Source organism: Pleurodeles waltl, chromosome 1_1 (assembly GCF_031143425.1).
Source record: "Pleurodeles waltl isolate 20211129_DDA chromosome 1_1, aPleWal1.hap1.20221129, whole genome shotgun sequence".
Taxonomy (NCBI): Eukaryota; Metazoa; Chordata; class Amphibia; order Caudata; family Salamandridae; genus Pleurodeles; species Pleurodeles waltl.
Window position 1 is genome coordinate 528,596,111 of NC_090436.1, and position 72,089 is coordinate 528,668,199.

The window sequence follows — 72,089 nt, forward strand, 5'->3', positions numbered from 1 at the left end:
GGCGGGCGCCCTTTTGGCGGTCGCCCGCCGGCCCAGCGGGAAAGTCGAAATGGCATCCGCAGTCTTCTGACCGCGGAGCGGCCATTTGGTGGTTCCCGCCAGGCGGGCGGCTACTGCCGCCTGCCAGGGTCGGAATGACCCTCATAATATCCTGGACTCACTGCTCGGGAGGATAAACTCAAACTGCACTGTGTCCAGAACGGCTCAGATGAAAGGGAGCTTTTGAGAGGGAGTCAGATGTGACTTTGGCATGTTTATAGTGAACCCCAGTGAATGCAGGAGGTTTGCCGTCTTCTGAAGGTGGCTGACGAGAGCCTGGGGTGTAGGAGCCTTCAACAGCCAGTTGTCAAGGTAGGGGAAGACTGAAACCCCTAACCTGTTCAGATGAGCTGCTACCACTGCCATCACCTTGATGAACATGTGAGGGGCACTGGCCCACCTTGAACCTCAAGTAACGCCTATGGGCAGGCAGGATGAGGATGGGGATGTGAAAATACGCATCCTGCAAGTCCAACACTACCAACCAGTCTCCTTGGTCTAGGGCACACAAGACCTGAGCAAGAGGGAGCATCTTGAATTTCTCCTTTTTGAGGATGAGATTGGCGTCCCTTAAATCAAAATTAGGACAAAGACCCTTGTTCTTTTTTGGAATAAAAAAGTAGAGGGAATAACAAACAAGGGCTACTTCTGACATCTGGACCATTTCTATGGCTTGCTTGGCCAAGAGAGCTGTAATCTCCTTGAGCAGCAAGATTAAATGATCCTCCATCAGCTGTGATTTCAATATATAGAGGGAGGGAAAGACTGGAAGAGGAGGGAATAGCCCTTCTGGACGATCTGTAAGACCCATTTGTCCGATGTTATGGACCGCCAGTGAGGAAGATGAAATTGGATCCTCCTTCCAACTGGACGAACATGGGATGCAGAATCATACTAGGAGGACTTGGGTGCTGTGGAAGAGGGGGGCTTGGTGTTGGCCAACCTCTGGCTAGACCCTCTGGGTCTGAAGGCAGACTGCTGGCAAGCAGGCGCCGGGAGGCCCAAGGCTCTAGCCGTAGCTCAAGAGTCCTTGAACCGCTCAAGCGCCGAGTCTGCCTTTTCTCCAAAAAGGTGTGAGCCATTGAAGGGCATGTTCAGCAGGTTTGCCTGGACTTCCCCCGAAAAGCCAGTCGTACCATCGGAAGTGGAGGCTTGGACCACCAATCTCTCTGGGGTGGGGGGTGGTGTTGGGGGGGGAACTAGGGTCAGTAGGAGTTGGTCGATGGCGGAGGCCGATTGTCCTATTTACAGGAGCCCCTGTGCTGTTTTTGGACCACGTCCCCAGCAGGACATGAGTCAGGGCTTCGTTGAAGGGTAAGAAAGGTTCAGATGTAGCAACCCCCGGCTGAAGCCCCTCTGTCAGGATGTTAGTCCTGACCGGAACCATAGGCAACTCTAGATCCAAGACCTCAGCTGCTCTACGAACCACCATGGCATATGAAGCTCCCGCCTCCGTAGCCACAGAAAGAGGTGAGAGCATGCCAGTATCTGGAGAAGTATCCAGTCCACTTGGCTTTCCCGAGATCCTTATACCATTCCTCCTCCAAACCATACTCTAAAAGGTCCTCAGACCCCTCCCATTCCTCACCTGTGCCTGGCTGTTCAAAATAAGCCTCATGCACTGATCTAGGCCGTGTCGGCACCTTCGAAGTCAGAATCGGTGTCATATGACACAGTTCCGGCTCCGCAGGGGCAGCCAGCTCAAATATGAGGCGCATGACTTTGTAAAATTCTTTAAATTGAGCGGGGGTCACTCCGGCTCCCAGATAGGGGGAAACGAGAAGTCAGCCCTGGCATCGACTCCGTGGAAACGTGCTCGGAACGTCACATTCCCGTGATGCCTCATCGGCCGACGGGTGTGGCAAAGTGGAAGTCTGCTTGGACTTCTTTTTTTTCGTGCCTTTTCCCTGAGTGCCCGGAGGACCTCGAATAAGAAGAAGATGACTTAGGGCTCATGGAGCGGTCCCGCAACCTCCTCCTCGAGCGGGACTGTGACTTCCTACTGATGTCGATTACCGGGCCACCATGAGCTTCAGAGACCGCTCTCTCAAATCTTACAGGACCGGAGCACGACTTTAAGTCTTGGTCTTTGTCAAGACACCGGAGAGATACCTGGTGGGGGTCCATCACCGACATGGCATGATGGTATGCGCTACTTGGCTTGAACCCCGTCTTCCTCGAGGACATCTCGCACAGCCGAAAAAATTATTCAACAAAGGGTAAAAAAAAGTCTGCCAAAAAAAGGCAGAGGGTAGCTCAATTCCAGACCTACGCCTAACCAGCGCGTAAGGAAAAGAACTGACGTATGTGCACCGGGTGGTGTGTTTATAGATGACTGTGACATCACAGACGGCTCCAACGATGCCACGCTGAGCCGAACGATGCACGTGGATCCGAACAATGCCACCTGATGGGGCACACAGTGTATTGCTCAGCAAAAAATTCTGCATTCAAAGCTGACGCCAGGGAATTCAAAGGTAAGGAACTGCAGCTGTAAGTCTCTATTGGATAAAGTCCCTTCTTGAACTCCTTTACAAATCTATTGGACCATAAAGACAATTGCCATTGCCCAGGGTGCCTCTTAAATCTAAAATTGGCTGCTAGATGAACTCTAGTAGATGAGTGAGCTAGTCCTGATTTTGCTAATTGCAGCAGATAATGGAGAATCTGCCATGGTGTATGCAAGAGAGGATGACAAGACTGAGAAGTACACCATGAGCAAAACCTTTTCCACTTTGCATAGTAACATTTGTTTGTAGATGCAGCATGAGTATTTTAGAGAATCAAATTCCACTCCTCAGCGAGACCTAAAGTCCCGAACTCAGTGTTGTGAGGAGCCAAGCTGACAAATTGAGAGAACAGATTTGTGGATGTACAACCTGCTCCTGGTTCATCATCAGGAGATCCTTCGCTGGCTGAAATAGTATGTGTAGGCACTCTGATAGTCAAAGAAGCTCAGTGAACCAATGCTGTCTTGGCCATGCTGGGACTATGAGTATGAAGCATCAAGGTTCCCCCTTTATCTTGTGTATGACCTTGGGAATAAGTGGGTATGGAGGGAACCCATATGCAAGTATCCCTGTCCATGCTAAGTGGAATGCATTTACCCCAGTCCCCAGATGAGGGTACCTGCTGGCATACAAGTTGCACTTATTGTTGCGACGAATGCTGATAATATCCAGGTTTGGACAACTCTAATGCTGAAAACCCTCTTAACAGCAAGTGGTTGAGCTCCCACTCGTTACATTGCTTGTTTGCTCTGCTTAGAGTATCTGCTTATTATTTCTGTGTTGTTGACTGGTAAACATTCCCATATCTGTTGCTCTTGTGCCGATAGAACCTGTGACGCGCTGTCACTGTTTGGTGAGATAAAACATGATGCAGTGTTATCTGTTCTCACCAAAACCAATGCGTTGTGGAGCCTGGGAACAAAAGCCTGAAGACCTAGGAAAACAGCCTTCAGCTCTAGGAGGTTTATGTGTGAAAAAGCTTTGTGACTGGACCATTTTCCATGAACCTCCAAGTCCTGTAAATGAGCTCCCCATCTTTCTAGGGAGGTGTCCATTGGCATCAACGCCTGGGGTCTCGCAGGAAGGAACAAGAGTCCCTGAGATAAATTCTAACTGATTGTTCACCAAGACATTGCAGACCTCATCTTTGGTATGAGAGTCATTGTGCCTTCGAATGAGCCGTGGCACTGGATCCACTGGTCATCGAGCTGCAATTTAGAGGCCACATGTGAAGACAACAGTTTGTAATCAATCGAATGCAAGATGACACTGACTTGTACTTTCTTACGGAAGTGAACTTTCTAGCGGATAAGGATTCCATAACTGATTTTAAGCAGAGCATCCTGTCTTTTGTGGGAAAAGCTTTTGACACTTTTGTGTCAGGGACTTCTTCCAGAAACACTGCAGATCTGGATAGAGTTAGAGAGGATTTTCCTTGTTCAGTCTGAGGTCCAGAGATTTGAAAAGTTGTAGACAGACCTGGGTCAACTGTTCTGCAAAGTGAGCCCTTTATTACTTTATTAGCCAGTCGTTCTTATACAAAAACATCTGGTGTCCTGAACGACTGAGAAAAGCTGCCACTGGTGCCATGCATTTGGTAAAGACTCTGGGAGCCAACCTCAACTCAAAGGGGATCAACTTTGAATTGGTAATTGCACCCCTGCACCTTAGAACCTTAGAAACTTTCTGAGCTTCATGTGTATGGGGATATGAAACTATGAGTCCAGTAGAGGCAGGAAAGTCATGTATTTCCCTGTCTCTACCAATTGTAGGATCTCCTGCAGGGATAACATCCAGAGGGGCTGTTTTTGACAAATTTGTTTAAGAGTCTCAGATCCATCACTTGTCTCCACTTTCCTCACCCATTTCTGATGAGGAAAAAGTAGAAACAAAACCCTGTGTTGTGTTGACTTGGTGGGACTTCCTCTAGTGTGATGTGATGATCTGTCACAAGAGATGAGCTTCCAGTGATTGTAGAATAAGTGAAAAAGGACTACTAAACTGAAGTAGGACTGAGGTGACAGGTGCCTGCATTACATCATTGTCTCCTGGAACTATCTTGAGACTTTTCTTCAGCTGAAGGATGTAGACACAGGATGCTGCTGTTGGTCTGTCGCATTGTTGCACCGAGTATGGGGCTTGAAAACCCTGCTGCAGGTATGGTTGATATCTGATCCGTTGCAACAACGTTAGGGGAGCAAATTGACCTTTTCCTCTGCATAAAAAGACTGAAATTGCCTCTGTTGCAAAGTGCATAGTGAACGAGCAGTCTCAATGTCTGATTTTATGGACTATAAGGTATCGTCCACATGCTTTCCAAACAAATTCTCCCTGTACAAGGGCATGTCAAGGATCTTTGACTGCACCTGTGGGCAAAACTATGTTGCAAATTAACAAATTGAACATTAAATCACAGAGAGTTAGTTTCACAGAGACATCACTAAGATATATCCATTCAGTGTAACAATTAAAGAGATCTATTACTGTCTACAGACATCCAATTATGTCTTGCAGACCTCAGCATAAATAACAAGTCAGAGTGGAGGAGTCCAGTGTCTCTGTTTTTTCTTACCAAATTTCCCCTTCCTTTCTACCACTGGCTCTAAAATCCTTATCTATGTGGTCACTAATGGAGGTGGTAAGACGTAACAGTGCATCACTCCCATTAGATCTCAAGAACAAGGTTAGTGCTCTCTGACTCCTTCCCGCTGCACATAATCTCAAGGCCAAGCGAATGGTTGCCATTCAGATGCGGCTTCACATGCAAAGATAGTTGCTCATTTGAGATGTTACAGGATCCCATTCTAGCCCATACTTAGTGAGAACATCAACAAGGACCTAGAATCTGGCCCAAGGAATGAGCACTGGGTACCAAGGCACTAGGCAGGTTGTCTAGAGGTTCTGGATTTGGCAAATAAAGTGTGGTGAGAAGAACAAATTACTTACCTTCGGTAATGCTTCTTCTAGTGGATACTCATCTAGCCACAGAGTTGTCACCTTCAAAATAGTTACCAGGAGCCAGACTGGATCTGTACATTTTCTCACAACAGTGCTCCCACATGCGGCTAGATGGCCCTCCCTGAAGTAAATAAAAAGTGATGGGTGGAATGCTTGACTTAATCTTAACCATTGGTAATTACGCAGGACTGCATGCCAGTCGAGCATTATTTTGCAGACCATGCGACCTTAGTTTAAACCCAGCTACATGCAAATCAGTCTTGACCCAGTTTCAATAGGAACAGTCCAGCCTGACTTGTCAGGCCAGGTCCTCCATAAACTGGAACATAAGCAACCGAAGACCAGTTTCACCCTAATAGAGGCTTCTCAGTTGGGTGTAGCTTGGTTCCATTGGCAGAGTGAGAGAGGGGCCCATGTCTAGATATACCCTTTGACCTTAGGGCGTTGCACTGAAGTATGCAAAAAAAGTGTTGGCTTCATTCCACCCCAGAAGTTAAGGAGGGGAGCAGTATCTAAGTGCCACCTCTGTGTGCCAACGTCAGTTTCTTGCCTGACTGTGTCCGCCCCCATGGAGATGGACCACAAAACAATTACAGATATCAGTATGCAGGTATCTCATGGGACATTTTAAGGATGTAAGAACAGACCACTCCACAGAATGCAGAGGTGAGAGGGCAGTGAGGAATCTGCTGTTAGATGAGTATTCATCTGAAAGATCCTTACCGACAGTAAGTAAATTTTCCTCCTGATGAATACATTTAACTGCACATTCCTCACCTTTAGAATACATACTAAAGTAGTGTCTCCTGAAGGTGGAGGGTCTGTGGATTGGGCTCACACAAGAATGTCCTGCAGGACTCAAAAATAAAATACCCTTCATGCAGGACCTGGTTGTCAAGGCAGAAGTGTTTGTAAGTGCACGGACTGGGTCCATAATGATTGGGCACACTATGCCACTTCAGCCAATCAAATCATTCTTGACTCGGCTCCAATAAGAACAGTTCAGCATGAACTGCCAGGCCAGGCCTTCCTTGAACTGGAACACAAGCTACCCACACTTCAGTCTGGTGCAGCTTGGTTCCAGTGGTATAGTGTGAAAGGGGCCCATGTCTAGGCATACCCTTCCCACTTAAGGTATCACACTGAAGTATACAAAACAAGCGTTTACTTCATTCTACCCTGGAGATGATGGAGCAGAGCTACATACAAGAGCCTGAGAGACACACAAGTGTCACCCCTGTGCGTCAATGTCAGTTTATTGCTTGACCCTTTCATGCCCTTGGACACAGAGCACAAAATAATTGGAAGTATCAGTATGCAGACCTCTAATCTGGGACCTTGTTAGATGGTAAGAACAGACCATTCCACAGAACGTGGAAGTGGAAGGGGAGTGAGGCACCTGTGGTTAGATGAGTATCCACCACAAAGAGCATTACTGAAGGTAAGTAACTTGGTAATTACATCAAGCTGCGGATTTCTAACCTTCGGAATAAATACGAAATCAGCAACTCCCGAAGGTGCAGGGTGTGTGGAGTGGGTTCACGCTATAACGTCTTGTAGGACAGAACCAGCAAAATTCCCTTCGTATAAAACCTGGCTATCAAGGCAGCAGTACTCTGTGTACATGTGCACCCAGTTTGCGACCTGTCATGTCCAGGACAGGCAGTCTGCATGTCACACAGTGGTTGCAGCCTTTGCCTTGGTGGAATGGGTGCTCAGATCTTTTGGAGGCTGCTTCATAGCCATTATCTAGCAGAACCTAATGCAGAAGAGTATACACCTTAAGAAACCCCTCTTCTGCACTGTCTTGCCTTTTTTTGCCACAAAGAACCCCACAGAACATGCACCCCATCAGTAATACCTGCCCAGTTGGTTGATGACTAGGGAAATGCCTCAACGTTGCAGCAAGCTCCACATACGAAGAGCCTTTGGGCACAGAACCCAGGAGCTCACACCACCCTACTGCAGCAATACAAAATGTTGTTGCTGTTCTTCATCAGAACCTGAACCAGCCTCCTTTAGGTGGACTGTAGGAAGGTTTTCAAGACCAATAGCCCACAACTCCACCAGGCTGATGTGAAGTTGGGTCTCTGCTGGACAACAGAATAGTCTGATCTCTGATGACCTACTCATTTGAGCAGCAACACATCTGTCACCATCGTCAGGTCTAGGTAGGTAAAGGAGAAGGGTCTAGCACAAGTCCAAATGGGGATAAACAGCGGTCATTGCAGACCTTTTGCAAGCCTCCTTTGAAACCTGGATAGAATAGACTGGCTCTCTAGTGCTGGGCCTACAAACCTCCAAAGGTGTACTTCAACCACCACCATCACTTTCCTCAGCACCTGAGGGGCACTGATGAGGCTGAAAGGGAGCACAGCAAACTGAAAATTCTCCAGGCATAACCTGAACCGCAAAGAATGTCTGTCAGACTGCATAGCAGGCTTTTGAAAGTAGGACTCCTGCAGGCCCAAAGCCACCATTCAGTATACTAGATTCAGAGCAGACAAAATATGAGCCACCATAAGCATCCTGAATTTGCCCTTCGCAAGAAGGCATACATGAGTGGAGCTCTAATGTTGGACAAAAACCTTTGTTCTTCCTCAGCACAGGAAATTATTGGGAGTAACCGTCAGTCCCTATTTCTGGAGCCAGAATCATCTCAATGGTTCCTTTAGTCCTAGGGGCCTGTACCTCTTAAAGTAAGTTGGACAGGTGCTCCTCTGAAAGCCGTTCTGATATGATAGAAAGATGCAATATGTTGGAAAGGAATGGTATGGCATAGCTTCATTGAATGATCTGAAGGACCTATCTATCGGATGTTATATTTTGCCACCCTAGGAGGAAATGTCTGATTCTTCCTATGACAGGATAGTCAGGTGCCACAAAGAGCAAACTAAGGTAGTTTGGAGGATGCTTCTGTAGAAGTGGGGGACTGGCAAGGTGATTGCCCCTGGTGCCTGGATGAAGGCTTGTGGATCCCCATTGCGGATCAGAAAGCACTGGGGTACCTGTTGCAAGGGTGGCAGGTCTTGGCACTACTGGTATGCTAAACAGGAGTAGCCTCAAAAGGGACAACATGCACAAGGAAATTGTTTAGTAAGAATAGAGAGGCTCAAGGAGCAGGAGAGAGCGATGGAGAGGCACATCCATGAGTGATGCCTACACGTCTCCAGAGAAGCTCTGTGGATCTCATCGGTGTGCTCCACCAAAGCACTAAGGTAGTTCCAACTCATCTGCCCAAGCAGCCAGTAGTGCCCATTCCAGACCGGATCACATGTTTGACTGCATTCTGACCATCCTAAATGGTTTGCACCTGAGAGGCCTGAAATTCTTCAGTGACCACTGGGAAAATCTCACTGACTATGTCCCAGGGAACATAGGAAGATCATACCTGTAAACATCCGGCACTGGCCGACCTTAAGGTTAGGCTCACCAATGAAAACATTTGTTTCCTGTATGTCTCAATTCTCTTTGGCTATCTGTCTGGTGCAGCCATAGGAAAAGAATTAGTGTTTGCCTTGCTGGTGCAAGCTTGGATCACCAGACTAAGAAATCAGGATCGCTTGTTGCCAGACTCTGGCTTCGAGCTATGTGCCTGTTTATCAGTGGGCAAGAATAAGGCTTAGCCCAGGTACACAATAACGTGTTGATCAAGACCTCATTGAATGGCAGTAGAGGTTCAGAGGAAGCCAATCCAGGATGTAGAACTTTCGATGGAACATTTGTCTTGACTTCCTTATAAATCCAAGACTTCAAATATGTGTCATGCTGCCACTGCAAAATAAGCATTTGCGTCTGTTGATGGCCCATTGGGAGAGTGGATGGGGGGGGCAAAGGTGGGAGGAGGGGTTGTGAAATCCGCACTGGCCACCTCTAAATCCATACAAAGGTTACCGTTGTCTTAGTGGGCAGGGCAAATCATCTCTATTATATTCTCTGAAGGCTTGCTTACACTGGTCAGAGCCAGAATTGAAAAGTTGTTGGAGTGTTGGAAGTCAGCTCTATGGTAGTGGCATTGTTGTGTTCGAATCATATACAGAGACTCGGTGTGTTATGGATTGTGATCTCAGCAGAGACCAAGATGAGTTTGGCTCAGAGTTGGACACTACTATATGGGTGGAGTCCTCCTCTGGTGCAGTCGAGGCTGGCAAGTGTGGATTTTGGTGCAGGAATGGAAACCGGCACCCAGTAGCCAATGAGGAACCAGAGATTTGTTTGGAAGGCACATAAGGCATCGAAGAAACTTCCGCCAAAGGTATCTGACTGGATACCTCTGTCAATCTTTGGGCCCCAAAGGCGTGCCAGGGGAAGCCAGAAGGGTGTCGCAAATACTCAACACTACTGATGTTCCTCAGAGAAAAGAAAAATTAACCCAGGTAAGTGAGGTTGTTTTAGCTCCAATTGTTCACTTTTTTCTTTTCTCACTGTTACTGATATAAGTTGTTTCTTACTCTTTCTCTCTCTGTTCTCCTATACTTGATAAGACAATCAGTTGGTTTGCGAAGAGAGTGTCTAGGCAGAATCTATACTGTGAGATCATGCAACTTTGAGCCTAAGATTTTGAGTTAAATAATTCCTATACAGGGCAGAAAAGAAAGTTAACACCACTGAAAGCAAAATCCCTAACACCATAATCCCTTTGTTTCTACTCCTTCTCCCCTTGTCTCTCTAGGTCCCTTCATTCATGATGGACTGTTTTTCTAGTAGGGTAAATACTGATGATTGTCCCTTCTTTTGTCTGTCACTCAGTTTGGCCAAGGTTTCATAATTCACCAGCGCACAATTTTTTGCAGGCTGTGTGGCTGTCAGACAGTAAGGATGTGCAATATTTTCAGTTCCACTACCACATAAATTTACACCACGTGAAACGGTGATAACACAGCTTTTGTCTCCCCTCTTTAGGTGCAAATCAAAGTTTCTCCTATAAGGACTCACCTAGGTACCTAGGGTACAACCCTCCTGGGTTGTGGAGTGACGAAGGGTGTTCATAGGTGGCGTCCAACAATCTTTGGTCCAGGTGTCCTTGTTGCAGACTTCTCCATATTTCAAAATCCTCTCCTCAATCCCTGCTGTCTTCCTGTTGACTGTCTTCCCCTCTTTCTCCAATAAATTGTTTGCTTTTGTCCACCTTCCCACTGCGTATCTTCTCCTCCTCACCATCCTTGATCCTCTTCCACTTCCTGTTTTTATGTCTGTCTCCCCTGCCCCCTCCTGTGAGCACCAGTCCTCTTTTAGTTTCCTTTCCTTTTTCCTGTTTGTCTCTGCCCCATTCCTTCCCTGACTCCCTCTCATGTCCTTTCTCTCTTTTTAGGGCATCTTCAACCTCTTAGACCTGCATCATGGGGCCCTAGCTCTCAAAACGCGGAAAGCTGTTTTTCCTTGACTATTAATCCCTCACAAAGTGGGAGATTACAGAAACTGAGGAAGACACAAGTCTGTTAGATGTGCCCACCAGCCCTCTGATCATCTGGTCAGTAGGCAGAGATCAGATGGCCCGGACAAAACTGGTGACCAAAATACCCAGGTCTACAGTGAGGCCAGCGCTCAGGATGCTCCTTCCTAGAACTGCTTCCAGGTGACTCTGCTGGTGCCCACTCCAGCCAACTGGTCATCCTGGTGACCTGCGAGGAGCATGCTGTAGTCCCTTCATTTGGTGGTATGGGCAGGAGGGAGGCACTGATGCCATTCAGCACCTGTTGGAGGAAGGCTCCCATGGGCCCATAACCTATCCCTCGCCTACCAGTTGGTGCTACAAGGACACCAGGAAGGTAGGTGCCCACACAAGGAGGCAAAAGCTTAGCTCAAATGAGGACTTTCAAAAGATCACAGTGAGGCAGCTGCTCTGCTACTTATAAAACCCAGACCAGTATCAACTTTAGCACCTGGTGCCCCACAGACAAGTGGTGCACTAAGGGGAATGGAGGCAGTCCTCTTCCATTCACACTTTTGTCCCTAGACAAGTGGCTTAATGCACCATCGCAAAAGCCAGCTATCCCAGGCCAACCGAAGCACCACAACACTGTAGTATGATTGTGGTTTCGACACGGATTCAGACTTTAAGCATTCAGTCATAATCCCACAAAAGTTAACTTTGCTTGATTGGCCCTTCACTCAAGCGCACACACCAAATTTCTGAACCGGATTACTAGTGCAGCAACATACCATCAGTAGGGCAAGACTCACCTGTCTCACAATGGTCTAAGTCAAGCTCAGGTTCCCTATTAACAGGTGAACAATCCAAAGGTTGGTGAATTCTGCTTCACAGTGATAGAAAGAAGCAACATCAAAGGATAAAAAAGAGACGTCTCTATGAACACTTGGCTGACACAAGCCAGTTATCCCTGTGGTAACATTTCTGACACCTGCTTGAAACCCAAAAGTCAGAAGGATCACGGGGGCCCCGCTTTCATCATCTGATTTCACACTGAAAATTGAGATCAGGCAAGCTTTTGTCCTTACACTCTGCGAGAGGTTTCGGTCCTCAATAAGCTCACCCTAGGACATCTACATTATTGTTTGACAGGAGTACCACCACCCCTCAAAGTCCCCATTTGCCACTGCCCCCAGAGCAGGTTGTGCTCAAGTTGGAGCCTAAAGAAAGAGCCCCTAAGGGCTCATCCTCATCTCTCCAGGTAAGTTAAAACACAATAAGAGCAGTGATATTTCACAGGTGGCCGGAGGGCCTCCTGCTTATCCTGCATCTCTTTTGTTTCTCTCACAGTACCAGACTAGAGTCAAACTTAACACGATTCTCTTTACCCGCTGATTTTGCCAAGGTAATTCCCTTGATTGTAGTTTAGCTAAATAGTACAGAGGGACCGTGGGAATCTCGTTTATCCATTCATACATGTCATTAATTAGATTACGAGGCATTTGGTGATTCTTGTGCCACTACACAGTGGCTCACTCTGAGTTATTATTGATGCCCACCAGTGTCAAATCGGTCTTGCTACCAACAACACAGATTGCTCTGAAGTGCAATTACACTGAAATTTTCCCTCACAGGAGCCTGAATCACATACTGGATAGAGATAGCACACCCTCAAGTGCATCTCTAGCAATTAGTGTTGTCTAGCTATTACTGCAAATGTGTGCAAAGTAAGGTTTGATTAGCATATGATTAGCATACAATAATGTGGCCGTGAGTGATTATGTGTATGTAGATGACGAATCACTCCAACAAAAAGTCTATCATGCAGTCAGAATGAAATTTTGTTAATGCTAACCAAAATTCACATAAAATTATATTACCAAATCTTATAACAATAACATAATCATTCAACTAATTTGAATACTTCGTTTCATGTCATAAGTTATCAAACCCTAATTCATTATAACATTATCTAAAGTTACACTAAATTTCAATACCAAAGTAATGTTTAAACTTTCTAACTTTAACTCTTTTGTTGAAACACAGCACACATGTCACCATACATTTATTGAGCTCTGCTAACCTATTAGTTGTCCATGCAGGCTTGGCACATTTTTTAAGTGTCCATCATGGAAGTAAGACATACATTTTTCTTGAAGAATGCCATTTGCAGTGCTAGATTAGTAAGAGTCATATTGTGACATCGAGGCCACATTCCACCTACAATGAAAACATAGAACTTCACAGTGGAACAGTTTGTGAGAGATTTGATTTCATGAGATAGCTCACTGTAACAATTGGCTTTACTTCCATATGCTTGTTCAAGGGAATTTCTTGAGTGTTCACAAAACATTAAAATATCAATCACCACAGCGTTATTACCTTTGGTGAATATTACATCAAATGTTCCTAAGTCACCTCAACTGTTCTTGAAAGGAGGTTCTCTGTATTTTAGCAAACCATATCCTTTTGCTCTATCAATCAGTAGCTCCAGAATCTTTGCTGTGCCTTTTAATTCCATGGTCACCTGAATGTTAAGGGCTCTCCCGTGGTGCTATGTGTATTGCTGCCAGACAGTAGACAAAGGATTTAGGTGTGGCGTGGTGAGGGTCTTCCTAACAGGGTGGCTGGGAAGGAGTTGCGCTCCTGCCCTAATTCCACTTCAAATGGTGGCTTGGGAGCTTAAGCTAGCCCTTCCTGACTTTAGAAGTCTACCCCATCACTGACGGAGGCCGCTGCTTGCCCTTTGTTTCACTAACCAATCCATGAGAAATAATTAAGAACTCACCAGAGCCAGTTCTGGGTTATACAAAGGGGTGTACCCCACCCGCAGGCTGGCATTGGCTAGCCCGTGGGTTGTACTGAGCAGTACTGACAGCTGCAGTGGGCTCCTGTTCTGTAGCCGGTCGGCTCCACATCTGGCGACCCCGTCTACAATCCCATGTTTCTTGGCCTCGAGTCTGGTGCAACAGATAATCTTGCACACCGCATCCGGAACACTCACTTTGCATTGCTTCAGCACCTCTCCCCATATAAACCGGAGACCTGAGTGAGAATTAGGCGGGACCGATCAGGGTCTGGTAATGCTGTCACACAGCTGGCCTATCTTTCCTGGGAATCACCCTGCAGCCCTGGTCGCAGCACCCTTGATTCCTGGCACATTGCACTTCTAGCGCATATCAGTGTTCTTCCCAGTCAGCATGCGCCAACGCACGGTGCGCTGCTCCTGTTACACATTAAGGACTCCGTTGGATCTGGATCCGAGACCTGCCCTTACTGTGGTGAGGGCCGGTGCCCTGGACACAGGTTTGTAGACTAACCCTCCATGTGCCTCACTTCCACTGCAGGTGGCACTGCAGGTGGTGTCTTCTGTTGCCCCTCCCTGGGTATTGAACTCGGGGTCACTTTCCACCTCGGTGTTGAGGGGGGCCTCATGGCCATTGAAGAAAACCGGGACCTGCCTGCTTTGAAACCCTGTCCTGGCACTATTGTGCTCCCACACCAGTTTGCTCAAGCCAGTTTCTGCTAGCCCATTACGACTGGATCACACTGCAGTTCCTGGGCACACAATGACGTTCCACAATGGTCACTGCGAGCCCCCTTGCTGCTGCGCCATCAAACACTCTCTCTTAATTAATGTGCCAATTACCACTCATGGTAAGAAAAACAGACAACAGTCAAACTAAACTCGAACTTGACAATCTGTGATGCATAGCAAGAATTGTGCGTGTAGGAAAGTACAATCTTTCTGACATGGTTGCCCCCACTTTTTGCCTGATGTCAGTATGTTTTGACTGTGTTCACTGGGATCCTGCTAACCAGAACCCCAGTTACTGTGCTCTCTCCCTCTAAATTTGATCGCTGGGACTTCACACACCCCACATTTGGCATACTGGTGCCCCCATATAAGTTTATTCTCACAAAGAGGACAAGGAATGATGTCTGGTATTGGAACCAGACCAGTTTAAACATCAACATTTTGGAAAAAACAGCCCTCACCCACAATTTGTGGCATGCTTCATCATAGGGCCCTGCTAACACACTCCGAGATATAAATTCCCTTCGGAGTGGAGCAGTAAGGGTGGGGGAACATAAAAGCACATAGGGCAAGACCAACAATCATGGCAAAGGGACCAAAGACGAACAACAAAAAGAGACATAAAACTGACTCAGGCTGACCACTTATCCTATTTTATTCTGGTACAGCCTGGACAGGATTAAAAATGTTATTGGTGGTGTTTTCAGGAATTAGTTACCTGTACACCTTAATCTCTGTAGAGGGTCAACATGTTTCGGACTGTTCAAGATGCCAACTTGGGTCATGCGGCCTTCGTCAGGACCTTCGTCCTGTCCCCGTAATTATAAAAGTCCCTTCCTGTCCTTTAATCAGGAGGTTCGATGATTTGTGCCGCTCGGTACACTTTTGTTTGTCAGCACACTCAGTTATCTGTGGAAAAAAATATAGACATGATACCCAAACTTCAGTGGAGTATGGCATCCAGTCATGTAAATTATCCCCAGACCTTCACCTTAATGTGTAGGGGAAAAATAGTTATTAAACTTGTGCATGTCCGTAAAGGAACTACTATACTAGACATGGGTTGTACAGAAAAGGAATATGAGGATAGGTTAATCAAGTAAACTGATTTAATGTGTTCCTTTTTTTTATAAACATACAGCAAGGTATGTGACACGCAGTCACCTTCAAAGACGGGAAACATCCCCAACCATGACTCCCGAACAACGAAAGCGGAAGAACGCTTTCGTTAACCATGACATCGTTGTTCTGTGCCGTAACCATGCATGTGCTGAACAACGCACATGCGTGGTTAAGGCACAGAAGAAGGGATTCGGCTTCGTCGGCGGATGCGATCAGGTAAGTGGGACTGGGGCCGTTTTAGGGGGTGGGGTGGGAAGGTCAGGCCATTTTTAGTTTTAGGGGCGGGGTGGGCAGTTGGGGTATTTTTAGTTTTTAGGGGCAGGGGTCGGGGTAGTTTAGGTTTAGGGGCGGGGTCTCTGTAGTTTTTTGGGTGGGGTGGGTGGGTCGCTGTAATTTTAGGGGCAGGGGTGGGGGATCGGGCTAGTTTTAGTTTTAAGGAGCAGGGTGGGGGGTGGGGTAGTTTAGGTTTAGGGGCAGGGGTGGGGGGAGGGGATCACTGTAGTTTTAGGGGCGGGGTGGGGGGCTCGGCGAATTTTTTGTTTTTGGGGGCAGGGGTGGGGGGGTCAGGGTAGTTTAGGTTTTAGAGGGGGTTACAGTAGTTTTAGGGGTGGGGTAATTTTAGTTTTTAGGGGCGGGATGGAGAGCCAGGGTAGTACAGGTTTTGGGGGGGGTCACTGTAGTTTTAGGGACAGGGTGGGGTGTCGTAGTTATTGGGGGTCAGGGTATTTTTAGTTCCTAGTGGCGGGGGTAGGGGGTCGGGTAGTTTAGGTTTTGGGGGGTGGGGGGTCACAGTAGTTTTAGGGGCAGGGGTGGGGAGGTCACTGTATTTTTAGTTTTTAGGAGCAAGGTGGGGGGTCGGGTAGTTTAGGTTTTAGAGGGAGTGGGGGGTCGCAGTAATTTTAGGGGTGGGGTCAGGGTGTTTTTAGGGGTGGGGTTGGTAGTGGAGTAGTTTAGGTTTTGGGGGTTGGGGTCGCAGTAGTTTAGGGGCTGGGGGTATGGATATTTTTAGTTTTTAAGGAGCGGTGGGGGTCGGGGTAGTTTAGGATTTAGAGGGGTGGGGTCGCTGTAGTTTTAGGGGTGGGGTGGGGGTCACTGTAGTTTTAGGGGCAGGGTGTTGGGGAATTTTTAGTTTTTAGGGGCAGGGGGTCGGGTTGTTTTAGGGGCAGGAGTGGGGTGGTCAGGTATTTTTGATTTTTAAGGGGGTGGAGGGTCACAGTAGTTTTTGGGGGGTAGTTTAAGTTGTAGGGGTGGGGGTTTGGGTAGTGGTAGAATTGTTTTTAGGGGTGGGGGTAGGTGGTTGGAGTACGATTGTTTTAGGGGTGGGGGTAAGTCGCATGGTGGAACCACCTATGACGTTCACGCATGCATTTACCAGGAATGCCTTTACAACTAAAAATTGTTGTTAAGGCATTTGTGGTAAAAGGCATTCATGGTAACAACGCAGTCGTTGTTCCAACTGCGTTGTTTAGGCATGCGTAGTTCCCGCATATGTTGTTCCGACTCCTATTCTCAAAGACAGGAGGAAGGTGAAAATAATAATAATAATAACCTTCAAAGGCCATTCAATGTGGTCCTGAAGGTGGATAAAGATAACCAGAAAAGGAAATCTGAGAGAAAAACATAAGACAATGTCCAATATAAATCCAATGGAAACACAGGAGAAAAGACCTCCTGTAGAAGAAAGAAGGAATAAAGCGCTGATGGACAACAATCCTAAAATATTTAGGAAATAAATTGCTCCTGTACGTGTACAAAGAACGTTTCCAACAGGGTACAAGAAGGAGGGAAAATTAGCAAATAGCTTACACCAAACTGCTCCAAAGAGCCCTGGCTAAACACAATCTCCACAAAAACAGAGATTGTAGGCGACCGCGTAAAGGTAGAAATAAGGAGAGGCAGACTTGGTCTGAAACCACAACAAAAAGAGAAACACAATACGTGGTAAGAAATGAACCAAGATGTGTGGAGTCAATACACTGATTTGGGGGGGGGGTCATATGATAATAAAGGCTCATGACCATGCCCCTGCCGTAGAACACCCGCTCTATGCGGCTATAAAACCACAGAACTTAAACAGTGCGCAGCACTACAATTGCAAATGGAAAAGTCCACCGTACAAGGTGCTATTTTGTGAGAACAATGAACCTGCAAAAAGCAGGAGCACACACTGGAGGTAAATGGAAGTCCAGAGGACCACATCAACTGTGAGAAACAACAGAACTGCACAACGTGTGCACGCATAGAAACACACCTGTAAGGACCTCGGAAACCTAAAACATAATGCAAGTGTGTAGTTGAGCTCAGAGGAGGAAGTAACATCAGTTCCCGCTATGAGAATCTCGGAAGCAGCACAAAGCTGAATCTTCAAGTATGCCAAAAAGAGACTTGCCATCAAATGGCATGTCAAGCAATGAATCCCTCATAGGAGCCAAAATATTGGAAGGTCTTAGCTAAGCTCTTCGTCGTAGTGCAACTGATGCAGCCATTAGCCAACCAACGGAATCAGTGGTGTCCATACCAGAGCGAACCGTGTGTTTGGCTGCCTGCTGACCATCCCTTACTAAGGGCATAAGAGCAATCCGAGCTTCCTCAAATAGAGTAGGTGACATACACTCCACTGAATCCCATGGAACATGGGAAAAGCGAGCCAGCACACAGAAGGTGTTAGTGGAAAGTAAGGCAAAGCTAGAGGAGGCGAATAGCCTCCTACCAGAAGCATCAAGCTGTCTGTGAGGCGGGAGGGATCTTTGTCACATCATGTGCAGCTAAAGCAGTTTGTACCACAAAACTTTGAGTACTCAGGTGGTGGCGAAGACATAACGCATCTTCAAGTGCTGGCCGGTGTCTGTAAAAGATAGTACGCTCCACAGGGGAACCAGAAACTGGCTGGTTCCAAACATCCAAAAGGATGTCATAAAAAGTCTCATAATATGGGAGTATCGGTTCTGTAGAAGACTGATCAGGATGTAAATCCAGTAACGGATCTGTTGACAATTGCAAAAGAGGAAGCTGCAAGAGCAACACTTCTAGCACCCGTTTCAACATATCTGTGAAATTAGAAATTGAGCACCTGCTGTCTCCTTAGAGCCCAAAGGCGCACCAGAGCAAGGGTAAGACCCAAAAATAGCTGCAAGGGATGAGTAGTAGTCTTACATTTGGGTCAGAGTCCCTCCTGGCGCCGCAATAGGGTGGCAGGCAAGGGTTTGACTCCAGAGCAGACTCCACCTCAGGGACTCTTGGAGAGGTGCGAGGGGTGGTGACGTCGAAGGACAAGACTTCGCCCGGGGACACTTACTTGAGGACACCAATGGAACCGGAGACGTTGCAGGAGCCATATGTGAACGACTTTGAGAGCACTCTCTGGAACGCGAAGAAGAAGATGGACTCTGATGCCTCCTTGAGGAAGATTGTTCCGCTCGCGCCGCCAGGAGCTTCATTCACTGCTCCCACAAGGTCTTGGGCTTCAGTGGATGACAGAGCGTCGTGGTGAGTGTCCAGACACCACATACATTCTCAGTGTGGGTCTGTGACTGACATCTGTCGAGCACAGGACACACAGGGCTTAAACCCTGAAGGCATATACACTATTATTTACTATAGAAAAATCCCTGAAAAAAAGGTGAAAGGCCCAAAGGGACAGAGAAACTGCTTCTCTGGAACTGCAATGCCACGCAGAAAAGAATAAACTCATGTCAGCACGTCAGGGGAGGGACTATATGGATTCCGCTGATGTCATGTCCAGGGATGGCGTTGCTACGGATTCAATCAACGCCCTCTACTGACGCGCAGAGGTACTGCTGAGGAAAAGGTTCCAGATCTAAGATAAGGAATCTGCGGCTAGCTGTCTCTATCAGATACTAAAAACTGGGAAAGACTCTGGCAAACAGGTTACATAGAGTGGTTACTCAACTGGTACATAGAAACCAATGAGGCTTTATACCGTGTAGAGAGATGCATATGAACTTAAGGAGACTGTCCCATGGACTTCACACCATCACGGATGGGGAACTACATTGATAGCCTTAGACATTGAAAAGGCACTTCATAATCTTAACTGTGAGTATCTGTGGGAGGTCCTCTGCAGGATAGGCTTAGGTCCAGTGTCCTTGTCCTACATCAAAAGCTGTTATATACTGCACCGGCAGCAAGAGTATATACAGGGCATGTGATATCACTTTGCTTCCCTATTAGAAGTTGTACTAGGCAGGGATGCCCCCTACCCTATTCGCTTTGGTGATGAAGCCCTTTGTGATTCGACTATGCAGCGATATGGCTGAATGGGCCACAGAGGTGGGAAGGGTCAACCATATTGTCTCCTTAGATGCCAACGAGGCCCTCATTTATCTCAAGCACCCTGAGAGATCAATGGTTATGCAGTTACAGATCATGTTTGAGTTTGGCAAGGTTTCTGCCTTAAAGTCAATATGCAAAAAACTGTCCTATTCCCCATGGCTGCATTTGCTGCAAGAAAGCAGACAGAACTCCCAGTGACAGAACTTAGATGGGAGAGCGGTCACTTCTGGTACTATAGGATACATATTGCACATACCCCCAAGACCCACTATTGCCTTAACATGGAAAAAGTCCTCAAGGGGCTCAAAGCAGCCATCTGTTTTTGTGTTCGCCTACCCCTATTGGTGGTAAGCAGGGTCGCATTGAGGCTGATGACTATTACCTTGTTGTCTGTATACCTCCAGAATGCCATGGTTGATATTCCAAAAAACACATTTAATAAACTCAACACCCTCCCGGTGTCCCTTGTGTGGGCTGGTAAACGGAGTTGAGTGAAAGTGGATATTTTAAAATGGGACACCGCACACAGGTCATTGGATTACCAAACATGCAATTATATGACCTCGCTGGACATCTATAGTCAGAAAGGTGATAGTAGCCTGGAGCAGACTGTTGTCCGAGTGTTAGGTTGGGCACTGTATGCCAGACTTTTGTCGCTTCAGTGGTTGAGACCCATCTGTGCCACTCAATCAGTGATAGGCATAGCACAATGGTTTGAAGAAGGCTGCAATACTGCTGGGGACCTCTACCTGAATGACACCTTTCTCACATTGGAGGAGGCAATATGCTAAAAGTTATTGCACTTTCAGAGATTTGGACCAAATTTCCTACTGAACCAAATAAGTCACACACACTGCTGGAGCTACTGGACCCTGGGTCACCTGAGGTCTGAGCCCTCACACACGCAAGGCATTTAAAGGGGCTCACCATATAGATATGATGGAGTGTCAAAATAGGTGGTCTGGGAGCCTGACGGAGCCTCTTTCGGAAGGGGCTGGGCAAAAAGCATATGTCCAGGTTCAAGAAGGGGCTAGCATCGCACGGTTCAAGCTCACTCAGTTTTATTACTTGCACCAAGTCTCAATGTACCCAGAGGGATTGCACAGAATTAACACAACATGGTCGGAGGGGTGTCCTTAGATGTGGGACTGTCCCAGCATTGTTTCTACATATGTTATGTTATGTTATGTTATAATAGTTTATATAGCGCCTAACCTGCCCAGAGGCCTGGTAGCGCTTGTTTCTACATATGCCATGGAACTGCAGTTAAAATACAGGAATTTGGGAGTATGATCATTGGGATATTGCGAACACAGGAGTGCACTTAGATATCAGTCAATCACTGCCCACTGGGGTTGCTCCCCGCCCTCAGGCACGGTGACAAAATGTACCCTTGATTCACGCTCCTGGGACTGATTAAATGGGGGAAGGACAGAAGAGATGACTACATCTGGTGCACACAGGTGAGAATGCAGACCGTGAGATGGAGCAGTGGGGCTCCATGCTGGAGGACCAGTCAGACATGACCCTGACATAGGATGACCCCACTGACACCAACTAGGTTGGGGGAGGGCGGAATAGTATGTCCCTAGTAAGACAGGACTGGTGGTGTAGTGACAGAATATTTGAGTGTGTCTCAAGTCAGATCTGGTGAGATGGAGGCATTGTATACAGGGGTTTGCTTGAGGCCTGCTCCCTGCCCCCCCCCGGTTTGCCCCCAGGATTTTAAATTTTGCCCTGTGTTTGGAGTCCTTGCTTCCCTCCTTCCCCCAGGTTGCCGTCAGAGTGAATCACCTGCTTCCTAAATAGGGTGCATGCGCTCCAGCCCAAGCATCTGTGGGTCGCTTCCTCTCACTCCTTGAAGCAGTGCACACTGACTTTGAGGGGCACATCTCCTCAGACAAGAAGAGCTGGGGTTCCCTCATGACACAGACTATTTTTCATCCAGGCTGCCCTGCTGCCTCAGATGGTCCACTCATCTGTTGCTCAATATCCAGAGGGGTCAGTGATGGGCACGGACAGAGCTTTTAGGCTTCCCGACCCAAGGAGACACTGCTATTCTAGTCCCTCTGAGGTTGTGCTGTGTAAGCATGGTTTCAATTTCAGTAAGGCAGTCTCGCATTGTATCCCTCCTGGAGGGCCAAGTTCACCCATCCTGGTTCCTCGTGTGTCAGTCTGATCATTCTAGAGGAACAGCCTGCTTCATGCCCAAGCGTTCAACAGCCATGGACCACTCCACCAGCTGGCCTGCAAGGGGAGGGTCAGACACTGTGGTTCACTTCTGTAGGCGAGGCAGATGAGCGTTTGGGCTGGCACCACCAGTCACTCGGACTGCTCCATGGTTAATGATCATTCCACAGGTTCACCTACTGAAACCTTGTTACAACTTTTACTTCCTCAAGATAGTCAAGTTTGATGGTCTCCTCAGCGCTCCTTCAAGGCTATAACAGACCCCAAGCAGGCCGCTCTGAGGACCTCACTTCACCATTTAATTGGTAGTAATGAAAGGTGATGTGTACTAAGGGCAGGGACTTATTTGATGAAAACCTATGACCTGCACTCACCGGGAATTACTCATTCATGAAAAATAATTGCAATCTTCAATCCCTATCATAAACCTGTCAGCAAAAGGTAAACACGCGCTGATCCATTCAGTGTAACACGCATGCTGTCTCAGACATCTGAGGGCATCAGAGACCTGCTTGATCTTATGTGGCTGAACGTCAGTTGTTCCTCTATGAAGTTAAAGGCCTACAGCTGGGGATGAGTAATTAGTTTGTATGGAGGTGTGACTTTGGCACGTTTACAGTGAACCCCAGAGAATGCAGGACGTCCGCCTTAGTCTGGAGGTGGGAGACAACAGCCTGGGGCGAGCCCGCCTTCAACAGCCAGTCATCGAGCGTCAGGAATCCCCAAGGTGCCTTCTGCATTATCTGTCATCATCCCCAGGGATTAGGGTTAAATCATATCTCTGTTCTTGGTTAAACCTTTATGTTTCTAAGTAAACATAATGTGCTGTGTTACACAATTGGTTTTATCAACGCTTGTTTTACTAGTGCTTGTTTGCTAATGTGAGCAGGTGAAGACGTGCTTCTAATTGGGTGTGATGACTCATTCACATGTGGAAACTCAACTTCTTTCCTGATTTGCTATAAATAACAGAGTGAAGCATGCCTCCCTGCTTGACTTTGTTTTGCTTCCTGATCTCAGCACCTGACTTGGCAGTCCAGCCCTTGCTGTCATCCTCGTATTCAGGACTTTTGAGGCAATTCTTTTCTTCGTTCCTGTACCAGCTGACACCAGGCATTCCTCCAGCACTCCAGAAAAGACTGCAGCTATGTGACTAGTATTCTCCAGGGAGTTTGTTCTTTGAGCTCTGCATTTTCCTGAAACAGCTGGTGTATTTCAGACCTCGTATTTTGGCAGAGTGCTTATCTTGAAGAGACAAATGCATTTTAGAACATTCTACATTATTATTGTAGTTACTTGCCTCAATGTGCTTCAGGAAATCTGCTTGAGCTCAAGTACTCCAAAAAGTAAGAGAGCATTTACGTGACTTTTCTTTCTCTAATAGCATAACTCTTGGATTTAAATTGTGTCATGCATGCCTGTGTTTCATGTTTGAGGAATTTGCTTTTTTAATCGTTTTTCACACTCACAGTGAAACCAAACCAAACTGTGCCACCCTAACTGTTTGAACCCAGAGTGGACATTTGTATTTCTTGGATTGTTTTTGTTCCTTTTAGTTTAACCCTATGCATGCAGGAAAGTTATATGTGATATAATTAATGCCCTTGTTTGCCTTTCTTGTGCATGATAAGTGCAACCACAGTTCTAATTGTAGTGTGCAACAGTGAATCTCTGTGAAGCTAGCCCTAGTGTCGCAGTACTTATTGTTATGGTAATCAATTTCATTTTTTTGGTAATGCAGTGTTAGTAATTGTGCCAACAGTTATTATTATCCAAGAAAAGTGTTGGAGCATCCCGGTGTTTTTCTACCGCTCCCGTGCCCATATCAGAAAGAGAGATTCAGTTTCAAGGAAGTTGAGTGCACAAACTCTACTATCCCTCTGTCAACAACGGCCTGCCCCAGAAGATACAGGGTGCCTGGCTGGACGGCAAGACGTGGCAGTGTTTTGTCTCTTTCTCTTCCAATCTCCCTTTCCTTTTGGGACACCTGCCGGGGTTTCTGAGGCCACCAGGAAGTGCCGAGAGGTGCTCCAGGAAGTCGGGGCATACCATCGCCCATGCAGACATCCTGCTTTTCAGGTAAGTGGCTCCACCTCAACATCGAGGAAGACGCAGATGAGCTGCTACCACCGCTATCACTTTTGTGAACACCCGAGGGATGCTGGTAAGGCCGAAGGGGAGCGCAGTGAACTGTAAGTGGTCGTGACCTACCACGAACCGCAAATAATGTCTCAAGGCAGGCAGTAGGGGAAACATGAAAATAGGCATCCTGCAAGTCCAACACTACCATGCAGTCTCCAGGGCAGAAAAGACCTTTGCCAGGGTGAGCATTTTGAACTTCTCCTTCCATTCGTCTTGTGACCTTACTCTCAAGCGAGACTATGAGCAACATGGAGCTGACCTTGGGGCCACTATGAGCTTTAGGGACCGCTCCCTCAAAGCCTTAGGGTTCATTGCTCGGCAGTCAGAGCACAACTTCAGGTCATAGTCGTGCTCCAGATACAGGCACATGAGGTGTGGATCCATCACCGACATCATGCAGTGACAGGAAAAACACAGCTTGAATCCGGTCTTGTGGGAAAACATATTGATGCACCAATAAATCAAAATGTTCGACAAAAGGGTCAAAAAGTCAGTCAAAAAGCGATTGACGGTAGCTCTACTGACGTCAGTACAGCGGGGGTGGCACCTATATACGTCAGTGATGTTATCACGGCAACCACAACGCCAACGACGGACAGAGAGTCAACCAAAGCCACCTAACAACGTGCAAGGTTACTGTAGGAAAGTGCCGCTTTTGGCATGGTCACCTCCCCAGTTTTTGCCTGATATCTGATGCTAACTTGACAGTGTGTGCTGGGACCCTGCTAACCAGGCCCCAACACCTGTAAACTAAACTGTACCATTACTTCCACAATTGACACACCCCTGGCACACAGCTAAAACCCTTGTAAAAGGCACCAGTGGTACCAAGGACCCTGTGACCAGGGAGGGTCCCTAAGGACTGCAGCGTGTATTATGCCACCCTAAGGGACCCATCACCAAACACATGCACAGTGCCATTGCAGATTGTGTGTGTTGGTGTGGACAAGAAGGTAAACTTGACATGGCATCCGTCCCTGGGTGCCATGCCCACAAACCACTGCCTGTGGCATAGGTAAGTCACCCCTCTGGCAGGCCTTACAGCCCTAAGGCAGGGTGCACTACACCACAGGTTAGGGCACAGCTGCATGAGCAATAAGCCCCTACAGTGTCTAAGTCTATTCTTGGATGTTTGCAAGTGCAGTGTAGCCAGACTGAGTACATAGGCTGAGAGTTTGTCATTACAAACTCCACAGTTCCATGATGGCTTCAATGAAAACTGGGAAGTTTGGTATCACACTTCTCAGCTCAATAAACCCACACTGATGCCAGTGTTGGATTTCATGTAAAATGCACACAGAGGGCATCTTAGAGATGCCCCCTGAAATTCACCCAACTCTCTAGTGTGTGGCTGACCAGTCTATGCCAGCCTGCAACCCCCATACAAGTTTCTGACCCCATGGGTGAGAGCCTTTGGAGTCAGGGACAAAGCCTGCTTTGGGTGGAGGTGTTTCACACTTCCCCCCTGCAGGAACAGCAACACTTGGCGGTAAGCCTCAAAGGCTCTTGCCTTTTGTTTTGCTGCCTCAGGCCACTCCAGCTAGTGGAGATGCCCGCCCCCGGACCAAGCCCCACTTTGGTAGCAGGTCCAGCAGGGAAATTAGTAAACACCAGGAGGAGTGTCCACCCCAGCTGGGACCACCCCTAGGGTGCCCAGAGCTGAGGTGAACCACTCCTGGCAGAATCCTCCATCTTGTTTTGGGTGGTGACAGCCAATAGGGTTAAGTATGTGCCCCCCTCTCCAAAAGGAGAGGGCACAGGAAGGGTGTAGCCACCCTCAGGGTCAGTAGCCATTGGCTACTGCCCTTTGACCTCTGTAATGCCTCTAAATCTAGTATTTAGGAACACCCCTGAACCTTGCTCTTCAGATTCCTGGAGACCTGAAAAGCAGAAGAACTAAAGAGCTGCACCAGCTTTGAAGACTCCCGACGACAACTGACTTGGCCCCAGCCCTTCCGGCCTGTCTGCAGCTTCAAGACTCCTCCTACAAGAAGACAACTCGCCCTACAGGGCCAGTGGCTTCTACAAACCCCAAGAGGACTGCTTATCTTCCCTAAAGACCAAGATCCCCCCAGGACAGCGGCCCTGTCTACAAAGAAACCTCCAACCAAACCTCCTCCAGATCTGCGAGTGCTGCCCCCTCTGCACCAGACGCCACAGCCAGACTCCAGGTGGCCCACTTGACCAGAGAGTCCTCAGCAATTCTGACCTTAAGTCCACCCCTGGTTGATCCCTCCTAGCCACCACAACTACACCTGCAGCCTGAATACAGGCTGTTCCAGTGAAGAAACCGATGCCTAAAGGTACCCCTGCACCCACACCTTCCTGGCCTTTGGGAACCCAGCAGATGGTCCATTGAGCTTCAACTCACCTGTCCAGCTGTGGGTCTTCTTCAGCCAACCCCCTGGACTAAGCCTGCAGCCTCTTTGTTAACCTGGAGTTTTCTATTGAAAAGTACTGAGCGCCCAATGATGAGTTTGCCCCCTGCACCACCTGGCTGCCCCCATGCCGCTGATGATGTTTGCTTGGTGCTGACCTGTTTCCCCTCACCCAGTGCTGATCTAAACCCCCCCCCCCGGGCCGTGCCCTGAGTCCGTGGGTACGTACCTGCACCCGACACCAACTTTGAACTGTGCACCCGGCTGGCTCCATATTGCTGGTGGTGCACCCTTGGTGTCTCCCTAAACTTTGCCCTGTGGATATCTTAAGTCCTGAAGACTTAGACTGTAAGTCGAGTACTTGCCTGTAAACTGTGCATTTTCTCCACAGGGCTGCATTTCCTTCAATGAAAATTGTACTAAGTGTCTACGTTTGATATTGAAAAGCATTGCTTACCTGAAACCTGTTTTCTCTGTGAATTTCAAACAAAGTGCATTTTATAAATTAAATTGATACATTCTTGAAACTGTACTTACCTGCCATAAAGATCGTTTTGGTTCTAGAAATAAAGTAGCAATATATATTTATTGATTTGTAAAAATTTACCTGGAGTTAGTCATTGAGTGTATGCCTCATTTCTTGACTCTGTGTGTACGGGAAACGCTTAGCACCACCCTCTGATAAGCTAAAGTGCTTAAACACACTACCACACAAGAGAGCAGTAGTATTATCTACTTTAGCATTTGTAAAGCCTCTGGGGATCCACTAGACTCTATGCACACTATACCTTACTTTGGTATAGTGTATACATAGCCAGATTACTACATCGGTGGCAGCGGTGGGATCTACGACCTTGCATTTTCTGGACTACTCAGCCAACATCTGATCACACAACTAAGTTCCAAAATTGCCTTTAGATTCAAATAATTTTTTTGAATTGACAATTTTTCCAAATTATTAAAAGTCCTGTAAGGGCCTCGGTTGAGTCCCCTTTAGCATTTCTTTTGAAGTTTGAAAGAAATGACTATAATTAGGGGTAAAGTAAATAGAAGTAGTCTTAGTTCCTAAAAGAAATCCCCAACCTTAGTAAAATAATGAGCAGCTTGTGGAGCTCGACCTGACCCTTTACGCCATCTTAAGATGGGAAATCTAAGGTCTCTCTGCTGACTCAAAAAGATTAAAACTGATTCTAACCCTAGCAAGATCAAGCTCCAGGTGCTCTTGGCAGAGTACACAAAAGAACACCCTGCTGAGGAGGATGATCTCCCCTCAGACAGGGAAGAAGTTAGAGATCAGGACCTTCACCCTCCTAACCTAACTAGGGAGGAGAGGGCCTATGTACCCTTGTCCCCAAGGATAGTACTCACAGCACCTAGACCTCATACAGGTGGGTCAGGTTCTACTGGGTCCACTGAGGACAGCCTCAGTGAGGCGGGCAGCAGTTTAGCAAGGTTGCCAAAAGAACAGCTTGGGGAATAGACTTCTACCTATAGAGTGGGAGGGAGGGAGAGAGAGAGCAGAAATGGGCGTAGTCCCATTAATGGTGGCAGCAACGTAACAACTAGGGACAGAGACCGATCATGTGACCCTAAATTCCCCAAAGGGATTGTCCCCAAGTATGAGGATGGTGAAGACATCACCAAATGTTTCACAGCCTTTGAGAGTGGAGTGAAAAAAGTGAAAAGGTCTCACTGGGGAGCTCTTCTTTGGGAACTGTTGTAGGAAAGTACCCTCTTTTTGCCATGGTTATCCCCATTTTCTGCCTGATGTCAATGTGCTTCACTGTGTTCACTGGGATCCTGCTAACCAGGATCCCAGTGATTATACTCTCTCCTCTACATTTTGTCACTGCATACTGGTAACCCAGTATTTCACCCAAAATTGGCATATTGGTACCGCCTTATAAGTCCCTAGTATATGGTACCTAGGTACCCAGAGCATTGGAGTTCCAGGTGATCCCTATGGGCTGAGCATTTCTATTGCCACCCACAGGGAGCCCATGCAAAGGCTTCTGTAGGACTGCCAATGCAACCTGTGTGAAAAGGTGCATATGCACCCTTTCACTGCCATTTACACTGCACCAGGTCACCAATAAGTAACCCCTATGGCAGGCCCTTTAGCCCTGATAGCAGGGTGCAGAGTACCTATGTGTGAGGGCACCCCTGCAAGAGCAGAGGTGCCCCCACGACCTCCAGGTCCATTTTCCCAGACTTCGTGAGTGCAGGGACGCCATTTTACACGTGTACTGGACATAGGTCACTACCTATGTCCAGCTACGTAATGGTAACTCCAAACACAGGCATGTTTGATATCAAATATCTTGGAATCATACCCATATGATTCTATGCACTTTGCGGGCTCCTTAGAAGACCCCAGTATTGCAAATCCAGCTTTCTGAGGTTTTCCAGGCATCCCCAGCTGCAGCCACCTCTCAGACAGGTTTCTGCCCTCCTGTTGCTCGAGCAGGTCAAGCCCAGGAATGCAGAACAAAGGATTTCCTTTGGGAGAGTGGTGATACGCCCTCTCCCTTTGGAAATAGGTGTTACAGGCTTGGGAGGGGTAGCCTCCCCAAGCCAGTGGAAATACCTTGAAGGGCACATTTGGTGCCCTCCTTGCATAATCCAGTCAACACAGGTTCAGGGACCCCCAGTCCCTGCTCTGGTGCGAAACTGGACAAAGGAAAGGGGAGTGACCACTCCCCTGTCCATCACCACCCCAGGGGTGGTGCTCAGAGCTCCTCCAGAGGGTCGCTGGGTTCTGCCATGTTGGATTCCAAGTTGACAAGGCACTCTGGGAGCATCTGAGTGGCCAGTGCCAGCAGGTGACGCCAGAGCCCTCCCCTGATAGTTGCTTACCTGTTTAGCTGACCAATCTCCCTTTCAGGGCTCTTCAGGGTCTCTCTCGGGTGGTTCTTCAGATTCGGATTGCAAGACTCCAGCAGGAATCTTCTGCATCCTTTACTTCACTTTCTCACCAAAGAAATTGCATCTGGACCCTGCAGGAACTCTACAAACTGCAACAAAGAAGCAAAGACGACTTCTGCAAAATTGTATTTTCAGCTCCTTCCAGCAACTGCAACTGGTCGTGCATTCTCAGAGGACAGCTGCACCAGAAAAATGAAGGAATCTCCCTTGGAGTGAAGGAGTCACTCCCCTGACTCAGCAGGCACCTCTCTGCAACGACGACCAGTTGTGTGGGATCCCTCTCCTGATGAGCTGCATGGATCATTAATCACATGTGGGGGACTGAAGTGGTCCTAACAGGCCTGACGTCCAACTGTCCGACTTTGGTGGAGGTAAGAGCTTGCCTCCCTGCGCAAGACAGTACCTCGGTGTGCTGTGTGTTTTCCAGTTGCCAAGGCTTGTTGGCATCCTTTCACAAAGTTCTTAGTGCACCGTGCAGCTCTAGCCCCCAGCACTACTTCCTGCGACGTGCAGCTTCCTGCGTGGTTCTCCGGCAGCTGGGACCCTTTGTTGTAGTTCTGTGTGGGCTTCCTTTTGCACCTTCTTTGTCCCTGTGTTGTGGGACTCCTTTGCGTGCTGCCTGGTCTTCTGAGCGCTCTCTGAGTTGGTGAGAGCCCACTCAGATTCCTCCTCCTGGGTAGAGTCCACCAGGTCCCTCCTGGGCCCGGGCAGCACCATTTTCAGCTAACCGTGAGCTTTGTGTGTGCCAAGGCTTTTTGGTGGAATCCAGCAACGCAAACCAGACTGCAATCATCAATCGGGCGTAAGACAGCTTCTGCACCAACCAGGAACCCACATCTGTCTTCTTGGGTGCAGTACTCACTGTTGTTCTTCACTGGTGGTTCTTCTGTTGCACCTTCATCCGGGCTAGCAGGGGCTCCTGTTCTCCCTGAACTCTTCTGTGCTTCTTGGACTTGGTCTCCTTCTTCAGGTTCAGAAATTCATCATTGGTGTCTTGCAGTCTCTTCTGGTTCTTGCAATATATTTTTGCTCATGTTCTTGTGTGTTCTAGGAAAGTTACTGTGATTTACTCCTGCTTTCCTGGGCTCTGGGGTGGGTTCTATTACTTATCTTTGGTGTTTTTGTTTTCTAATACTCCCAACATCCTTCTACACACTACTCTTGCCTAGGTGAGAAACCGACATTCGCATTCCACTTTCTTAGTATATGGTTTGTGTTCCTCCTAGGCCCATTTCTAGCTATTGTCATTGTCACTATTTGCATTGTTTTCTAACTGTTTTTACACCTGATTTTGCATACTAGTGTATATAATTTGTGTATTACTTACCTCCTAAGGGAGTATAGTCTTTATAGTATTTTTGGCATTTGTGTCACCAAAATAAAGTACCTTTATTTTTGTAGCAATGAGTATTTGCTTTCATGTGTGTGAGTACTGTGACTACAGTGGTATTGTATGAGCTTTGCATGTCTCTAGTTAGTCTAGTTAGGTTTTGGCTGCTCATCCACACTACCCCTAGAGGGCCTGGCTTCTAGAAACTCCCTTCATTTCACTGATAAGGGATAACTAGACCTTGTATAAGGTGTAAGTACCTTAGGTACCCACTACAAACCAGGCCAGCCTCCTATATTGGTGGTGCAGCAGTGGGATAAGTACTTGCAATTGCCTTATCACTCTGTCACCGGTGCGTTCCACAGGAAAGAATATTCTATACCTAGAGCTATACATATATACCTAGTACTGGGTTATAGTCCCTTACTTTCCTTTCCAGGAGACTAGAGGTTAGGCAAGTTAGGTTTTCCTACACTACACTAACACACACTCACATCATTTCTACTGCTGGGCCTATCTCTGAAGTGATGGGTACTCCCTATGAGGGCATGGCCTTCACAGAATCGGAAGGGCTTTGCACAGATAGGAAACTAGATGTGGTGAAGAATTTCCTTTTGAGCCTCCTTCTTCAGGATGATCAAGAGCATGCTGATAGCCAGGAGGAGGATGAGCTAGAGGGAGATTCTAACTCCTTAGAATCAGAAAATCATCCTTCAGGTTCGGGGGGGGGTTCTTCCAAAGACCATACACCTAGTAGACCCAGTAGTGTACCTGGTAGTGGGAGGGGTAGTCATTCAGGTAAGGCTCCCTTCACACCTAGAGACCAAGTCACTAGGGTCACAAAAGTTAGGAAAAGGTCTACATCTGCCCATTCACATATCACCTCAGTGTCTGAGGGACCCCATGGTTCAACTCCAGGTGATGACTCCATAGATAGGGAGCTCAGGACACTGAGACTGGAGGCCGTCAGGCTGAGGCTGCAGCAGCAACAGCTAGCCCTAGATAGGGAGGCCTTGGCTGTGGAAAGGGAAAGGAAGAGGTTGGGGTTATTACCCCATGGTGGCAGCAGTTTCAGGAGTTATGGGGTCAGGGAGGACACCATTGATTCTAGAAACCTGCATAAAATTGTTCCCCCATTTAAGGTTGGGGATGATATTTATAAGTGGTGCCACACAGAGGGCCTGCAAAGTTCAGAGGGTCTCTTCAAAGGCAGTGGGCTGCTGTGCTGAGGTTGTCCTTTTCTGACAAGGGGAGGGAGGGATAGGCTTGTCACTGTCAGAGAAGAAGACTCAGACAACTATAGTATTCTTAAAACTGCACTCTTGGATGGATTTGGCTTAACAAATGAAAAATACAGGGTTACGTTCAGAGTAACCAGAAAATAGTCCTCACAGGATTGGGTTGACTATGTGAACTGTTCTGTTAAGGCTTTAGAAGGCTGGTTTCGTGGCAGCAAAGTGTCTGATTATGAGGGCTTATACAATCTGATTTTGAGAGAGCATATTTTGAATAACTGTGTGTCTGACTTGTTGCACCAGTTCTTGGTAGACTCAGATCTGACCTCTCCCCAAGACATGGGAAAGAAGGCAGACGAATGGGTCGGAACAAGAGTGAGCAGAAAAGCTCATACAGGGGGTGACAAGGACAAGAAGAAGGATGGTAAGTCTCGTGACAAGGGCGGGGACAACGATATAAACAAAGAGCCTTCATCAGGCCCACAAAAATCTTCTGGAGATGGGTCTAAATCCTCTTCAAACCATCAGAATAAAAAGCCTTGGTGCTATATGTGTATAAACAAAGGCAGTTGGACAAGTGATAGTACTTGTCCTAAGAAAGGTACCAAGCTTCCCATCACCACAACCCCCACTGCTTCAACTAGTGCCCAAAGCATTGGCAGTGGTAGTGTAAAAGATAACACTGCCAATAATGAATCCAAGGGTGTGGCAGGGCTCACTCTGGGAAGTGTAGTGGGGGTTAGTTTAGTTAGGGAAACCACTAAGGCTGTTTTAGTCTCTGATGGTGGCATTGACCTTGCCATCCTTGTTGCTTGTCCCCTTAATATGGATAAGTACAAGCAACAACCCCTAATAAATGGTGTTCAGGTCGAGGCCTGCAGGGTCACAGGTGCCAGTGTCACAATGGTGACTGAAAAACGGGTGGCCCCTGACCAGTACCTAATTGGTTATCAGTACCAAGTGACTGACACCCATAACAATACTGTAAGCCACCCCATGGCTGTTGTTGATCTCAACCGGGGGTGGGGGGGGGGTTACTGGTCCAAAGAAAGTTGTGGCATCCACAGACCTACCTGTAGAAGGTCTACTAGGGAACGATTTGGAGACTTCAGCTTGGGCTGAAGTGGAGTTGGAGGCCCTTGCTGCTATGCTGGGCATTCCTGGGCATTTCTTTGCTTTGACAAGGGCTCAGGCGAAGAATCAAAGAGGACAGGGAAACTTGGATCCTGCAACAATGGACCAAGAGCTTCCCAAAAGTAGGGGTAGAAAGGGTAAGAAATGATCCACTATCCCTGCCTCCAATGATGATTCCCCCTTTAAGGAGGAGGAGTCAACTCCCTGGACAGAACCTACACCTGAGGAGCTGCAAGCTGACACAGCTGAGCTTTTAGGTGCAGGAGGGCCTGCCAGGGAGGAGTTAAGTGCGGCACAGCAGACCTGTCCCACACTTGAGGGTTTAGGACAGCAAGCTGTCAAACAAGAGGCAGGGGATGTCAGTGACACCTATAGGGTGTACTGGGAAAATAGTCTCTTATACACTGATGCAGGGGACCCAAAACCTGGGGCCACCAAGAGACTGGCCATTCCCATGCAGTATAGATAATTGTTGTTGAACTTAGCTCATGATATTCCCCTTGCTGGACATCTGGGGCAAAGTAAGACCTGGGACAGACTGGTCCCTCACTTTCATCAGCCACACATGTCAGAGGACACAACAGAGTTTTGTCGCCCCTGTATCACTTGCCAAGCCAGTGGTAAGACTTGTAGCACCCCTAAAGGCCCCCTTGATCCCACTGCCAGTGGTTGGGGTGCCCTTTGAGAGGGTAGGGGTTGTCATTGTTGGCCCCCTTGGCCCTCCTACTGCTTCTGGTAATAGGTTCATTTTAGTGGTAGTGGACCATGCCACTAGATATCCAGAAGCCATACCTCTGAGAACCACTACAGCTCCTGTAGTGGCCAAAGACCTCCTGGGAATCTTTTCCAGAGTGGGTTTTCCAAAAGAGGTGGTGTTAGACAGAGGTAGCAACTTCATGTCTGCATACGTGAAAGAAATGTGGAAAGAGTGTGGTGTAACCTACAAGTTCACCACACTTTACCATTCCAGACAAATCGGGTGGTTGAGAGGTTTGAAAAACCCTCAAAGGCATGGTTATGGGACTCTGAAAAACCTAGAAGGAGATGACATGTCATGTTACCATGCCTCCTTTTTGCCTACAGAGATGTGCCCCAGAAAGGAGTGGGCTACAGCCCCTTTGAACTCCTCTTTGGCCACGCTGTTAAGGGGTTCAATGTGAAAGAGGGGTGGGATCAACCCTTGAAGCCCCTTAAACAAGATATAGTAGATTATGTGCTTGGCCTAACATGGGAAATTGCTGAGTACACGAAAAAGGCTGCTAAAAACCTCCAGGCAAGCCAAGAGTTAAAGAAACAATGGCATGACCAGAAGCCTGTTCTGACAGTGTACCAATTAGGACATAAGGTGTGGGTACTGGAGCCTGTGGCACCCAAAGCACTCCAAGACAAATGGAGTGGATCACACATCATAGTGGAAAAGAAGGTTGAGGCCACTTATTTAGTTGACCTAGGCACTCCTAGAAGTCCTCTTAGAGTGCTTCATGTGAACCGTCTGAAGCCCTACTATGGCAGGGCTGACTTAACCCTCCTAATGGCCACTGATGAGGGACAGGAAGATGAGAGCGACCCTCTCCCTAATCTCTTCTCCAACCCTGCAGCTGATGGCTCAGTGGAAGGAGTTATCCTTGCAGACTGCCTTACTGAGTCTCAGAAAGAGGACTACAGGAACCTCTTGGGTCAGTTTTCTGAACTCCTTACTCTGACACCTGGTCAGACTACAAGGTGTGAGCACACCGTTGATATTGGAGATAGTTTACCTGTCGAAAGTAAGATTTATGGCCAGCCTGACCATGTCAGAGATTGCATTAAATCTGGGGTTCAGAAAATGCTTGACCTGGGAGTGATTGAGCACTCTGAAAGCCCCTGGGCCATCCCAGTGGTGCTTGTAACTAAATCTCACTCTCAGAATGGGAAAAGAGAGATGAGGTTCTGTGTAGATTACAGAGGGCTCAACACAGTCACAAAGACTGATGCTCACTGTACCCCGGGCAGATGAGCTGATCGATACACTGGCATCTGCCAAGTATCTGAGCACTTTTGATTTGACTGGAAGGTATTGGCAGATCAAACTATCAGAAGATGCTAAACCCAAGACATCATTCTATACCATTGGAGGGCATTATCAGTTTCCAGTTATGCCCTTTGGTTTGAAGAATGCGGCTGTCACTTTTCAGAGGTTGGTGAACACAGTCCTCCAAGGTCTGGAAGCTTTCAGTGCAGCATATCTTGATGATATTGCTGCCTTTAGCTCCACCTGGGATGACCACCTGGTCCACCTTTGGAAAGTTTTGAGGCCCTGAAAAAGATAGGCCTCACTCTCAATGCCTCAAGGTGCCAGATAGGGCAAAGGAAAGCCAGTTTCTCTGGGACACCTGGTAGGTGGAGAGCAGATTGAACCACTGCAGGGGAAGATCCAGACTATTTTAGACTGGGCTACCCGTACAACACAGACCGAGGTCAGAGCCTTTCTTGGTCTCACTGGGTAATACAGGAGGTTCATTTAGAACTATGGGTCCATTGTTGCCCCTCTTAATGACCCCACCTCAAAGAAGATGCCTAAAAAGGTATTATGGACAGCTAACTGTCAGAAAGCTTTTAATGAGCTAAAGCAGGCTATGTGGACTGCACCTGTCTTAACAAGCCCAAACTACTCCAAGAAGTTCATAGTTCAGACTGAAGCTTCAGAGGTAGGGGTTGGGGCAGTTTTATCACAACTGAATACAGAGGGCCAGGATCAACCTGTAGCTTTTATCAGCAGAAGGCTGACCCCTAGAGAAAAGCATTGGTCAGCCATAGAGAGGGGAGCCTTTGCTGTGGTCTGGGCCTTGAAGAAGTTGAGACCATACCTCTTTGGGACTCTTTTCATTGTTCAGGCAGACCACAAACCTCTCTTATGGCTAAAGCAAATGAAAAGAAAAAAAAAACTAAATTGTTGAGGAGGTCCATTTCCCTACAGGGGATGAATTTTACAGTGGAACATAGACCTGAGAGTAACCACTCCAGTGTACATGGACTCTCCAGATATTTGCACTTAGACAATGAAGACTCATCTGGGCAAGGTTAACCTTATTGTCTCTCATTTGGAGTGGGGGTTGTATAGGAAAGTACCTTTTTTGGCCATGGTTACACCCATTTTCTGCCTGATGTCAGTGTAATTGACTGTGTTCACTGGGATCCTGCTTGCCAGGAGCCCAGTGATTATGCTCTCTCTCCTCTAAATGTTGTCACTGCATACTGATAACCCAGTATGTCACCCAAAATTGGCATACTGGTGTCTCCTTATTATTCCCTAATATATGGTACTTAGGTACCCAGGGCATTGGGGGTCCAGGGGATCCCTATGGGCTGCAGCATTTCTTTTGCCACCCATAGTGAGCACATGCAAAGGCTTCTGCAGGACTGCCATTGCAGCCTGCGTGAAGAGGTGCATGCACCCTTTCACTGCCATTTACACTGCACCAGGTCACTTATAAGTCACCCCTATAGCAGGCCCTTCAGCCATGAGGACAGGGTGCCTAGTACCTGTGTGTGAGGGCACCCCTGCACTAGCAGAGGTGACCCCACGACCTCCAGGACCATTTTCCCGGACTTCATGAGTGTGGGGACGCCATTTTACACGTGTACTGGACATAGGTCACTACCTATGTCCAGCTACATAATGTGAACTCCGAACATAGGCATGTTTGGTATCAAACATGTCGGAATCATACCCCAATGCTTTTGCAAGCATTGGTTGTATGATTCCATGCACTCTGGGGGCTCCTTAGAGGACCCCCAGAATTCATATTCCAGCCTTCTGAGGTTTTCCAGCAGCCCCAGCTGCGGCCACCTCTCAGACAGGTTTCTGCCCTCCTGTTGCTTGAGCAGCTCAAGCCCAGGAAGGCAGAACAAAGGATTTCCTTTGGGAGAGGGGTGTTCCTTCTCTCCATTTGGAAATAGGTGATACAGGCTTGGGCGGGGTAGCCTCCCCAAGCCACTGGAATTGCTTTGAAGGGCACATTTGGTGCCCTCCTTGCATAATCCAGTCTACACCGGTTCAGGGACCCCCAGTCCCTTCTCTAGCGCAAAACTGAACAAAGGAAAGGGGAGTGACCACTCCCCTGTCCATCACCACCCCAGGGGTGGTGCTCAGAGCTCCTCCAGACGGTCCTTGGGTTTTGCCATCTTGGACTCCAAGTTGGCAGGGCACTCTGGGAGCATCTGAGTGGCCAGTGCCAGCAGGTGACATCAAAGCCCTCTCCTGATAGATGCTTACCTGTTTAGCTGACCAATCCCCCTTTCAGGGCTATCTAGGGTCTCTATCTTGGGTGGTTCTTCAGATTTGGATTGAAAGACTCCAGCAGGAATCCTCTAAATCCTTTACTTCACCTTCCCACTAAAGATAGTACATCTGGACCCTCCAGGAACTCTACAAACTGCAACAAAGAAGAAAAGACGACTTCTGTAAATTGTATGTTCAGCTCCTGCCAGCAACTGCAACTGTTTCCCGGTTGTGCAGCCTCAGAGGACAGCCTGTCTTCAGCCTGCACCAGAAGAGCAAACTCTCTGCAATGACAACCGGTTGAGTGGGACCCCTCTCCTGACGAGCTGCATGGATGCTGCATCACGGGTGGTGGACTGAAGTGGTCCAGACATCCAACTGTCCAACTTTGGTGGAGGTAAGAGCTTGCCTCCCCACACAAGACAGTACACCCGTGCACTGTGTGTTTTGCAGTTGCCAAGGCTTGTTGGCATCCTTCCACGAAGTTCTTCATGCACCATGCAGCTCCGGCCCCCAGCACTCCTTCCTGTGACGCACAGCTTCCTGCATGGTTCTCCGGCAGCATGGGACCCTTTGTTGTAGTGCTGCGTTGGCCTCCTTTTGCACCTTCTTTGTCCCCGTGCTGTGGGACTCCTGTGGGTGCTGCCTGGTCTTCTGAGGGCTCTCTGAGTTGCTGAGAGCCCCCTCTGATTTCCCCGCCTGTGTAGAGTCCACCAGGTCCCTCCTGGTCCAGGGCAGCACCATTTTCCACGAACCGCAAGCTTTGCGTGTGCCAAGGCTTGTTGGCGGAATCCAGCAACACAAACCAGACTTCAATCTTCCATCTGGCATGGGACATCATCTGCACCAACCAGGAACCCGCATCCGTCTTCTTGGGGGCAGTACTGACTGTTGTTCTTCACCGGTGGTTCTTCTTTAGCACCTACATCCGGGTTAGCAGGGGCTCCTGTTCTCCCTGGACTGTTCTGTGCTTCTTGGACTTGGTCCCCTTCTACAGGTCTTCAGGTCCAGGAATCCATCATTGATGTCTTGCAGTCTCTTCTGGTTCTTGCAATATCTTCTTGCTAATGTGTTTGTGTGTTCTAGGAAAGTTAGTGTGATTTACTCCTGGTTTCCTGGGCTCAGGGGTTGGTTTTATTACTTACCTTTGGTGTTTTCTACTACTCCCAGCGCCCCTCTACACACTACACTTGCCTATGTGGGAAACCGACATTCGCATTGCACTTTCTTAGTATATGGTTTGTGTTCCCCCTAGGCCCATTTCTAACTATTTGTGATTTTCACTATTTGCCCTGTTTTCTGCATACTAGTGTATATAGTTTGTGTATTACTTACCTCGTATGGGAGTATAGTCTCTATGGTATTTTTGGCAAGTACCTTTATTTTTGCAACACTGAGCATTTCCCTTCATGTGTGTAAGTACTGTGTGACTACAGTGGTATTGCATGAGCTTTGCATGTCTACTAGTTAGGCCTTGGCTGATCATCCACACTACCCCTAGAGAGCCTGGCTTCCAAACAGTGCCTGCATTTCACTAATAAGGGATAACTGGACCTAATATAAGGTGTAAGTACCTTAGGTACCCACTACAAACCAGGCCAGCCTCCTACAACTGTTCACTGGTAAGTGTAGGGATAGGCTCCTCACACTCACTGGAGCTGATACTGAGTCCTATGGTCTCATGAAGGCTACCCTGATTGAGGGCTTTGGGATCACAACTAAGAAGTATAGAATTAGGTTCAGGGGGCTCACAAAACCTTGAGTCATTCCTGGGTTGACTTCATAGACTACTCAGTAAAAACACCAAATGGTTGGTTAAGTGGAAGTGAAGTGCATGACTATGATGGGCTCTATAATTTGTTTGTGAAAGAACACATCATAAGTAACTGCTTTAATGAAAAGTTGCAACCATATTTGTTAGACCTGGGTCAAGGCTAGGGTGACCAAAACTTCCACTGGGGGTGACCAAAAGAAAAGAGTTACTAAGCCTCTCCAGGAGAAGGGTGGTGAGACACCTAAAGATAAAAGTAAAGAGTCTTCTAAAGGTTCCCAAAAACCTTCTCAGGAGGAAGGGCCCCAAACCTCTTCATCATCCACTCATGGGTACAAGGATAAAAACTTTGATCCCAAAACAGCTTGGTGATTCAACTGTAGACAGAATGGACACTAAACTGGAGACTTGGCCTGTCCCAAAAAGAATCCTACTAGTATTGCACCAGCTAGCACTGGTATAGCCAGTATCCAGATGGGATCTACAGTATGTCCTGAACAAATCAGGGTTCACATTGAAGCAATTCTAGTCTCTGAGGGTGGGATAGATTTTGCCCCTCTTGCTGTCTGCCCCCTAACATGAACAAATACAGACAGCATCCCTTGAGTAATGGACCTAGAGTAGAAGCCCTGCGGGATACAGTTGACAGTGTCACCATGGTGACAGGAAAACTGTTTTCCCCAGGACAGTACTTGGCTGGACAAACATATCTACTTTACCAATGCTGGCCTGAAACAGGTAGTGGTCTCTTTTGCAATCCCATCTGAATGTCTGCTAGGGAATGATCTGGAGTCCTCAGCATGAGCTGAGGTAGAACTAAAACCCATGAAGCCATGCTGGGAATCCCTGAGGTGGTATATGTGAAACCCAGAGCAGAGCCGAGCACAGGGAGAAAAAAGTGTTGGAACCTGTAATAATGGCCCAACCTTCCAAGATGAAAGGCAAGAAGACCGGGGGACCAGCTTCGGAATAGCAAAAAGTTGAAGACTCCTCTTCTCAGGAAGAAGTCTTACCTACCCCAGAGGGAACTGAGCCCATGGAACTTGAACCTTGCCGGGAAGAGCTCTTGGGCCCTGGGGGACCCTCTAGGAACCAGCTGTGCCAAGGAAAGAGGACCTCTCCTACTCTTGAAGGCCTATGACAGCACGCTGCTGCATAGAAAAAGGGAGATGTCAGTGGTTCCCACAGGTTCTATTGGGAGGAGGGACTCTCGTACACTGAGGCCAGAGACCCCAAACCTGGTGCAAACGAGGTAAGTGGTAGTGCCTCAACAGATCAGGGAATTCATTCTCACACTAGCCCATAACATTCCCCTAGCTGGGCATTTGGGCCAGACCAAAACTTGGAATAGGCTAGTCTGCTATTTTTATTGGCCCAACATATCTCAAAAGGTGAAGGAGTTTTGCTGTTCCTATGTCATGTACCAAGCCAGTGGTAAGGCAGGTGGCCACCCAATGGCCCCCTTAATTGTACTACCAGTGGTTGGGGTTTCCCCTTCGAAAGGATTGGTGTGGACATAGTGGGTCCACTTGAGCCACCCAAAGCATCAGGAAAGCAATATATAATGGTAGTAGTGGACCATGCTACCAGGTATCCTGAAGCAATTCCATTTAGGTCTACTACAGCCCCTGCAGTAGCAAATGCCCTCATTGGTATCTTTACCAGGGTATAGCTTCCTAAAGAGGTGGTTTCTGACAGAGGTACCAACTTAATGCCAGCTTACCTAAAACACATGTAGAATGAGTGTGGGGTGACCTACAGGTTCCCAACACCTCATCACCCACAAACCAATGGACTTCTTGAAAGGTTCAACAAGACATTCAAAGGTATGATCATGGTACTCCCTGAAAAGCTCAAAAGGAGATGGGATGTACTGTTGCCATGCATGCTTTTCGCCTACAGAGAGGTGCCTCAGAAGGGAGTAGGGTTTCCCTCTTTGAGCTTCAGTTTGGCCATCCTGTTAGGGGACCACTGGCTCTTGTAAAGGAAGGTTCGGAGAGACCTCTCCACAAACCTAAGCAAGATGTGGTGGACTATGTACTAGGCCTCCATTCTAGGATGCCAGAGTACATGGGGAAAGCATCCAAAAACCTTGAGGCCAGCCAACAGCTTCAGAAGCAGTGGTATGACCAAAAGGCTGCACTGGTAGATTTCAAACCAGGACAGAAGGTGTGGGTTCTGGAACATGTGGCTCCAAGCGGACTTCAAGACAGGTGGAGAGGCCCTTATCCTATCCTTGAAAAGAAAAGTGAGGTCACCTACTTAGTAGACCTGGACACTAGCAGGACACACAAGAGGGTGATCCATGTGAACCCCTTCAAGCTTTTCTGTGACAGGGTGATGTAACTGTGCTGATGGTTACAGATGAGGATCAGAAAGCAGAGAGTAAATATCTCCCTGACCTCCTCTCTTACTGTCCTAAAGATGGGCCAGTTGATGGAGTTGTCTACTCAGACACTCTCACTGCCAAACAGCAGGGTGACTGCAGGCAAGTTCTGCAGCAGTATGCAGAGCTCTTCTCCTTAAACCTTGGACAGACACACTGGTGTACCCATGATGTGGACACTGGGGACAGTTGCCTGTCAAATCCAAGATCTATCGGCAGTCTGATCAAGTTAAGGAGAGCATCAAAGTTGAAGTCAACAAGATGCTGGATTTAAGGGCTATTGAACCCTATGACAGCCCCTGGGCTAGCCCAGTGGTCCTAGTGCCCAAGCCTCATCCCAGGGTTGAATGAAATAAATTAGGTTTTGAGTGGACTACAGAGGTCTCAACTCTGTCACCAAGACAGATGCATATCCCATATCCAGAGCTGATAGACAAATCAGGTGCAGCAAAGTCTCAGTATTTTTTACTTGACTACAGGGTACTGGCCAACTTGCATAGATCTGGAGCAAAAGAAAAGATGTCATACTCCACACCTGAAGGGCATTATCAGTTAACTGTTATGCCTTTTGGGTTATAGAATGCCCTGCCACTTTCCATAGGTTGGTGAATCAAGTCCCTGCTGGATTGGAGACCTTTAGTTCAGCCTATCTAGATGATATTGCGGTCTTTAGTTCAACCTGGCAGGATCATCTGGTCCAAGTGGGGAAGGTTTTGCAGGCCCTGCAATCTGCACCTGGTCCACCTGGGGAAGGTTTTGAGGCCCTGCAATTTGGAAGCCTCACTATCAAGGCATCCAAATACCAGATAGGGCAGAGTACAGTGGTATACTTGCCTGCATATGCGAACGTGCATTTGTTACCATTGCATACAGGAGGCCCTGAGCCCCAGCAGCCACAGAGTATGTCTCACTGAAACCCAGGATAGAAACATCAGTCTCATATCCTAAATATCCTGGACTCTCTGCTCAGGAGGATAAGCCCGAAACTGCAGTGTGTCCACAACAAGCTACAATGAAAGGGAGCGTCTAAGAGGGAGCTAAGTGTGACTTTGGCACGTTTATAGTGAACCCCAGTTAGTGCAGAAGGTCCGCCAAAGTTTAGAGGTGGGAGGCAACAGCCTGGGGCAAGCCTGCCCTTCAACAGCCAGTCGTCAAGATAAGGGTAGACTGACACCCCTGATCCCTCAGGATGAGCTGCAACCACTGCCATCACATTGGTGAACACTTGAGGGGTGCTGAGCAGGCCAAGGGGTAGCACAACAAACTGGAAAGGCTTGTGGCTGACCACGAACCGCAGGTAACAGTTGTGGGCAGGCAGGACATGGATGTGAAAATATGGGTCCTGCATACAACCACGACCTACTTCTGGAATCTGGACCCTCTCTATGGCTACCTTGTCCAAGACAGCCAAAACGTCCTTAAAGAGAAGGGAAATATAATCCTCCATCAGCCTGTCTTGAGATAGTGGCATTGGGGGAGGGGTAGCCACAAAGGAGAGGGAGTAGCCTGGCTATCTGCAAAACCCACCTGTCCGATGTTATGAACTACCAGTGGAGCAGGTGAAGCATTTCCTGCTACCAACTAGATGCTCGTGATGAGATAGGGGCAGATTAGTCAGATTAGCAGGATTTGGAAGCTACAGCGGGAGGGGAGTGTTGTACTGATCCAACCTCTGGCTGCATGATCCACTAGGCCTGTGGATAATGCATCCTCAGCCATGCATGGTGGATAGGCGGGTATTGGGGTGGTTGGTAGCCCATTCTGTAGCCACAAGAGTGAAAAGTGGACTGGGGATGGAGCGGGTAGAAGGTAAGCCCAAGCACGAGCCATATCCCAGAACGTCCTTAATACGTTCATGTGCCAAGTCCACTTTGTCTCCTTCAAAGAGGACAGGACATCCCCCCAAAAGCCAGTTGTACAAACCCAGGCGTGGCACCTAAGGGCCACTGTCAATGAAACCGCTTTGCCCAGTGATCCGGTTGACCCAAGTTCTAAGCAAATTGTGAACTTTGTTGCATTTCTCCTGTCTGCTACAGCTTGAGAGAGCACTGCCCATACCTCCTCCAGGACCCTAGGCAGCACTTGCACAACAGTATCCCATAAAGCATGGGAGTAGCTGCCCTAAAGTGTTCACGGACTGCAATGCCAGGCTGGTGGAAGAAAACATCTTCTTTCCAAGTGTCTCCAGCCTCTTGGATTCTCTACCCGGCGGAGAAGTAGGTAACGCGCCAGGATTGACATGGGAGGTGGAAGCTTGGACCACCAAACTCTGAGGTGGGGTGTTGCCCAAGAAAACTAGGGTCCCCTGGAGCAGGAAGGTGGCGAGGGACGATTGTACTATTCACAGGAGCCTCTATGTTGAGTTTGGAACAGGTACCAAAAAGTACGTCTGTGAGGGCCTCTTTAAATGGGAGGAATGGTTTAGATGGGAACTCGCAGCTGCAGCACCTGTCAAGATATTGGTCTTGATCGCCACCGAGGGTAACTGGAGGTCGAAGACCTCTGCAGCCCTCAGCACCACCATGGCAAAGAGGGAGGAATCATGCCAGCATCTGGGGACGTTTCCAGGCCACTAGTTTCACCCACTTTCTCATATCAGTCCATATCAAGCTCATAAGCCTGGAGTTCTTCAGAGTCCATTGACAACTCCCATTCCTCCCCGAGTCTAAGCCCATAGGAACAAGGATCAGGCTTCAATCTGGGAGGCAAAGCTCTTGGTAGCGCCGGATACGGCACTGAGCGACACAGCTCCTGCTCCGTATCAGAGTCAGGGATTAAAATGGGAATTGCACTGATGCTGGGTGCCAGTGTTGCGAGCCCCATTGGCACTAGAGCGACCAGCACGGAATAAGCAGGGGCCTCTGTGACTCTGTGGAGCCTGAAAGAGTGCCAGAGGGGATGGCCTGCCCAAATATGAGGCACATGGCATCATAGAATTCCTTTAGTTGAGAGGGGGGCGCACTGGCTCCTGGAACCTCAGGAAAGTGTGGAGTCGACACAGGCACAGGCTCAACCGCTGAGCGAGGCTTCGAATGTGAATGCTCCTGCATCTCGTCAGTCAATGGACACGAAGAACTTGAAGCATGCTTCAAATTCTTCTTCTTCTTGTGCATACAGTTCTCTGAATGTCCCGAAGATTTCAAATGGGATGACTACCTCAGATGCTGCTATTGATCGTGGTCGCGCTCAAGGCACCACACGCAAATAAGATGCAGGTCCATCACCGACGTTGGCCGGTGACAGGCACTACAGGGCTTGAAGCCAGCCTTCGCGAAGACATCCTGCCACATCAGGAGAAAAACCTCAAAAAAGTATCGACATAACGTCAAAAAAGTACAGTAAAAAATTGACTGGAGTAGCTCTTCCTGGATATGGACTGGCTGGTGCAGAAAGAAAAGAACTGACATCAGCACACCTGGGTGGCACCATATAAGTACTGTCACTTCTGGTGTGGATGCCGCCGATGATGCACATGGAGCCAAAGGACGCGCCTACCGGCGCACAGGACCACTGCTCACAAAAAATCTTTTGGATCCGGTCTGACGCCAGGGATAATTTTAAGTTAAGGAATCTGCAACTAGAAGTCTCTATCAGATTGGGATATCACCAAGGGAGCCTCAAACCTGCACGGGCTATATGTGCTGCATCATAGTGTTTTGAAGCCTCAAGTTAGACAATCCAGGCTGGGTGCAAGCTCTTTGCTTGAGGCTGGCCTGGCAGTTCATTCCTGTCGTTCGGGAAATCTAAGAAGTTTTCCCTTGACGAAACACATGTTGGCTGAAATGTTGTCATCAGACTGCACTGATTATACCAAAATTTAATGGCTGAAATGTTGTAATCATGCTGCAATGATTACACTAAAATTTAATTGCAGCACTACGGAAGGATTTTCAGTTATATGTACTTTCAATTGTTTGTTTGATTTCATTTGGTTGTAATTACACAATTAGGCCACATTTGTATCACTACGGTCAAATATCTGTTTAACATGACAAATCTAACTTTAATTAAATTTTGATTGTTTTCTTTTTGACAGTGGTTTACAAATATTTTTCTGTGATGAGAGAGATGCCACACATTGTTGTCTTCTATCTGCTTGGTTCTTAACCTTTGAGGGGTTGGGTGTTTTCCTTGTGCAGGCACCTTTCATTGCTGAATATTAACTTGCTTGATAGAGGATCCCGAGCGCATATCTAACCCTAAGTTAACACCCCACTCTTGAGATATTGTCCAGGCAGTAGTGTTTAGTGAACGTATGCAAGGATGCCCATGTTGCTGCCTAGCAGATGTCCAGGACTGGAACGCCGCGTGCCAACACAGTAGTTGCAACTGTTACTCTGGTAGAATGAGCATGAAAGCCCTCAGGAGGTTGCTTCTTAGCCAAAGTGTAGCACAGTTTGATGAAGAGATCTAGAGATGGTCCTTTTCTGCACCACCAGTCCTTTCTTCGCACCCACATAACCAGCAAAGAGTTGATCGTCCACCCGGTAGTCTTTGGTACGATTAAGGTAGAACGCCAATGGTCTTTTGGATCCAGGCGGTGGAGTTTCTCCTCTTCACAAGAAGGATTAGGGGGTGCATAAAAAGTAGGCAAGATGATGGATTGGCGTACATGAAAGTGCGTGACCACTTTAAGGAAGGAAATAGGCCCTGGGACAAAGCACCACTTTTTCAGGACGGACAGAGATGAAGGGTGGATTTAAAGAAAGAGCTTGCAGCTCACTCATTCTACGTGCAGAGGTGATGGCTACAAGGAAGGCTGTTTTTAAAGTGAGAAGCCGAGAGGACAAATATGAAGTGGCTCAAAAGGAGCACACATGAGGAAAGTGAGCACCAGGTTCAAATCTCACTGGGGCATAATGAATTGGGTAGGCAGATACATGTGAGTAAGGCCTTTGAGAAATCTCCCAAAAATCGGAGCCCATGAGTAGCCAGAGTTGACCCCCCTAAACCCCCACAGCGACGCCTGCAGAGGGAATCCAGAGGCACCCCTGACCGCGACTGCCTGCTTCAAGGAACCCGACGCCTGGAAAACACACAGTACCTGAAAGAACCGAACTCCAGTGCAGGAGCGACTCCCAGGCGGCCCTCTTCCTAGCCCAGGTGGTGGCTACCCCGAGGAGCCCCCCCCCTTGCCTGCCTGCATCGTTGAAGAGACCCCCAGGTCTCCCCACTGAATCCTATTACAAACCCGATGCCTGTTTGCATTCTGCACCCGGACGCCCCTGTGCTGCTTAGGGTGTACTTTCTGTGCCTGCTTATGTCCCCCCCGGTGCCCTACAAAACCCCCCTGGTCTGCCCTCCAAAGTCACGGGTACTTACCTGCTGGCAGACTGGAACCGGGGCACCCCTATTTCCATTGAAGCCCATGTGTTTTGGGCACCACTTTGACCACTGCACCTGACCGGCCCTGAGCTGCTGGTGTGGTAACTTTGGGATTGCCTTGAACCCCCAACGGTGAGCTACCTTGGACCCAACTTTGAACCCTGTAAGTGTTGTACTTACCTGTGAAACTGATATTTACTTACCTCCCCCAGGAACTGTTGATTTTTGACTGGGTCCATTTTCAAAATAGCTTATTGCCATTTATGCCAAAACTGTACATGTTATTGTGATGATTCAAAGTTCCTAAGATACCTGAGTGAAATACCTTTCATTTAAAGTATTGTTTGTAAATCTTGAACCTGTGGTTCTTAAAATAAACTAAGAAAATATATTTTTCTATATAAAAACCTATTGGCCTGGAATTGTCTTTGAGTGTGTGTTCCTCATTTATTGCCTGTGTGTGTACAACCAATGCTTAACACTACCCTCTGATAAGCCTACTGCTCGACCACACTACCACAAAATAGAGCATTAGAATTATCTCTTTTTGCCACTATCTTACCTCTAAGGGGATCCCTTGGACTCTGTGCATGCTATTTCTTACTTTGAAATAGTACATACAGAGCCAACTTCCTACACTAACCCTTTAGCGCAGCCTGCCAGTAACAGACAAGTTTATGACCCCATGGGTGAGAGCCTTTGTGCTCTCTGGGGTCAAAATAAAGACTGCTCTGGGTGGAGATGTTTCACACCTCCCTCCTGCAGAAACTGTAACACTTGGTGGTGAGCCTCAAAGGCTCAGGCCTCCTGTTACAGTGCCAGGGGCAGGCCCCACTTTTGGCGGCAGGTCTGGTGGGAAAATTAGGTAAAACAAGGAGGAGTGATCACTGCAGCTAGGACCACCCTAACGTGTCCAGAGCTTAAGTGACCCCATCCTTGCAGAATCCTCCATCTTGGTATTGGTTTGGAGGAGGGGGACCAATAGGGATAGGAATGTGCCCCCCTCTCCAAAGGGAGTGGGCACAAGAAGGGTGTAGCCACCCTCAGGGACAGAAGCCATGCCTTCTGACCCCCTGTAATGTCACTAAATCTAGTATTTAGGGGCACCACTGAATCTTACTCACCAGATTCCTGGCAACCTCAAGAAGAAGGAAGTAAAGTGAAGGACTGCAAAGCTGACCCCAGCAGTGAAGACTCCAAATGACAATTGACTTGGACCCAGCCCTGCCGGCCTGTCTGGAGCGTCAAGATTCCTGTTCCAAAAAGGCGACATCCTGCAGGACCAGCGATCTCTCCAAACACAGAGAGGACTGCCTGCCCAGCAGAGAATCAAGAACTCCAGAGGACAGTGGCCCTGTCCAGGAGAAACATCCCAACAGGACTACAGAACCACGCCGGATCCACAAGCCCTACCCACTCTGCATCAGACACCCACGGCTGGAATCCAGGTAGCCCACCGTTCCAGAGAAGGTCCCCAGGTGATTCCAACTTCAAGTCCACCCTGGGTTGATCCCTCATGGTGAACACAACAATGCCTGTCTGAATCCAGAGGACCCCCCTGACCTTGACTGGATCTGACAAAATACCGGATGCCCAAGGAGACCCCTGCACCCTCAGCCCCCTGGCCTTGGGAATCTGACCGACGGTCCAGTCACGTCCAGCGGGCGCCTCCCCTACTTGTCCAGCCTTTGGATTTGCAGAGCCGACCCCCTGGACGCAGCAACTCCTTGTGACCACCAGGGTCTCCCTAATGAAAAGCAGTGGGCGCCCAGCTCTGTGTTTGCACCCTGCACCCAGCTGCTGAGGGTGTGTGTTTGGTGTAGACCTGTTGTTAGGACTCGCACTCACACATCCACGCTTCTTGCTGCTCCCTCACAAAATAAATCAGCATGTATGAAAAAAGATGAAACATGTCATCAATGTGTTTACAGCACAATACTTCCTTGTAACTTGTGAGGAAAATGATCTTTATGTTGCATGTTTGTTTATATTGATATAAGCAAGTGTAGTCCCATTTGTGAACTGTGTCCAAAGCGGTTTATGGAGGCATCGAATTCCTTCATATGAATCATCAGAAGTGTCTGAAGACTCATCACCAGCACAGCATCCACACCCCTCATGATTGATGACTCATCACTAGCACACCAGTCTATAAATAGAACTGCCAAGGTGTTTCTTGTGATTGGCTTTGAGTCTTCCTAGGCTTGCAGGTGTTCCTGGTTCAGCTGGAGATCCGTGATTCTTTCAGGAGTCGTCTTTTTAGTGCAAGGCTTCATCTGAGCTTCCCTCTTTGGAGCGGATAACTTTCAGGGGAATGGAGAATTTTTTGAGCAGTATTACATCTTCCTCAAATAATTGAAACATTCCATGAGAAGTTGGTTTGTGAGTAATTCCCCTCTTATCTCCCTGTTTCAGCCTTCTTGGGGTGAATTTTTGTGGATTATGAAAGACAACCTGTGATACAAGACCAGTTTCCAAATACAGCTTGAGAAGTATTTTTAAAAGCAGCATTGAAGTTTAGTGTTGTGAGCTCCTGAAAGCATTGCTCGATATCTATGCAAACAAATGTTTATTCTGATTGTTTTGGAGCAAGTCTATAATGTGAAAACTAATAACAAAATACAAATTCATAAGTCGGATTTTCTAACGATTTTGTTGTAAGTTACAAAAGCGTGCTTAACAGTTATGCAATCAAGCGCTAATAATTATTGTGACTTTGCTGAAAAAGACTTAGTGATTGCCCAATCGAATGATAATAATTATTGTTATTTTGCTGAAAGACTGTTTTATTTGTAGTGATTTCTTCCTCTTGCTTTGGTCTCATGAGAACTCTAAGGGAAATTCTCAATCTTCTGCCACCTCAGAAGAATTCTGGTCCAGACTAAGAAACTCTCCCGTGTAGACTATGGTAATTCCCTCTTCCTTAGCTCTCCTGAGTACGTATTGAAGAGACTTTAGGTGGTGCAGAACGCGGCCGCAAGACTTTTGATGAACATACCTAGACATCAATCAGCCAAATCAGCACTGACCTCCCTCCATTGGCTGCCAATAAAACAACGGATCCGCTTTAAAGCCCTACGCATGGTGCATAAAGCTCTTCACAATAAAGGCCCTCATTTTCTCAGACATGGCATCTCCCCTTATGTTCCCACAAGAACCCTGATATCTTCCACCTCCCAGTTAGTTCACATACCACAGTTCAAGAGATCTTCTTAGGGAGGCAACTCCCTCTCAGTCAAGGCAGCTCACCTCTGGAATCTCCTACCTCCAGAACTTCGTCTGTAGCCCCTGGAACTACCATTCCGGAAATAATTAAAAACTTTCTTTCATCTGATTTAATTTCTCTATCTCTCACATAGCTTGGACTCTTGCACTGAATGTCACTTCCTTTTTTGCGCTGGGAAGCCTTCGGGTAGCCATGCACTGTATAAATCTGCTAAACTAAACTAAAACCTTTTGGTCTTAGAATTCCTGCACTAAGCCTTGAGGCAACTTTCTTAGAACAACAGTGATGCTCCTTTATGAAACAGGGTTTTGTTTCTTTTCCCTTCCCAAATCCCTGTTCCCTATCCCTTTCCCCAGAGCTTATTCGCTCGTTCCCTGTTCATTTCAGATACGAGAGAATAGTGTTTAGGGGTGAGGGTTTTATTCTCTTCGCTTCTGCGGAACGGAGGTGAGTGGACATGGTCTTGTTAGAAGGTCAAGCCCACGAAAATTAAGTCCGCCCGAGTGAGGATGTGTCAGACAGAGGTCAAAATAGAGGATCTTGCGCGGGTTCGGACGCAGTTTCATGCCGAGGTAGCGCAATTGAGGGAGGAAAATTATTCCCTTAGAGAACAACTTGAGAGATACAGGATTAGAGGGAACCATAGTTAGGTGAAATTCCTAGAACAGGCAAACCCTTTCTAAAACCACCAACCTTTGTTCCTTATAAACCTACTAAACCTGAAGAAGCATCACCTATGAAACTCACTGTACTGACACTTACACCAGTTCCATTGGCTCCACACAGAAGATTCACTGGCGATAGTAGTAAATTTGATATATTCATGAACCAATGTTGTCGGAAGTTGGCTCTGTATATACTATTTCAAAGTAAGAAATAGTGTGCACAGAGTCTGGGTGCAGTGTGCAAAGCAGGCGTCGGGTTTCAGGTAGAAAGGGGGGGCTTCTCGGGACAGCCACCACCTGGGCTAGGCAGAGGGTCACCTGGGGGTCACTCCTGCGCTGAGGTTCGGTTCCTTCAGGTCCTGGAGGCTGCGGGTGCGGTGCTGGCTCCAGGCGTTGGGTCCCCTGTTACAGGCAGTTGCGGTCAGGGGGAGCCTCTGGATTCTCTCTGCAGGCGTCGCTGTGGGGTTTCAGGGGGGTCGTCTCTGGTTACTCACGGGCTCGCAGTTGTCGGGGAGTCCTCCCTAAGATGTTGGTTCTCTAAATCTCGCATCGGGGGCGTTGGGTGCAGAGTGAGAAGTCTCACGCTTCCGGTGGGAAACTTGCAGTCTTTGGAAGTTGCTTCTTTGTTGCAAAGAAGTAGCTGGTTTTGAGCAGGGCCGCTGCTCACGGGAGTTTCTTGGTCCTTTAGTCCAGGGCAGTCCTCTGAGGCTTTAGAGGTCGCTGGTCCCTGTCGGATGCGTCGCTGGTTGCAGATTTTCGAAGTTGGAGACAGGCCGGTAGGGCTGGGGCCAAAGCAGCTGTCGTCGTCTGTCTTCTCTGCAGACTTGTAGGTCAGCAGTCCTCCTTGTTTCTTCAGGTTGCAGGAATCTGATTTCCTGGGTTCTGGGTCACCCCTAATTACTCAATTTAGGGGTGTGTTTAGATCTGGGGGGCAGTAGCCAATGGCTACTGTCCTTGAGGGTGGCTACACCCTCCTTGTACCTCCTCCCTGAAGGGAGGGGGGCACATCCCTATTCCTATTGGGGGAATCCTCCAAAATCAAGATGGAGGATTTCTAAAGGCAGGGGTCACCTCAGCTCAGGACACCTTAGGGGCTGTCCTGACTGGTGGGGGACTACTCCTTGTTTTTCTCATTATCTCCCCTGGACTTGCCGCCAAAAGTGGGGGCTGTGACCAGGGGGCGGGCATCTCCACTAACTGGAGTGCCCTGGGGCATTGTAACACGAAGCTTGAGCCTTTGAGGCTCACTGCTAGGTGTTACAGTTCCTGCAGGGGGAGGTGTTAAGCATCTCCACCCAGTGCAGGCTTTGTTTCTGGCCTCAGAGAGCACAAAGGCTCTCACCCCAGAAACTAATCTCTCAGTAGCAGGCTGGCATAGATCAGTCAGTCCTGCACTGAAGGATTGGGTAAAATACAGGGGAGAGATGCCCTCTGTGTGCATTTTCTAACAAATCCAACACTGGCATCAGTGTGGGTTTATTATTCTGAGAAGTTTGATACCAAACTTCCCAGTATTCAGTGAAGCCATTATGGAGCTGTGGAGTTCGTTATTGACGAACTCCCAGACCATATACTTAATTTGCCACACTGTACTTACAATGTCTAAGAATTGACTTAGACACTGTAGGGGCCTATTGCTCATGCAGCTATGCCCTCCTCACCTGTGGTTTAGTGCACCCTGCCTTAGGGCTGTAAGGCCTGCTAGAGGGGTGACTTATCTATGCCACAGGCAGTATTTTGTAGGCATGGCATCCTGAGGGGGATGCCATGTTGACTTTGCCTTTTTCTCCCCACCAACACATACAATCTACAATGGCAGTGTGCTTGTGTTAGGTGAGGGATCCCCTAGGGTGGCACAACATGTGCTGCAGCCCTTAAGGACCTTCCCTGGTCACAGGGCCCTTGGTACCACTGGTACCTATTACAAGGGACTTATCTGTGTGCCAATTGTGGAAACAATGGTACATTTTAAGTGAAAGAACACTGGTGCTGGGGCCTGGTTAGCAGGGTCCCAGCACACTTCTCAGTCAAGTCAACATCAATATCAGGCAAAAAGTGGTGGGTAACTGCAACAGGGAGCCATTTCCTACAAACGTTGCAGTTTTTGTGCATGCCCGCAGCTTTTCCGGATGATGCAGCAAAAGTTGATTTTGTCCTTTCGTACCTTGCAGGGAATGCTGCTAATTGGTCTATCCCCTTAGTCCAAAACGATGACCCTCTTTTGTATAGTTTCCCAGGGCTTCAAGAACAAAATGAAGAAACTTCTTTCCTGACACACCTTCATTCAATCCAGTGATACTGAGTTATTGAACAAGGAAATAAAGACCTCTTACCATACGTAACCACTTTCAATAGATTAGTATCAGAAACCCATTGGCCAAAGAGTAAAAGAACCTCATAATTTAAATTGGGACTCCGAGATGAGTTGAAAGACGCTTTGTCTCAAATAGTAGAACCGCCCAAAGATTGTGGCGAATTTATCAATTTAGTCGTTAAACTTGATCGATTAAATGAAAGAAAAGGCAAAAAAGGTAGAGGAGATAATACACGTCTTATTGTTATACATGATGAGAAAAAAGGAGAGACTAAGAATCAGGAACGTAGTGAACCAATGCAAATAGAGGGTATCTGTTTTCCGTTATCCATAGAAGAAAAAGATAGGAGATATTCTTTGAAATTATGTCTCTATTGTGGCAATGCAGGTCATTTTGCACATGAATGTCCCGTGAGATCCAAGATCGAGGAAACAATACCCAAAAAGATAGTAGCTTCAGTAAACCTTTCCAGTGAAAATTTGGAAAAACTAGATAGCCGAAGGAAAAGTGAGGTCTATTCTTTGGGCAAAAGACAAAAGACCTCAAAGGGTTCTAGATATACTCTTCTTAGACCTCAATGTCATTTCAGAATAACAGTGACCAGAGAAGACTACAACACATCCAAAACGCCTCCGCCCGGCTCATTAAGAACGGCCCACGACAGAGCCACACCTCAGCCCTCCTAAGAGACCTACACTGGTTGCCAATCAATAAGAGATTCACCTTTAAGCTCCTGACCCACGCCTACAAGGCCCTACACGACGCCGTACCAGCCTACCTCAAACACAGACTCGCCATCTACACTCCCGCCAGAAAACTTCACTCCACCCACCAGGCCCTTGCCAAGGTCAAAACAAAAGGATGATGAACGGAGTGCTGAACAATGCAAACACTCACCCCAGTCACAGATCTGGGTTTAATCCATTGTTCTTTTGCTCACCATGCCACCCCAGGTTGGACCCAGCCATCTGCAAATCAGTCTTGACCCTGTTCCTCATGGGGACAGTCCAGCCCGAACTGCCAGGCCAGGTCCTCCCTGGACTGGAAACAAGCATCCTGGGACCGGTTTCAGGGTATCACCCTTCATCAGCCAGGCTAGCTTGAATCCAGTGGCACAGTGAGCAAGGGACCCACGTCTGGGCATACCCTTCCCACTTAGGGCAACTTTAGCAAAACAAAAGGTTGATGGACAGGGTGCTGAACAATGCAAACACTCTCCCCCAGTCACAGATCTGGGTTTAATCCATTGTTCTTTTGCTCACCATGCCACCCCAGGTTGGACCTAGCCATATGCAAATCAGTCTTGACCCTGTTCCTCACAGGAACAGTCCAACCCAAACTGCATCCGGAAAACCACAGCCGGAGGAAGATCCTTCTCCCACATCGGCGCCAAGACGTGGAACACCCTCCCCATCCACCTCAGGCAATCCCCCAACCTGTCTCAGTTCAGGAAGGTCCTCAAGGCCTAGCTCTTCAACTGATCCTTCCCCGTTCTTTCTTCCCCCAGCGCCTTGAGACCCTCACTAGTGATTAGCAGCGCTATACAAATCCCCTGATTGATTGACCATGATTTTCCAAACCCAACTAAGAAAAGTCCAATCTATTCTTGATTCTGGGGCAACAGGTAATTTTTTGGGATATTTCATTAGACAAAAAGTTAGGTATCACTATTCTCCCCAAACAAGCACCTGAGGCAGTTTGGGCCGTTGATGGTTCTGAATTATCCTCAGGATTAATAAACGTATTATTCCGAACCTAGTACAATAGTCTGTGACAATGGTCACTCTGAATCTATTAGCTTTGATTTAATTGACACTTCTACTTTTGGAGTTATTTTAGTAGTACCCTGGCTTCAACGACATAACCCAAGGACAGATTGGGATATCAGGACTGTGACACTAAATTCTCCATTTTGTCTTCAGATTTTGTTACCAAGAGGCAACAAGCTGGGATTCTCCCTTGTTATGTACAGACTCATCATCCACCAGTGGCAGTTCGCTTACGGAACAATATCAGTAGTTTGCAGATGTGTTCGATATGGTTCAAGCAACCAGTTTACCACCTCATTGAAGTTTCGATTGTGGAATTGATTTGGTTCCAGGTGCCACACTACCTTGTAGTAGAATATATGCTCTATCAGAAACCGAAACAAAGTTTTTAAAAGACTACCTAGACAAGCTCTTTGCAATTGGCTTTATTCACCATTCTACTTCCCCTGTTTCGTCTCCTTTGTTTTTTTGTCCCATAGAAGAACGAGGATGTTAGGACCTGTATTGACTACAGAGCCCTTAATATGGTGACCATAAAAAACAAGTACTCGCTTCCTTTGATTCCACTCCTTCTTAACCACCTTCACAAAGCCACAATCTTCACCAAACTTGACCTTCGCGGAGCTTACCACCTCATCAGAATCTGCGAGGGTTATGAATGGAAAATGGCTTTTGCACAAAATATGTTTTTTTTTAGTATTGTGTGATGCCGTTTGGTTTGTGTAACGCCCCCGCGGCATTTCAATTCTTTATAAGCGACGTTCTTAGTGAATTCTTTGATCGATTTGTCATAATCTATATAGACAATATTTTAATCTACTCACACAATGAAAAAGAACATGAGAATCATGTTTCCACTGTGTTAAACAAATTACTTGAACATAATTTGCATGCCAAGTTAGAAAAATGTAAATTTCATGTTCCTCAAGTGGAATTTCTAGGGTTTGTTTTGTCAAAACAAGGGGTCCAAATGGATTAAAAAAAGATTGATGTTATTTTACAATGGCCACAACCCACAAACGTAGAAGAAATCCAGATTATACTTGGTTTTGCTAACTTCTATCGAAAGTTTATCTCCCACTTTTTGGACACTGTAGTCCCACTTACTCGATTGTTACGAAAAAAAATAGTACCTTTTAAGTGGACTCCTGAAGCACAAGCTTTGGACTCATTGAAAGGGAGTTTTACTACTGCACCTATAATAAGGCATACTGACCCATCTCTACCTTACTATGTATAAACAGATGCTTCACAAGTGGCAGTAGGTGGAATCCTTTCTCAGCGAGATTCTGAAACTGGAAATATGGATCCAATAGCCTTCTTCTCTAAAAAACTTTTACCGGCAGAACGTACAAGTTACTTACCTTCGGTAATGAAATATCTGTTAGAGACATATTCTAGTTGCAGATTCCTTACCTTAGAATTTTTCCCCCAGGCGTCAGACTGGATCTGGCGTCGTGGTCGCTGTGATGACGTCAGGAGTAGTACATAGACTCCGCCCTCGTGCAGTGACGTCAGTTTCTTTTAACGACTTTCCACGGCAGAGCACAGAGCCGCTAAGAACACTGATATTGGTGCGCCAGAGCTAAGGACCCCTGTCCCTAGAAATTAGTTCGCAAGCGGGGAGGATGGGTGGGCGGTAAGGAATCTGCAACTAGAATATGTCTCTACCAGATATTTAGTTACCGAAGGTAAGTAACTTGTACATCTGATAGGGACTTCTAGTTGCAGATTCCTTACCTTAGAATAGATACCCAAGCAATGCCATCCTCGGTGGTGGGCTGCGAACTAAGATCATACTAGGAAGTCCTGCAGGACTGAACGACCAAAGTAGCCGTCCCGACAGACCTGACTGTCCAGGCAGTAATGTTTAGCAAACGTGTGCAGGGATGCCCACATAGCTGCTCGATATCCAGGACAGGAGCTCTGCGTGCTAACGCAGTGGATGCAGCAGTGGCCCTGGTAGAATGAGCCCGCAAGCCTTCAGGAGGTTGCTTTTTCGCCAAAGCGTAGCACATTTTGATGCAAAGAAGCACCCATCGAGAGATGGTACGTTTCTGTACCGCCTTCCCTTTCTTTGCACCCACATAGCCAACAAAGAGTTGATCGTCCACCCGGAAGTCTTTAGTACGATTGAGCTAGAACGCCAATGCTCTTTTTGGGTCCAGACAGTGGAGTCTCTCCTCCTCCTGGGAAAGATTTGGGGGTGCCTAGAAGGTTGGCAAAGTGATGGACTGTATGACATGGAACGGTGTAACCATCTTAGGAAGAAAGGAAGCTCTAGTGCGTAACAACACTGTCGGGGTGTACGGACAAGTATGGAGGTTTTGAAGATAGGGCCTGAAGCTCACTCATCCTGTGAGAAGAGGTGATGGCGATAAGAAAGACAGTTTTGAATGTGAGGGAAAATTATGCATAGGCTCAAAAGGAGTACACATCAAGAAAGTAAGTACAAGATTAAGATCTCACTGAGGCATGATAAAGGGAGTGGGAGGAAATAAGTGGGTGAGCCCCTTCAAGAATCCACTCACAAGAGGAGATCTAAAGAGGGAGGCCTGATCAGGAACCCTAAGAAAGGCGGAAATGGCAGACAGATACCCCTTGAGGGTGCCCAATGCAGAGCCCTGCTGGGCTAAGGAAAGAATGAATAGAAGAACCTCTGAAAGAGGGGCAGATAGGGGGTCAACAGATTTGTTAGTGCACCAGGCCACAAATGTATTCCAACAACAGGCGTATAGAGTTTTAGTCGAGGGACGCCTGGCTACCAAGATAACATTGCAGACTTCAGGTGGAAGGGCAAATGCCATCAACTGTTGCCGCTCAATCTCCACGCATGAAGGCGGAGGTTGGACAGGTTCGGGTGGAGAACCGTCCTCTGCTGCTGCGACTGAAGATCCGCCCGAAAAGGCAGTCTGAGGGGAGGATCGATTGACATGCTCAGTAGCTCAGGATACTACACTCTTCGAGCCAAGTCCGAAGACACCAAGATAACTTGGGCCCGGTCGCTCTTGATCTTCTTGAGAACTCTGGGCAGAAGAGGGATAGGTGGGAAGGCGTACAGGAGGCTGGAGTTCCACTCGAGACGAAAAGCATCTCCGAGCGAGTGCCGCCTTGGAAACTCCAATGTGCAAGATAGCTGACATTGCGCGTTCTCTGCGGAGGCGAACAGATCTAACCAAGGCTCTCCCCACTTGAGAAAGAGACCTTGCGCCACCTCCGGATGGAGACGCCATTCGTGATCGACAGTGCGTCAGCGGCTGAGTTCGTCTGCTCTGGCGTTGAGAGAGCCTGCCAGATGTTGAACCATCAGGGTAATGCCCTGATGTTCCAGCCATGTCCAAAGGAATAGTGCCTCCTGATAGAGGGTCCAGGACCCTACCCCGCCTTGTTTGTTGGAGTACCACATGGTGGTAGTGTTGTCCGTGAACACCTGCACCACTTTCCCTTTGAGAGAGGGAAGGAATGCTTTCAACGCAAGTCTGATCGCTTGGAGCTCCAGCATGTTGATGTGGAGTCCCGACTCCGCCGGAGATCAGAGGCCTCTGATCTCCGCCTCTACCATGTGGCCGCCCCAACCCAGAAGAGACGCATCTGTCACTAAAGAGAGATCTGGTTGGGGAAGGGAGAGGAATCTGCCAAAGCCACCAGTGCAGGTCTTTCTCAGTCCCCTCTGAGATCTGGACCATGTCGGAGAGATTCCCCTGATGCTGCGCCCACTGGAACTTCAAGTCCCACTGCAGAGCCTGCATATGCTACCTGGCATGTGCTACTAGCAGGATGCAGGAGGCCAAGAGGCCCAGCAGCCTCAGAGTCTGTCTCATCGAAACCCAAGACCAAGGCTGAAAGATCGGAATCATAGCCTGAATGTCTTGGACTCGCTTTTGGGGAGGATAAGCCCGAAATCACACTGTGCCCAGAACTGCCCTGATGAAAGGGAGCGTCTGAGAGGAAGTCAGGTGTGACTTAAGCACGTTGATAGTGAACCCCAGCTGGTGCAGGAGGTTCGCCGTAGTCTGGAGGTGTGAGACCACTGTCTGGGGCGAAGGTACCTTCAACAGCCAGTCGTCTAGGTAGGGGAAGACCGAGACCCCTAACCTGCGCAGATGAGCTGCAACCACCGCCATCACTTTCGTGAACCCCTGAGGTGCACTGGTAAGGCCGAAAGGGAGCACGGTAAACTGAAAGTGCTCGTGACCTACCACAAATCGTAGGTAACGTCTGTGGGCAGGCAGGATGGGGATGTGGAAATAAGCATCCTGCAAGTACAACACTACCATCCAGTCTTCTGGGTCTAAGGCAGACAGAACCTGAGCCAGGGTGAGCATTTTGAACTTCTCCTTCTTGAGGAAGTAGTTCAGGTCCCGAAGATCGAGGATAGGGCGCAAGCCTTTGTCCTTCTTTGGTATCAAAGTAGTGGGAATAACAACCACAACCTACTTCTGGCACAGGGACCCGTTCTATAGCTCCCTTGGCCAAGAGACCCGCGACTTCCTGGCGGAGAAGCACCAAATGATCCTCTGAAAGGTGATGGAAGGATGGTGGCATATGTGGTGGTGCGGATTCGAAAGGGAGGGAGTAGCCCTTAGGAATGATTTGCAAAACCCACCCATCCGTGGTGATATGTTCCCAGTGGGGCAGGTGATGGTGGATTCTGCCGCCTACTGGGCGGGAGTGAGGGGACTGACTAGGAAGGTTTGGAGGCTGCTGCAGGGGCAGGGGTGGACTGGACAGACCTCTGGTTCCCTGAACAACAACCACGTGGGATTCCGCGCCCCTGGCCACGCATAGGCTGTCCAGTGTGCGTGGCCCGGTGGCTGGGTTGAGGACGTAACAGGGCGCCCCTTCCATGGCCACGAAAGGGACGAAAAGCGGACTGTGGGGGGCGTGTGGTGGCAGGAAGGCCAAGGGACCGAGCCGTAGCCCCGGACTCCTTGAACCTCTCCAAGGCGCTTTGTCTCCGAAGAGACGGGTGCCATCAAAGGGCATGTCCATGAGTGACTGTTGGACATCCCACAAAAAAACAGAAGTACGTAACCAGGCATGGCACCTCAAGACCACTGTCGTAGCAACCGATCTGCCCAGAGAGTCTGTCGTATCCAGCCCACAATGGATGGTGAACTTTGCAGCGTCTCTCTCGTCTTTGACTGCTTGGGAGACGATAGCACGGGCCTCCTCCGGTATCTGCGGCAGGACTTGCGCAACCGTATCCCACAGAGAGTGGGAATAATGGCCCAAAAGGCATGCGGTGTTCACGGACCGCAGCGCAAGGCTGGAGGAAAAAAACAACTTCTTACCAAACTGTTCCAGCCTTTTGGATTCCCTATCCGGGGGTGCGAAAGGGAATGCACCAGAAGAAGAGGACGCCTAGATAACAAGACAGGAGCCCCTGTGTTGGGTTTGGACCACGTACCCAAAAGGATGTCAGTGAAGGCTTCATTAAATGGAAGAAGGGGTTCAGAAGTAGAAGCCTCAGGCTGAAGCACCTCCATCAGGAGGTTAGACCTGACTTCAACAGTAGGTAGCTCAAGGCCAAGGACCTCAGCCGCCCTACTAACCACCATACCATAGGTAGCTCCCTCCGCCGTAGCCACGGTAGGAGGAGACAACATGCCAGAGTCAGGAGAAGTAACAAGACCACTAGGTTCGCCCAAGTCCTGTGCCCAGTCCATAGTAGGGTCTTCCTGGTATTCATAAGGGTCCAGGGACCCCTCCAATTCCTCCCTATATTTGTACCCATAGGAAAATGGGTCACAATCTGACCTCGGGAGAATAGGGCCCCCCGAAGCCGATTGTGGCGTCGGCCGACGCCTCTCCGACTCCGAGTCGTCAGGGATGAGAATGGGGTCGATGTCGATAGTGGGCACTACCGACGTCGAGAGCGTCGCTAAACGACCTAGTGCCGGGGAAGGTCTCGACTGTGCGACCAGCGTCGGGGCCGATCCGCGCACCGATCCGGAGGTGACCTCGGTGGCTGGGGCCGAAGACGCCGGCGCAGAACCCGAAGGCCCCTCGGCCAAGCCCCTTGGGCCCAAAGGCGCGTATCGGGGTAGGCATGCACAAAGATGAGGCGCATGGCCTCATAAAACTTTGAGTTGGGCGGCGGTCACCCCGGCTCCGAGGACGGAAGCCTACTTCGTTGACACTCGTCCCGCGTCGCGTCGGCTGAGCGACGGGTGAAGTCGGAGAGCGATGGGACTTCTTCTTTTTCTTACCGTGACCCGACGATTTCGATGACGACGAGTGGTGGTGGCTCCGCGACCGATCTCGAAAACCTTCCTCTCGAGCGAGATCAGGACTTACGCGGAGTCGAGTGCCGGCCCGCCATCAGTTTACGGGACCGCTCCCTCAAAGCCTTTGGATGCATCGCCCGGCACTCGGAGCACGACTTCGGGTCGTGGTCACACTTGAGGCACCACAGACAGACACGATATGGGTCCGTCACCGACATCATGCGGTGACAGTCCTTGCATGGCTTGAACCTGGTCTTCGGGGACATCCTCGACGCACCAAGTTGGCACCAAAAAAGTTGACAAAACGGTCGAATTCGGCCAAAAAATAGCAGAGGATAGCTCTCTCTCGGATCAGCGTGTGGCGCGGAAAGAAAAGAACTGACGTCACTGCGCGAGGGCGGCGTCTATGTACTACTCCTGACATCATCACGGCGAGCACGATGCCGGATCCAGTCTGACACCTGGGGGAAAATTCTAAGGTAAGGAATCTGCAACTATCTCTATCAGATAAAACAATACAGTAGCCAAAAGAGAATTTCTAGCCATAAAATTGGCCTTTCACGAATGGAGACATCATTTGTGGGGAGCACGTTTTCCCATCACTATTTATTCAGATCATAAGAACTTACAATTTTTTAGATCTGTAAAAGCACTTACCCCACGACAAATGAGATGTTTTTTTTTCTTTAGTGAATTTGGTTTCATATTGACTTATAGATCTGGTACACAACAATTTAAGGCTGACACCCTGTCGCGTCTCCAAAACACCACAACACAATCAAATACAAGACAGATAACACCAATTCCAATGATTCCCCCAGAAAGAATTATAGGTAGTTATTCGGACGAGCTCCCATTCCTGGACACATTAAAACAAGAATTGCTGAAGGAAAATATGGAACAATGGTTAACACATCCAATCAATTTCTGACAATCTATTTTATCATGATCAGGCTTTGTTTATCCCCAAGAATCTGAGCGAGCTAGTTATTCAATGGTGTCATTCGTCCTCCTTGAGTAGACATCCGGGACAGCTTAAGACTAAGGACTTGTGCACACAACAGTTCTGGTGGAATTCCCTAGATGCAGATACAAACATGTCCAGTATTTGCTTGTAACAAACCTTCACACACCACCCCCCATAGTAAAATTCATTCCTCTACCAGTACCACCAGCTTGATGGTATACTATTAGTATGGATTTTGTAACCGATCTACCGAAAGATGAGGGGAATACATGTATACCAGTGGTAGTGGATTTATTCTCAGAAAAGTCCCATTTCATTACTCTCACTAAAATCCCAACTGCTAAAGAACTAGTTGAACCTTTTATAATGCATATTGTCCGGCTTCATGGCCTGTCAACTGTAATTATCTCTGATCGGGAAACACAATTTGTATCTACATTTTGGCAGGAACTATGTTCTTCTCTTTGTATCCACACTGTAGGAAGTTGCCTCTGTATATACTATTTCAAAGTAAGAAATAGTGTGCAGAGAGTCCAAGGGTTCCCCTTAGAGGTAAGATAGTGGCAAAAATAGATAATACTAATACTCTATTTGTGGTAGTGTGGTCGAGCAGTAGGCTTACCAAAGGGTAGTGTTAAGCATTTGTTGTGCACACACAGGCAATAAATGAGGAACGCACACTCAAAGACTTACTCCAGGCCAATAGGTTTTTATATTGAAAAATATCTTTTCATAGTTTATTTTAAGAACCACAGGTTCAAGATTTACAGTTAATACTTTAAATGTAAGGTACTTCACTTAGATACTTTTGGAACTTTGAACGAAAGCAATATCACATACAGTCTTTGTAAAAATGGCAATAGCTATTTTCAAAGTGGACACAGTGCAAAAATCAACAGTTCCTGAGGGAGGTAAGTAAAGGTTAGTTTTGGAGGTAAGTAAAACCCTTACAAGTCACAAGTTTGGGGCATAGACAGCCCACCGTTGGGGGTTCATGCCAACCCCAAAGTTACCACACCAGCAGCTCAGGGCCGGTCAGGTGCAGAGGTCAAAGAGATGCCCAAAACACATAGGCCCCTATGGAGAACAGGGGTGCTCCGGTTCCAGTCTGCCAGCAGTTAAGTACCTGCGTCCTCAGGGGGGTTTTGTAGAGCACCGGGGGGACATGAGAAAGCACACAGAGTACACCCTCAGCGGCACAGGGGCAGCCGGGTGCAGTGAGCAAAGCAGGCGTCGGGTTTTAGGTTGAAAACAATGGAAGGACCCGGGGGTCACTCTAGCGTTGCAGGCAGGCACAGGGGGGGCTTCTCGGGACAGCCACCACCTGGGCTAGGCAAAGGGTCACCTGGGGGTCACTCTTGCACTGAGGTTCGGTTCCTTCAGGTCCTGGGGGCTGCGGGTGCAGTGTTGGTTCCAGGCGTCCGCTCCCTTGTTACAGGCAGTCGCGGTCAGGGGGAGCCTCTGGATTCTCTCTGGAGGCGTCGCTGTGGGGGCTCAGAGGGGTCGTCTCTAGTTACTCACGGGCTCGCAGTCGCCGGGGAGTCCTCCCTGAGGTGTTAGTTAGAAAACTAACACCTCAGGGAGGACTCCCTGGCGACTGCAGGTCAAGCTGGGGGCGTCGGGTGCAGAGTGTAGAGTCTCACGCTTACGGCGGTAAACGTGAAGTCCTTGGAAGTTGCTTCTTTGTTGCTGGTTTTGAACAGGGCCGCACACAGGAGTTTCTTGGTCCTTTAGTCCAGGGCAGTCCTCTGAGGCTTCAGAGGTTGCTGGTCCCTGTCGGATGTGTCGCTGGAGCAGGTTTTCGAAGTTGGAGACAGGCCGGTAGGGCTGGGGCCAAATCAGTTGTCGTCTTCCTCCTTCTCTGGAGGCTTGTAGGTCAGAAGTCCTTCTTCTTTCTTCAGGTTGCAGGAATCTAGTTTCCTAGGTTCTGGGGGGCCCTAAATACTGAATTTAGGGGTGTGTTTAGGTCTGGGAGGGCAGTAGCCAATGGCTACTGTCCTGAGGGTGGCTATACCCTCTTTGTGCCTCCTCCCTGTGGGGAAGGTGGCACATCCCTAATCCCTATTTGGGGGTTCCTCAATCTACAAGGTGGAGGATTTCTAAAAGTAAGGGTCACCTCAGCTTAGGACACCTTAGGGGCTGTCCTGACTGGTGGGTGACTCCTTGTTTTTCTAATTATCTCCTCCAGCCTTGCCGGCAAAAGTGGGGGCAGTGGCCGGAGGGGCGGGCATCTCCACTAGCTGGGATGCCCTGTGGCGCTGTAACAAAGGGGGTGAGCCTTTGAGGCTCACCGCCAGGTGTTACAGTTCCTGCAGGGGGAGGTGAAAAGCACCTCCACCCAGTACAGGCTTTGTTCCTGGCCACAGAGTGACAAAGGCACTCTCCCCATGTGGCCAGCAACATGTCTGGTGTGTGGCAGGCTGACAAAAACTAGTCAGCCTACATTGGAAGTCGGGTATGTTTTCAGGGGGCATCTCTAAGATGCCCTCTGGGTGTATTTTACAATACATTGCACACTGGCATCAGTGTGCATTAATTGTGCTGAGAAGTTTAATAACAAACTTTAACTTCACAGTTTTCAGTGTAGCAATTATGGTGCTGTGGAGTTCGTGTTTGACAAACTCCCAGATCATATACTCTTGTGGCTACCCTGCACTTACAATGTTCAAGGTTTTGCACTGTAGGGGCAGAGTGCTCATGCACTTATGCCCTCACCTGTGGTATAGTGCACCCTGCCTTAGGGCTGTAAGGCCTGCTAGAGGGGTGACTTACCTATGCCACAGGCAGTGTGAGGTTGGCATGGCACTCTGAGGGGAGTGCCAAGTCGACTTAGTAATTTTCTCCCCACCAGCACACACAAGCTGTGAAGCAGTGTGCATATGCTGAGTAAGGGGTCTCTAGGGTGGCATAAGACATGCTGCAGCCCTTAGAGACCTTCCCTAGCATCAGGGCCCTTGGTAGCAGGGGTACGAGTTACAAGGGACTTACCTGGGTGCCAGGGTTGTGCCAATTGTGGAGACAAAGGTACAGTTTAGGGAAAGAACACTGGTGCTGGGGCCTGGTTAGCAGGGTCCCAGCACACTTTCAAGTCATAACTTAGCACCAGCAAAGGCAAAAAGTCAGAGGGGAACCATGCCAAGGAAGCATTTGCTTACACACACACTGATGGTCAGACAGAGAGAACTAACCAAACCATGGAACAGTTCCTACATTGTTTAATTGCCACTTTAACTAGCAGTTGGTTGTAAGCACTTTCCTTAGCTGAATTTGCATTTAACAACGGTGTTCATTTGTCTCATAACATGTCACCTTTTTATTGTAATCTAGGCTATGATCCCAAGTGCATACCACTCCTACCATCCCAAAAGGTACCTTCACTACATGCACATTTATCTGAATTACAAAACATCTGGAGTAAGACCCAAAAAAAGCTACTTGACACCAAGGAAAAGATGAAAGAACAAGCAGACAAACACCGTACATCTGCACCAACATATGCAGGCGGTGATCAAGAAGGGCTAAGCCCCAATTATTAATCCATACCAGGGGGTCATAAACTACAGCCTCTGTTCATAGATCCCTTCACCATCGCCAAAGTTATCAACACTGCAGCTATGAAACTGAACCATCCCAGTTAACATAAAATGCATACACTATTTCATGTCTCGTTGCTCAAACCATTTCTCCCCACCACTCAACCTATTACCCCATCACCTTCCATACTTGGGGATAATCATGAAGAATTCGAAGTCCATCCCACTGTTGATTCTTGTAGACAACAAGGCCATCTCTTTTATCTAATAGACTGGAAAGGCTACCCACCCGAAGAGCAGTCGTAGGAACCAGCCACCCATGTCCACACCCCACAGTTGGTATGTTCCTTTCATGCACAATACCCCTCCAAAACTACGGCCAGTGAAAAGGCCTTTGGGGGAGGTACTGTTAGGACTAACACACGCACGCTTCTTGCTGCTCCCTTACAAAATAAATCAGCATACATGAAAAAAGATGAAACATGTCATAAATGTGTTTATAGCACATCACATCCTTGTAACTTGTGAGGAAAATGATCTTCCATCTGAATAACGAATATTACATTGCATGCTTGTTTTATATTGATAAAAGCAAGTGTTGTCCCATTTGTGAACTGTGTACCAAGCGGTTTATGAAGACATTGAATTCCTTCATATGAATCATCAGAAGTGTTTGATGACTCATCACCAGCACACCAGTCTATAAATAGAACTGCCAAGGTGTTTCCTGTGCTTGGCTTCGACTCTTCCTTCACTCGCAAGTGTTCCCGGTTCAGCTGGAGTTCCGTGATTCTTTCAGGAGTCGTCTTTTTAGTGCAAGGCTTTATCTGAGCTTCCCTCTCTGGAGCAGATTACTTTCGCAGCAGCTGGAGAATTTACCAGCAGTATTCCATCTTAAATAATAGAAACATTCCAGGAGAAGTCGGTTTGTTAGTAATTCCCCTCTCGTATCCCTGTTTTCAGCCTCCTTGAGGTTAGTGACCTTTTGGTGCATTATGAAAGACATTCGTCGATGCTTAGAAACCCGTGATACAAGACTATTTCCAAAGACAGCTTGAGAAGTATTTTTAAAAGCAGCATTGAAGTTAAGTGTTGTGCACTCCAGAAAGCATCGCTTGATATCGATGTAAACTTAAACGTTTATTCTGATTGTTTTGGAGCGAGTCTATTGTGTAAAAACGGATAACAAAAGACAAATTCCTAAGTTTTATTTTATAACGATTTTGCTGTGAGTTACAAAGCGTGCTTAATCGATGAGCAATCAGGCGCTAATAATTATTGTGACTTTGCTGAAAGACTCGGTGATTGTCCAATTGAATGATAATAATTATTGTTATTTTGCTAAAAGACTGTGATCTTTGTAGTTCTTTTGTTTTTGATTTGTTTTTGGTCTTAGAATTCCTGCACCAAGCCCTGAGGCAACTTTCTTAGACCAACAGTGACGCTCCTTCGTGAACCAGTGTTTTGTTTCTCTTCCCTTTCCCAAGTCCCTGTTCCCCATCTCTTTTCCTCAGAGGCTATTTGCTCGGTCCCTGTTCATTTCAAATACGAGAGAATAGTGTTTAGATGTGAGAGTTTTATTCTCTTCTCTCCCGCGGAACCTGGAATTCAGGTGAGTGGACATGGTCTTGTCACCTGTGGTCCCCCACCTTAGGGCTGACCTAAACCCGCCCAGGCCTGTGTCCTGGAACCACCAGGACTTACCTGCAATCTGCGTTCTACCGAACACCCCCCAGTCCTCATAGAATTCCATTGAAAAAACGAGACCAAATTTGACCTCTGCACCCAGCGGGCCTCGTTTTGCTGGTGGTGCACCTTTGGGGTCAGCCTAAACTTTGACCTGCGGACATCCTAACCCCCAAAGACTAAAATTGAAAGCTGTGTACTTACCTGTTAACTATTCTAAGACTTCCCCCCCCAGGACTCTATTGACTCCTATGAAAAACTGCAGAGTCAACTTTTGAAATTGAAAACTGCTTTACCTGCAAAAAAACAAAGTACAATCGATACATATGCTTGCTACCTATTTACAACTGTACTTACCTGCAATAGAGACCCTCTTGTTTGTAGTAATGAAGTAACAACATATTTTTGCTATATAATAAACACTGGTCTGGAGTTAGTCATTGAGTGTGTTGTAGTACCATCTTGCCTGGCATGTTAGCACCCATTTTTACATGTATGCCAGTTTGTTTTTGCCTGTCTCACTGGGACCCTGCAAGCCAGGACCCCAGTGCTCATAGTTTGTGGCCTGAATGTGTATACCTGTGTAGTGACTAGCCGTGTCACTGAGGCTCTGCTAATCAGAACCTCAGTGCTTATGCTCTCTCTGCCTTTAAATTTGTCACTGTGACCACTTTTACCAATTTCAGTTGACAAACTGGAACACCCTTATAATTCCCTAGTATATGGTACCTAGGTACCCAGGGTACTGGGGTTCCAGTAGATCCCTATGGGCTGCAGAATTTCTTTTGCCACCCATAGGGAGATCAGACAAACCTTCACACAGGACTGCCATTGCAGCCTGAGTGAAATAACGCACGTTATTTCATAGCCATTTTCACTGCACTTAAGTAACTTATAAGTCACCTGTACGAGGGGTGGGTGTAGTGTGGTGCGAACAGACGGGACACAAGTCGAGATATAAAGGTTTTTAGTTGAAACTTTATTTTTCTTCTGTATGTCTCCTTTATACAGTCTGTTAGGTTCAACCCTCAATCCTTATATTTGACGTTGATTCTTCTCTTCTTTTCAGGTGGGCCGTCCGGGGTCTGGGTCTCCGTTATCTCCTCAGAGATGAAGATCCATGGTCAGGTTGGCCAAGGAGGGGGAACGCCAAAAAGAAAAAGAAATGTAAGTCAAATATTTTCGGACTATTGGTCTGGGTTAGAAAGGGGGAGGTGCGGGAAGGTGTGAGGGATGTTGGGGTAACCACCAACCTATACAAGCTCTCACCCAAAAGTGTTGTGCTCTCAGTTTCCACTGACTTCCAAATGCGCATAAATAAGAGAAGGAGGACTGTTGTCACCAGAGAGGTGAGCAAGCGAAAAAGGAAAAGAAAAGGAAAAAAAAAAACAATCTCGTTTTAAAACTGATACCAAACGATGAGGTAGGCTTTCCTCTCACCAACGACAAAACTGAAATAGAATTATTACCAAGGAAGAAAAGAAAATATACATATACATATTTGTTTCAGGTGGGCTTTCTACTCTTGGCCTCCTCACTCACTGGTATAGCGGTAGACGACCAGTCTAGCCCTTCCACCTCCCCGTCCCTCCTCCCTCCCGATGATTGCCCAGTAGCGGTTATGGAAGCAGGAATGTACCTGCCTTAGCCACGCCCCTCCAGGGACGTGGCGGGAGATGAGTTCTCTGGGGGCCTCCGTGCCCTGCGTCGTCAGATGTTCGCCCTCTTCGTCTCCTCCGTTCGGTGTCTCTGGTCGTTCTCGTCCGGATGCTGGTCTTTCGAGTTCGGCCCTCGTCTCTCTTTTTCCGCCCGCGTCGGTTGCCCTTCTTTTGTTGTTGAGGAAACCCGGACATCTGGGTTTCCTCTCTCTTCCGGTTCTGGGTCATCCCGGTCGGTGCCATCGGGGCACCCTTCGGCCTACCCGTCAGGCCCGCGAGTAGCCAAGTGGAGAGCCACCCGGCTACATCACCTATATGTCTAACATTCACTTGCTGATGGTAAGGTGCAAATTTACTAAGTGTAAGGGCACCCTTGCACTAGCAAAGGTGCCCCCATATAGTTCAGGGCCATTTTCCCGGACTTTATGAGTGCGGGGACACCATTACACGCGTGCACTACATATAGTTCAATACCTATATGTAGCTTCACAATGGTAACTCGGAATATGTCCATGTAACATGTCTAAGATCATGGAATTGCCCCCCATTCCAAATCTGGTATTGGGGAGCCAATTCCATGCATTCCCGGAGCTCCACTATGGACCCTGGGTACTGCCAAACCAGCTCTCTGGGGTTTTCTCTGCAGCTACCGCTGCTGCCACCCCACAGACAGGGGTCTGCCCTCCTGGGGTCTGGGCAGCCCAGTCCCAGGAACGCAGAAGAAAGAATTTCCTCTGAGAGAGGGTGTTACACCCTCTCCCTTTGGAAATAGGTGTTAAAGGCTGGGAGGGGTACCCTCTCCCAGCCTCTGGAAATGTTTGAAGGGCACAGATGGTGCCCTACTTGCATAAGACAGTCTACACCGGTTTAGGGAACCCCCAAGTCCCTAATCTGGTGCAAAACTGGACAAAGGAAAGGAGAGTGACCACTTCCCTGTCCATCACCACCCCAGGGGTGGTGCCCAGAGCTCCTCCAGTGTGTTCCAGACCTCTGCCATCTTGTTTCCAGAGGTGTGAGGGCACTCTGGAGGCCTCTGAGTGGCCAGTGCCAGCAGGTGACGTCAGAGACCCCTCCTGATAAGTGCTTACCTGACTCGGTGGCCAATCCTCCTCGGCGGGCTATTTAGGGTCTCTCCAGTGGGCTTTTCCTCCGATAACGATTTGCAAGTATTCACCAGAGTTCCTCTGCACTTCTCTCTTTGACTTCTGCCAAGGATCGACCGCTGACTGCTCCAGGACACCTGCAAAACTGCAACAAAGTAGCAAGAAGACTACCAGCGACATTATAGCGCCTAATCCTGCCAGCTTTCTCAACTGTTTCCTGGTGGTGCATGCTTTGAGGGGAGTCCTGCCTTCACCCTGCACTGGAAGCCACGAATGAATCTCCTGTGAGTTGACAGAATCTTCCCCCTGCTTCAGCAGACACTAAACTTCAGCTTCACTGGTACTCTGGGACCCCTCTCATCCTGACGAGCGCGGCCCGTGGAACACAGGTGGTGGACCCAAGTGACCCAGACTGTCCAGTGGTTCAACTGTCCAAATTTGGAGGAGGTAAGTCCTTGCCTCCCCTTTCCAGACAGTAATCCTGTACACTGCGTGAAATGGAGCTACAAGGGCTTCTGTGCACATGTTCACGAAATCCTGCATGCACAGCCGAGCCTAGGTCCCCAGCACTCTGTCCTGCGATGCTCAGCTCCCTGAGTTGATTGCCGGTGTCGTGGGATCTCCTTATGCAGTGTTGAGATGACCGCCGTGTTCAGACTTCTTGAACCCGTGTTCAAGGACTTCTGCGGGTGCTTCCTGCTTGTGCGTGGGCTCTCTACGTTGCTGAGGACGCCCTCTGTCTCCTCCCCCAAGTGGCGACATTCTGGTCCTTCCTGGGCCCGGGCAGCACCCTTTTTCTCTAACCGCGACTCTGGCAGCTAGCAAGGCTTGTTTGCTGTATTTTGCCAAGAAAACAGCTCTGCATCCTCCAGCAAAGGAGAAGTTCCTAGCACCTTTCATTGTTGCAGAATCTTCAGCTTCAGGCAGCCACTTTGCACCTTCATCCGGGGTTTGGTGGGCTCCTGCCCTCCCTGGACACTTTCACGACTCTTGGACTTGGCCCCCTTCCTTTGCAGGTCCCTCAGGTCCAGGAATCCGTCTTTAGGGTTTTGCAGTTTGCTGTGGTCTTTGCAAAATCCCTTATCGTGACTTTAGTGTGTTTCTGGGGAAATAGTAGTACTTTACTCCTACTTTTCAGGGTCTTGGGGTGGGGTATCTTGGACACCCTCTACACACTACACTAGCCTAGCGGTCCATTCGTGGCTCTCATTCCATTTTCTTAGTATATGTTTTGTGTTGCCCCTACGCCTATTGCATCCTATTGTATTCTACAGTGTTTGCACTACTTTTCTGACTGTTTTACTTACCTGATTTGGTTTGTGTGTATATTTTGTGATATTTTTGGCACATTGTCACCCAAACGAAGTACCTTTATTTTTAGTAACTGATTATTGTCTTTCTTATGATATAGTACCTATATGATATAAGTGGTATAGTAGGAGCTTTGCATGTCTCCTAGTTCAGCCTTGGATGCTCTGCTATAGCTACCTCTATCAGCCTAAGCTGCTAGAACACTATTACTCTACTAATAAGGGATAACTGGACCTGGCACAAGATGTAAGTACCATTGGTACCCACTATAAGCCAGGCCAGCCTCCTACATGTGTGCCTCATTGTTTGACTGTGTGTGTACAACAAATGCCCAGCACTACCCTTTAATAAGCCTAACTGCTCGACCACAGTACCACATACGAGAGCATCAGTATTATCTACTTTAGCCTCTGTTAAGCATCTGGAGGACCCCTGGACTCTGTGCACACTATACCTCGGGTATAGTATGTACTGGCTTCCTAAAGATATCTCCAAAGGGAGATATACCAATGCTATTCTAGTAGTTAGTGCTGTAATTAAGAATCCTTTATTTCTGCAACACTTGTGTAATTCTTTCTCGTGAGTTACTGTCTGACTACTGTGGTACTGCAAGTACTTTACATTCCTCCTGGCTAAGCTTCAGCTGCTCTCCTCCGCTACCCCTAGACAGCTTTTGCTATCTGGACACATATTCACTATCACTAAGGATTGCCTGGAA